This window comes from Poeciliopsis prolifica, unplaced genomic scaffold, assembly GCF_027474105.1.
Source record: "Poeciliopsis prolifica strain line A6 unplaced genomic scaffold, Auburn_PproV2 SCAFFOLD016, whole genome shotgun sequence".
NCBI classification, from domain to species: domain Eukaryota; kingdom Metazoa; phylum Chordata; class Actinopteri; order Cyprinodontiformes; family Poeciliidae; genus Poeciliopsis; species Poeciliopsis prolifica.
This window is the reverse complement of record NW_026562391.1, coordinates 5,998,721-6,070,809: the sequence shown is the minus strand read 5'-3', so window position 1 is coordinate 6,070,809 and position 72,089 is coordinate 5,998,721. Positions and strand designations below refer to the sequence as shown.

The 72,089-nt window shown below is 39.8% G+C and overlaps 1 protein-coding gene across 1 annotated transcript; it reads right to left on the bottom strand.

Moving 5' to 3' along the window:
• Positions 1–41,553: 41,553 nt before the first annotated feature.
• Positions 41,554–71,821, bottom strand: nomo (nodal modulator). Its single transcript, XM_055041074.1, is given in 49 exon segments — positions 41,554–42,861; positions 43,971–44,063; positions 44,168–44,287; positions 44,374–44,475; positions 45,461–45,571; positions 46,208–46,291; positions 46,530–46,671; positions 47,151–47,278; positions 47,357–47,470; positions 48,003–48,129; positions 49,042–49,201; positions 49,333–49,415; positions 49,889–50,110; positions 50,191–50,286; positions 50,372–50,420; positions 50,423–50,434; positions 50,631–50,718; positions 51,417–51,553; positions 52,737–52,868; positions 52,992–53,133; positions 53,513–53,690; positions 53,787–53,937; positions 54,191–54,296; positions 54,562–54,651; positions 55,804–55,941; positions 56,569–56,721; positions 58,017–58,089; positions 58,216–58,322; positions 59,386–59,486; positions 59,583–59,628; positions 59,703–59,792; positions 60,302–60,463; positions 60,465–60,521; positions 61,578–61,760; positions 61,846–61,924; positions 62,005–62,160; positions 63,112–63,242; positions 63,372–63,555; positions 64,397–64,494; positions 65,355–65,460; positions 65,548–65,693; positions 66,417–66,599; positions 67,479–67,626; positions 67,835–67,980; positions 69,375–69,460; positions 69,551–69,706; positions 69,797–69,945; positions 70,454–70,712; positions 71,676–71,821. Coding segments are annotated over 49 exon segments (5,952 nt in total). The 5' UTR covers positions 71,692–71,821; the 3' UTR covers positions 41,554–42,729.
• Between the last annotated feature and the right edge of the window lie 268 nt (positions 71,822–72,089).

Below are 72,089 nucleotides of genomic sequence, written 5' to 3'. Positions count from 1 at the left end.
TAACTCCAAGTACGACTTTGCCCGCTCATGCACCACAACTCTCCTCCCATCTGAGTGGAAAAAGGTTGAACTACGTCGAAGTTGAAGAGGAGGCGGGAAGCGCGCTCCGGGCCCCTGGAGGATGATGGGTAATTACTTCCGTCAGATTTATACTTGCAGTCAAGCGGAATCTTGGGTGACTGTCTTCAACCCTCGTGGCCACGAGAAGCAGAAGAGTTCTTCTCTTTTTCGAGGGGGACAGGGAGGGGGAGGCCATCTCAGGTCAGCTGAGAACCCAGGGTGGGAAGCTGGTGGCGTGAAGAGAAGGTTAGATGATTAATTAGAGGAGCAGCTCAGGGTCAGCCTCCATTGTTGGGGTGAAGGGTCAAATGAATGCGGCATTGAGTGCCTCACCTCATGCATTGCTTCACCTCCCGTCCTCGGCTACGCAGGAAAGATGAAGTTGTAACTCAGGGCAGCGCAGTGGGAACAGAGAAGAGCAGAGACAAGATGAGGACATTGGGGACAAGAAAAATAAAAAATAAAACATTTTTTTAAAATCTGTGGATTTGGAGTGTATCAGCTGACATTTCAATTAAACTGCCGTCACACAGGTGCCAAGAGGATTGTTGACTTCACATCTGGCACAGACACATTTTTCCACGCAAAAGGATTTAAATTACCTTAAGAAGTGTTGAAAATTTGCTCAGCCAAAGCGGGAAAAGAAGTGCCAGGGCACTCTGACAGAAAATGAAATGCGTCCAGGAATGCAGGAGATGCCGCTGAAATGCGCTAGTTCGTTCAGCCTAAAAAAAAAAAAAAAAAAAAAAAAGATTTACCTTCACACATTCAGAAAGCAGGACACTGGGAAAAAAAACTGTTTAAGTTTTACCAGAAAACATGAGGGAAATTTGATTAATTACATTTGGGTAAATTTATTAGATATAATGTTTTTTTTTTATGACTACCTCTTATTAAAATGTTTCAGAAAAAAATAAAGGTTACACCCTTGAATTATTTTTTGAAAATTAGACAAATTTTAAGTCATATATTATGAAAATTAGTGAACTGGCTTCCACTTCATTTTTTATATTGACTGAGGACACAATAGGGATTTTTAAATATATATTGAAGTTGCATTCAGTAAATGCAAGTTTAAACATTTACACACTTATAACAAAAACATCACACATATTTTAAATGTCTTATTTATGAAAGTGATCTAAGATTCAACGGAGGGACAAAATTGCACAATTTATGCAGCATGGTTGGCCTGTGCATCGCTTTAACACACATGTATAAAAAGCAATAGAAAACTTTTTCAAGCAGGAACTTCCTGCTCGAAAAAGCAGGAAGTTCCTGCTTTTCCACCATCATCCTCGGCAAGTACCCATTAAAAAGCCTCTGGCTACTAATCACACTTTCAAGTAAAATCAAGCAAAAACGATCTGACCTACTTTCTAGATGCAGGTAATAATTATATGACAACAGTGAAATGTCATTTTTAGATGATCAGTCGATCATTTAAGGTGAGATGGACTACGGAAACAACTCGTCCAGCAACACTATGCTGTATTTCATGGTTGTAAAAATGCTCAGGTTTAAATGCTTAGTTTAGGAAACAAAGTGTAATGCTACTGAGCATTACCTTGCATTTTTTGGGTTTTGTAAACGTCCTCCCAGGACGGTTCTCCCTCTCCGCCTTTAAAGTTGGCCGGGGAGATGATAGATCTGTGAAGCCACACCCTGTCTTTCCTCCCAATCGCCGTTTCTGTCCTTCCTGCCCGGGGCGAGTAAACCCTGAGAGCCATGTGATGCCATAACGCTGTTTTTCATACCTTCTGTGTAAACATCTCTGACAGTCGTATATGTCTTTGGACCAACCCTTTATTATTTCTCATACCCTCTCTCTGACTTTCCCCTCTCTATCATAGGAAAATGTCGCTTTGTACGTTGCTGTGAGGCGCTGATGTCCTTGAAGAAAACAATGAAGACGTACAGAATGCTAAGAACCACATGGCCATTTCATTGATGGCAGCGATGAGCTATCAATCTCTGAAACAGATTGCCTATCAGGTGCACGGCTCTGTCCTCGACATGTCTTCTACCAGCACAGAGGTGACCTTTTAAAGATAATGCACGGCAAAGATGACGGTAAATTCTTCATTCAATTTAGAGTAAATTAGCTTTTACCCATTAAATAGAGGAGAAGCCTATCTCTAATACTTTGATAATTGCGATTATTACTATTACAGCAGATTATTCACATCACCACATTATTTAACACATTTTCCAGGAAGCTAATGAAGGCTTGAATTAAATGTAAAATAAATGATTAGGCTATGACCAACGTTCCCATTGTTCCATCCTGCTTATCGAGCGCTTCATGTTGGCTTTTACAGCACAAGAAAGAGCAGCTGTGTCAATCCTCATTAATTCTCCTTGTGAATTAGAGGCAAAGTAGATGATAGGAAATTAATGTCTGCAAGGAGACACTTAAATTATTCAACAGCAACAGGATTACGATGGAATATCCCCACACTTTCTTCTTTTTCTATTCTTCCTTTTCTTTCTAAGTCTTTCATGTACCTTAGTCTAATTTGATGCTCCTTGCTTCGTTTCTATCATTTCAGCATAATAGATATTATATATTCAAATTAAATCCTGTGTAAAACTATTGTTGTCGTCTTGCTGTTACACGTTTCGTCTTTAAATTATGTGACTATCACAAATATGACAACTGTTAGACGCTGACAAATATGAAGTTTCGTCAAATTTGTAAGAGCAAAGATAAATTTGTTCATAAATGTGTTTGCATCTATGAAGTTAACACCAGGTCATAATATCCATATTCCACTTTTCCTATCAACATTAAGTGCCTGGTCCTAAAGCATTAAAAGTGGGTTATTTTGTCACTTCTGCCCTTCCGTAGATGTGAGGATATGTGCATGCATGGTTGTCTTTCCAGAGTGTCTCCGTGTTGCCCACTGATAAGCCGGCATCATGGAGACACATTACATTTTTATTGCCATCTATTGTTTAATGTGTAAGGCCATTTTATTTTAAATTCTTTTCCCATATTTAGTTGTAATTATATATATTTTTAATAGTGTTCAACGTTTTTCACGTGATTGCGTATGTTCCTTGAGTTAAATCTATGTCTCTAAACATTTTCACCCCACTCTTTCAAAAGAGCAAAAATTAATTTTAGTGCAGACATCTGTTTACGTTCAGCACATTGTGAAAACCAGATGTGTTTTCATAGCAGTCACATCTCACTGGCAAAGTAAATAAAGCTGGTCGTTTCAACAGAACTTGCTGGTGACCAGTCAAATACAGACAAAACCCTTTTTGCCTGAATGACAATAATAGGTGGTTCAGGTTACACAAAATAACTCACTCATTGATACAGCTAAATAAAAAACCCCACAAACATTAGACAAGATTATTAACTGAAGTGAATTAGGTTCTACCTGTGTCTCAAATTGGTGATCATCTTCACTTCAGCTCCTGCTTTACTTGTTTTTTTTTTTTTCCTTTCTCTGAGGTTAATCTTCCTGTTACATCAAAGAGAAACAGAAATATCCCCCAGCGGTTGTCTTGATTCAAATCAAAACTACAGTAGATCATATGCTATTCTGAGACTTCTGGGGATTGATGGGCTTTGAAGAAATCTGACAGTGTGAAGGGAATTACCTGGTTTAGACCTCGAGGGATTCAAGGGAGCTATTGAGATAAAAAAAAAAAGAAAAAAGATATATATATATATTCTGATTTAAGGGTCTATATAGTGAACTTTTAATTACCTTCTAAAGTTTTGTGGCCAATGTCAAATGGGCTAACCAATCAAAACTGTTATTTAGTTGACCTTTTGATTCTTCTGGTAAAAAGCAGTACTTTGAGGACAGCAGCAATTCTCTGTATGGTTATTTAATTTAAGATAAATAAATCACCATAGAGATAATAAATTTTAATACTAGTCCCTAAACCACCCAAATTCCTAATTCTCCTATTGGTCAATTTACAGCAGATGTGGAAATTATTCAAATCTCTGAACTATGTCTTTTATTTTTCAATATTTCAAAAAATACAGAAATAACTCAATTCAAAAATTTTGTTATTGCATGCAGGTAAGTATTTTACATTTTTAAGATTCTCTGAAAGTGAAAATACTTACATACAATTGGATGCAATTTTGCAGAGGGAGACAGACTGTAGGTTAATCTTAGTCTCTCTTCACTTTTCAAAATCAGCTTTAAAGATATTACTGTAGTTATGATACCAGGAAATTAAAACTATTTTACTGGTGTTCAAATCTTTTGTCCCTTTTTGCCCGGTTACGAGTTTTATTTTGTAACCAGGTTGGTGTGTGTTGCAGATTTCTGCCCAGGTCCCTCTTGAAAATGAGATCAAGATCTCAATAGGGTTTACCTGGTTAAATAAAGGAAATTAAATTAAAAAATGAAAAGGAATCCCAAAAATGTTCAAAAAATATCAATGCCATCAAAGACAAGCACAACTGCAGTAATTTTTCTTCAAATCCAGCTATGTGTCTGTACCTGAGAAATCATTCCTTTGCAGTAAAACAGTGAGGCTAGGTGGCAGACAAGTCCAAAGGTTAGGAAGGTTGTCTTTCCACAGCCTTCTCAACATCTCCAGTTTATTAAGATGCACCCACGCCACATTTTGCAGACATACTTTATTTCCTCCAAGGAAATCTGAAAATCAACCCAACAAAGATGAAATATTAGCCTGAGGACTTTAGTTTGTAACAACTCTTCAACAGTTTAAACAGAATAGGTTTATCTGAAGGCATTTGAGGAGTTTTCAAAAGCTTGTTCCTAAAAAAAAAAAAGACATTTTTCCATGTTCACTTTAAGCACTCTTAGCAGAGAGCAGTATTTTTCTCTTTCCACCTCTAGACAACATTTCACGACCCACAGATCAGAGTGAGGAGGTCATAGCAACTGGACTGTTGCACTCTCAACCATTCAAAATGTCCTTGTCTGTAAAGGACTATTCAGCTTCTGTCTGTTTCTCCCTTGGCTGAAGAAAAGACAGATAAGTACGGGTGGTTTCTTTGATCTGATCAGATTAGCAGCTTATATGGGTGGAAATGGGACAAAAACCGTTTGATGAATTCATCATCATTTCTCTTCGACAACAGTAGACATTTGATTTGCACAACATTGTACTAAAAATGGAGAAGAGATGAGTCACATTTCATCCTCTATCACTCTGAATAAGAACATGTTTCACTGAAGCTTGATTTTCTAACGTTAAATAAGTAAGCCTAAAGGTAGTATGTCTATCCAGCATGAGCTTAAGACAGAAATATGTGCCTGTTTTGTGAACTACACATACAGACACTCCTAGACACCAAACTCACACAAGCTCCTAATAAATTATTGCCCAAGCGTTAGGCTATCTCCATAACCATGACGCAGCTCCGGCCTGCAGTAAATAACCTTGTGTCCTCACATTAGCAGGGTAGCAGTGTTCCCCTTTGTTTTGCTGGCACACAACCAGACAAAAAATAAATAAATAAACCTCACAGCCCAGGCCTCATCATCATAAATCTATTGACACACAGAATGCCAGCAAGGAGGGGGCAACTAATTATTTCAGGGTGAATAGGTGGGCATTGAGATGATACAGACACACAGAGGTAAGGGATCGAAGATGCCACTGACAAGCTGGAGCAGGTTGACATAGAGGGTTCTCCACGTGAGGAACAGTCGCCTATCAATGTCACTGTTAAATATTGGTCAATTCAAGTTATGAGAGCTATGCACACCACACATCCTGTGACTGATAAAACACATCTTCAACTGCTAATTGTTGTAATTTCATCAATTATTATGGTGCGTTCACACCAAGAGCGTTTTGAGTGTCGGGCGCTTCCGATTTACATTCAAAGTCCATGCGGAAGCAAGTTGACGGCCGTTGAGGCGCGTTTTGAGCGTCCAGACGCTAGGTTTAGAGCAAAATGTCAAGCGTATGCATTTCAAAGTGCACACGTTTTTGACACGTTGGGCACCTTTGGTATGAACGCACCACTGAGCGTCTCATCTGGTTTGCCTCTCCCAGTTTAGTGAAGGAGTTTTCGCCGCGTGCATGGAGACTGTTTAACAGAACTAATAATTGTTCCTATCCAAGCACCCCTGAAAAGACAAGCCCTTTTATCACCACCCTAATTTATTTGCGGTGTTTGAACTAACAAGTAGTGGTTGTGAATGCTTCACAATCCTGGATAAGCTGATGAAAGTTGAACATCAGCAGCCCTGGAAAACCAGAGTTAATCACTCCATTTACAGCAGCACTTATGAACAACTCCTGGAGATATTAAAACACCAACAATGTTTAAGAAGTGAGTCGCAAATGGCATTTATAGATGCAGCAGCAGATGTTGCTTGTGAGCTCAGCTCTATATGGAGCATTGATCTACTTAAACTCTGTGAAAACAGCTGATATCAAAATATCAGAGACAGTCGATTTGTCTTACTTTGGTTCTAATTTGACTTTTCATCAGTGCAGAAGAATTTTTATTTGTATTTTTTTTTACAATATTTTCTTCTAAATTTGACAGATGAAAACATAAACTCCTAACAGCAAGGTATTGACCTGTTACTGGTCTTTCTCCAACTCCAGATGAATGTGGTTTTTTCTTCCAGCCATCGACAGAGTTGGAGTTAATAAAGAATCAGTTTGTCGGTTCTTGAAAAAGGTTACAGCGGTGGAAATATTAAGAATTGGTGTCAAGGGAGCACTAGTACATGTCTAGAATGAGTTTGGTGGAAAAGGGGCTTCTGATCCATCTAAAACTATGAACCAGAAATGTGCTGGTTACCAGCATCAATCTGCACTACGTTGTAACCAGTAGCACTTTGAGAATGTGTACATTACATTCTCAAGATATAAAGTTATTTTAAAGAAATGCCAGAGAAAGCGGTGGAAGTTATTCCGGCTGTATGGCGCATAAAGTAAGGCAGCACTATTGATGAGTTGGCTGAATGAAGGTTACAGCACTTTTGGCTCTCTTTCAACAAAAACCAAGGCAGCTGTTTACAGATGTTATTCTTATGTACTTTCTAATGAGGATATTTGCGTGATAGGCCACGGAACCTCTTTATACATCTAAATAACAAAAACAATCACAACTTAATGACTGAATTATGAGGAGAATGTAAGATCCTAAGAGGTTTTATTGTTACCAGTAAAATTTTTGTATTGTACTGACATGTAATGTCAGTACAATACAGGCATGTATTGTTTTGTTTTCAGGCATGCATCGTTTCTGCTGGTGTTCATTGAACTTACAGTGCGTTTTAGTTACAGAGGAATGAACGTCGGGGCATTTCCTGGAGGAAGGTTGTTGACCGCCCAATTATTGTTTGACCTCAATAAACTTTCTTTACCATGTAAATATTTACCAGACACTGTGTCTTCTCAAAGTGTCGTTTTTACACAAATTCCTGAAGTACAGCCTTAAGGCATTTGAGACCCTGGTTGCTTTGTTTAATATGAGAATTTATGTTTGTATCCAATAAATTTGTATTTCAAGCAAAGTTGCATGAAAATGTCACCCCACAAAACAAAAAGAACAATAAAAAAAGAAGCAATTTAAAGGCTAAAAAGGTTGGGAGACATTTAAAAACAATTTATTTAAAACTACTAAATTAATTAAAAGCCTGCTAAAAGGTCAAATGAAAGATAAATAGAGACTGCAGCATCATCCTGTATGCACAAGTGTTGTTAATGAGCAATTTCTTATAAAAATTGGTCGCAAAAACCACCGTTTGTCCTCCAAGTGCTGTACACACAAACGGGGTGGTGTTAGCCACATTGCTTGACTGGATTAAAAACACAGATTGCTCTTTCTCTTATCTATTTATGAAAATAAAACAGGAGAATACAAGTTTCAGTTATTAGATTTATAGAGCAATTAGTCTTTCACATAGAGCCCGGCAGGTTCGTTCTTTCTATCAGATCATTCAGCTCTAGTTTAAAGTTTTTTTTGATTATCTGAAATATTAAAGCACAACAGACCTTAGCGGGAGCTGAAGGACCCCTGAACGCTACAGACCGACGCTCAACGTTACGGTTCCTGAGAGACGGTCACTGCGCAGCCGCGGTGAGCTGTTAGCAACCCGGGCCTTTTTAAAACGTCTTCTACCTGATTCCATGTCGGTAGGAGAAAAAACTCTGTAAAAAAATACAGACGTGAGTGAAAAGACGCGCATTATCAGCTGAACAATTTCCGTGAGGATGCATACTGTGAACATCCATCGACAAAACAATGTGTGTGTCGTGGCGCAGTTCCGTGTCTTATCGTGATTTAAGTTATTTAAAGAAAAAGGCCAACAGCTGCAGGTATGATGTAGTCTTGAGATTCTGTTTCAAACTGAGTTTATACTGGAAAAAAAATGAGGTTCTCTGATTCTATTCTTTTAAGAATATGTTTGAGTAAAATGAACATTGTTCTTTTATTCTATGAATGACATGTCTCTTAATTTTGTTTGTGAATGTATGTCAATAAGCAGTTAGATTAGAAAAACGCACCAACAAATATCTTCTCATGGTTCTTAGCCCTGCTGGAGACCAAGCAGCCCTAAAGGTCAAATCCTAGAATCACCCCTGATGTCAAGGTAATATAAATGTGTTTGTAAATATGAATATATATTTATTTTACCTGTGAATGACGTTGAGTTTCGCGTTGCGTTCCAGAAAACTGCAAACATTGAGACTAATATGAGCAGCGCGATAAGCGTAAAAGCAGCCATGAATGAACGTGTCCGTAAAGCTGCACAACGAAACGCCATTATACTTAACTTAACATTGAGATAAGTGTCACAAATCTGTGCAGGCATCTGAGTTGTGGAGCTGCATGAGTAGTGCTGTGTGCTGCGCTCTGACAGTAAATGGAGGGTAATCTACATGCTAGTCGTCGCTGACTTTTTTTATTTCCCCCATGCAGATAAAAGAAGGCAATGACTTTCTTATTATTTAATAATAAAAAATATTATTTTGGGTGCGGTTTAATTTGTAGTTTTTTGGCGAGAGCTCTGATTTTTGGCTGCCATCTCCCTCTGTGCTAAATCGAAAGTCGAAGTGCCATATTTCAATTTTAAAAAATCTAAATCATTTTGTAAAATACATTTTAAAGAAAAGTAACTAACCTTAGAGCGTGCATTGAAATTTACATTCCATTAAGCATTTCATTGTCTTACCGGTACGTTTATCCAAAGAAGGGTCACAAAAATAGAGAACCCAATTAACAATCTTCTTTTTAGACTGGGAGGAAGCCGGAGTACCCGGAGAGAACCCATCATGCACAGGGACATGATGAAAACTCTATACAGAAAGACCCTGGGCCGAGAATTGAATCCAGGACCTTCTTCCTGCAAGGCAACATTGCTACCAACTGTGCATTCCTGTTTAAGTAACATTCAAATTTATTGAATATGATTGATAATAATCCATCCATCCATGCTCTTATACCCTAGTAGTGGGGTCAGGAAGTGTGCTGGTACCTATCTCCAGCTGTCAACAAGTCAGAGGCTGGGTCACCCTGGACAGGTAGCCAGTCCATTGCAGGGCAACACAGAGACACACACACATACTCACTAAGGAGAATTTAGAGAACCCAATTAACAGTCATACTTTTGGACTGGAGTACCCGGAGAGAACCTACCATGCACAGGGAGATGATGAAAACTCCATACAGGCTGAGAATTGAACCCAGGACCTTCAAACTACAAGGCAACAGTGCTACCAACTATGCATCCTTTTTTAAGTGACATTTTAAAGTTATCGAATATGATTGAAAATAATTGCCTTAGCAATTATCTAATTTGAGGTAAAAAAAAAAAAAAAAACACGGGAGAGTAATTCTAAATATTTTTATAAATGTGTAAATGCTTGAGGTTCTGGCTCACTGGGACTGCTCTAGTTGGAAGCCTTGGCACTAGCGGAGGGCTAAGGGATCTTGTCGCCAGAATCGGACGTGCCACATGGAAGCTTTCTGGGGGTTGGAACCGATTTAGGCACAGAGAGGCGACTCGATACCAGGACCGATGGAGGATATAGAGAGGCGGAGGCACAGGGGGGCATCATGGAGCTAAGATCGACAGAGGTATCTCACGCTCATTTGGTGAAATACCTTTTCAAGCTGTTAGTTGCACCAGAAAAAAGTTTTGTGAAAAAACTGCCCCTCTTCTTCTGGTGCTTTTCTGTTTGGCTTAAAAGAGACGACACAATTGTGTCGCCAACTATCTCATGCTCCATGAACCCCAGAGCCCATCCGGCAGAACATCCAAGGGTTTTTGTGAGGTCCCTGAAAACCTTTTTCGTAAGGCTAGGGACCCAGTCCACCTGGATTTCCGCCGGATGGCCCTTGATGTCAGCGCAGATGTTGTGAACAATGCACTCTTGTGCCTTCTTCAGGGAATCAAAACAACAGCGTGTCTTTGACGCCCTGATTCCCAGACACAGCAACAACTTAACAAAAAGTCAGACTTTGTCCTTTCTCTGCTCCTCGAAGGACATCCTCAGTTCTTCGGTGTTTCTCCTCGCTGTCATCAGTTCATGGACGATACTGATAACAGCTCGTACCAAAGAACTGAGCCCTAAGCCCGGCTTAAGGATCGACATGGGGTCTTCACCATCCACAGGAGACGTGACTGCAGATATTACGTGCTTCAAGAAGAGCATGTCAAACAATTCAGCACAGTCTCCCTGGATGATCTTGTCGACTCCCATTGCCCGGGCAAAGGCCTGAGAAACCTGGTTCCCAAATATGGCTTTTAAATCGCCATACTCGAAGTTCAGGTTCTCAAAAATGTCCTTAACAAAATCGGAGAAAACCTCTGTCAGATAATGCAAAGGGTATCTCATCCTCTCTGTGACGCTCTCATCCAGGTCCAAAAATTCCAGATCCAACCAGTCCTCCTCCTGAATTTGATAAATGTCTTCCTCGATGGCAGGGATGGCGTGGCCATCGACTAAAAACTGCGTATCTCTTCTTAGTAAATCCATTGCTGTTGTGTAGAACTAAACTCGATCCTGACTCCTCTAGAACTGTCTTGGCAGAGTGTTACCAACCGGAGTTATTTATACCGCGTGTTTCACAACAAAGCAGTAAGTGACGTCACAACCTATGACGTCTCACCACAAGAAGACACGCAGCGCTGTGATGTAATAGGCCTACAAATGAAGTGGTCTGACGATGTGTGCTACCTCGGCACTTTGTCTTAACATACCTCTTCTTTCAGTAACGAGTAATCTAATGCATTACTATTTCAAATGCAGTAATCAGATTAAAGTTACTTGTCCAAATCACTGTTCGTCACTATTTACTTTTGTAATGTAATGTTATTTCCTCTATGCGTCTTGGGAAGCTACCGGCGTTTCTGTGCAACAGTTGTCAGCAGCAACAGAAACGTAAACAATGGAGGGAGGAGAGAGGCGCACATTTTGTTGCTGAACAGTCAGGAATTCTTGAGTTTCTGTTAAGTCCGATTGTTATAAGTGATTTTAGGCATATTTATTTATTTATTTATGATTATTAAGTCGTGGGTTGTGCTTTTTCTGGGCTTGCTTCTAAACATGAAGTTGCTCATTTGGGCCTGGAAATCAGCAGAGAAATATAATGAGACCCGGATGTTGTCTGACATCCAGGTAGTTTTAGTCAGGCTCTCCCTGTTCACCATTTCTTGGATGAACAGGGAAATGTTCATCTGTCTCTCTTTGTTAATGTCAAGCAGTGGCTTATCTATCCCAAAACTGTATCTGTAAAATATGGAGACGTCCCATATTTGGCCCTTAAACGTGCGTCCCGTATTGAACCGATACATAACTGTCCAATAGACACTCCAAAAAAACATATCAACACTAAGTTTGACAATAATGGCCAAAATAAAACAGGCAATATTAAGGTCAGCTACACTGTCATGGCGGGAGCTGAAGGACCCCTGAACGCCGTGACACTGAACGTCACGGTTGCTTAGAAACGGTCACTACGTAGCCGCGGTGAGCTGCTAGCAACCCGCGTCTTTTTAAAACGTCCTCTTCCTGTCCGTAGGAGAAAAACGCTTTAAAAATTCAGACGTGAGTGAAAAGACGCGCATTATAAGCTGAACAATTTCCGTGAGGATGGATACTGTGAACATCTATCGACAAAAACAATGTGTCCGTGTTGGCGAGGTTTGCTGCTGTGTAACAGACAGAATGGATCAGGAGGAACCGCTGACCCGTCAGAACCTAAAGAACCAGAAATCAGCGTCTCTTCGTACTCAATCATCTCCTGAGGCTGAAATGGTACAGAACATTTTGCTATGATTGATTAAATTTTATATTGTGATTTCAGTTAATTTTAGTTGGATTATTATTATTGCTTAGGATGTTGAGTTTGGATATTTAGTAAATAATAGCATTAGCCAAAATAAGTGGCCAGTTAAAGAGCAAATCTTACTAATAGATTAACACTAAATACATAAATATTTTCTACATTACATTACTTTTTGTGTGTTTTATTCACAAATGTTGATGTATTTTATAAAAAGTTGTTTAGTGGTCATTTAATGCATTACTTCATTAATATTTTATTAATGTTGTTTACCAGTTTGGATAACCTGACTTCCAATCAATGAAGAAAAAAACATACGAAGCAAAAATGCACCAGACCCAGACCTGCAGGCCAGGGGCGGTTCTAGAATTTTATTTTAACAATGAATTAAAAATTATAGTTCTGCACTTTTAGCTGCTGTATTGAGATAGGATCACACTTTCCATCTGCTAGATCAGGGATCTGCAACCTGAATCTCTGGAGACACAAGTGGCTCTTTGGTTCACATATTAAATTATGAAATATTGCTCTGTTTGTGTTTAATTCTTTTTTTTAGTGTCTCCATAAAAAAAAACACTGATTACACGAGCCCCAGTGGCAAATTTAAAGATAGTACAGACCATTTGAGTCCGTCCGTCCGTCCGTCCGTCCGTCCGTCCCTCCCTCTCTCCCTCCCTCCCCACTAGGACTGTGTGACTCCACAGCTGCATGTGTCTCATTAGCAGATGTTGTCAGGTATGATGTAGTCTTGAGATTCTGTTTCAAACTGAGTTTATACACCTCTAGAAAAAAAATTAAGGTTCTCTGATTTTACTCTTTATAAAATGAACATCATAGAATAAAAGAATAATGAACATTGTTCCTTTATTCTATAAATTACTGACATGTCTCTTAATTTTGTTTGTGAATGTATGTAAATAAGCAGTTAGATTTAGAAAACGCACCAACGAATATCTTCTCATGGGTCTTACCCCTGCTGGGGGCTAAGCACCCCTAAAGGTCAAATTCTAGAATTGCCCCTGTTCCAAACTTATCTTTGATACTTTTGCTCAATTCTGATTTGTCTCCTCATAATTTCCAGATGGAAGCTGCTTTTTGTTAAATATGTGTCCTTGTTCAATCACAAGCTAGTGAAATTAGCAACCAGCAATCATTGGTAAGTGGTAAGCAGCTAAAAAAAAAGGAAAAAAAGTAATTATTTCCCTCAAGACTTACTAGAGAGCACGGAAGAAGATATTGGAAATTACTAAGCTGGTTAAAACAAAAGAACATGAATTGAATGCAAAAGGCTCCTGCTGCCTGATGGAAAATTAAATGAAAATTACATGCCGACTAGTTTTCTATTTGAACTTTAAATGGTTTTAAATTGTCAAAGTCGGTGTTCATTTTCAGATGCATGCTACATTTCAGATGATGCATATTTTCTTCTGCTCCAGTTTTCCATTCTATCTTCCCTGCTCTGAATATCTGAGTCATTTAGCATGAAACTTGCTCGAGTTCCATCCATCATCACTGAATATATGGGCGACGATATTTCTTTATTTTATTGTTCTGTGCATGACATTGGAGTTTGTTTTCAAACATTCATCTTCACCAGCTTTCAGCAAATTGTGTGGAAAAAAATGTTTTAGCTTAAAGCTGGTGAAGACTTGTCACAAGACAAAAAGAGGGGGTATAGTGGTCATAAAGTAAATGCTATTTGTAAAGACTACAGGTGAAATGTTCAATAGGGTCCATAAGATAACTGGAAATAAACCAACACACCTTCTGGTTATGAATTTGACTCTTAGAAAAACATTTGGAGCAATCCTACACACGTATACAAAGTATATAACAGTAAAAGTGAGGTTCAACACACGACCCTCCATTCCTCTCCACAGTGTAAGCTTTGACAGATGTCACTGATAACCGCCTAATAAAAGTTCTAACTTCCCTAAATGATATTCCCTCTACAGAAGAAATGATCAATTTAAAGGCTGGTTAACTTCTGTTTTTTTTTTTTTTCTTTGTTTTTTGTTTTTTAACAAACAGTGAATGAATGTGCTGAATGCCTGCAGTGTGAGCATCTGTTCAGATTTCTGTTTCAATATAAAACGTGGAGGATAAATTTGTTTATAATTTCTTATTAAAGGAGACTGTCTGAAACTGATTTTAAGAAGTATTATATTTCTGTAAAATGACAGAACTCCAAACTGTGAAACAGATTGAAAACAACAACAGAAGAAAAACAGGTGATTCTTCATCAAGCAGGATGGTTGCCTAGGTGAATTAGCAATAGGTGTCATTACTATACTGGAGATTTGTGTAATGCAAAACGTAATTGAACTGCAGAAGTATTCAGATCCATGTCATCCACATGCTAAATATTTAGCATGTTTATGCTAAAGATTTTCTATTCTTTTGCATGAAAGAGGCTTAAAGTCATCATGAAAACCCAGGAGCCCAGAATACAGGCAAGGGAATAGCTATGGAGAGTTTAAAGCAGGAGAATAAAACATTATTCAAAGCTTTGAACGCAAAGCAGCATTCAATGCATCGTTTGATCATGGAGGAGTGTGGCACCACTCCACATCTGCCAACATATGGCCATCCACCTTTTATGACCTGGTGGACAAGAAGGTAATAAATCAGACAAGCAGCCAATAGTCTCTGTTGACAGCACTGTTTAAGAGAAATGAAGTTCCAAAAAGCAGGGGAAAAGACAAAAGGATGATAATTTTAAATGATAGCAACATTTTTCACATTTTCATTTAGAAAATAGTTTTAAAACCACATCTAACGTCTCTTCTGCGCAACAAATATGCACTACTTCCTGTTGGTGTATGACATAAAATCCCAGTGAAATACATCAAAGTTTGTGCATGTAACATGACAAAATGTGGAAATATTCAATGGACATGATTTTGCAAGAGGCTGCATCTGATGCTAGTCTATCAGACAAATTGGGACCATTTAGCCTTCACAGGAATTTTAGCAAGCCCCCCGATCTACATTTGGAGGGCTATTCAGGGATTTTAGGGGAAAATGCAAACAGTCCCACTTGTAGGAACACGTAAGGGAAAAAATATCCCTAAATATAGATTTAGCAGTGAGTCAAATCTCTTCTTTTCGGAGCTGGCATCGTGTGGCTGTCTCCCACCTGGTATAGTCATGCACCAGTGGGTCGGCTCAGTTGGGGGCCGAGAGAGCTCGCAGACTCAACCCAGATGCTGATGGAGTAATACCGCTGCCGCTCTGATTACGTTCACGGGGGAGGCAATGGCAGACAAGTGAAGGCAACCTGCTGTGCTGCACGATGCCAGAACAGAGAGGTGTGCTGCTGTTTATGTCTGTGTGTAATGGGCTTGATGAGCAGAGCGTGAGTGGGCTGTGTGAAGTACCAGAGAGGGTGGGGGCGGCGCAGTGTCTGACTATTAGATTTGTCGCATGATATGACTTGAACATTAGAGGCACAGTGAGAGAGATTTTGCCAAGCATTCATAGAGACAAAACTGTACCTTATATGATCAACCACAGAGTGCAAAAAGGAGGCGATTCCAACATTTGTGGGATTGTCTACTCTCAGAGGCTTAGATTTGGATTGGAAAGTAAATTGGACATGAAAGTCAGACATTTTGCACACTACAAGTACAGTGGATATAAAATATATACACACAGCCTTTGTGCTCGGTCTCTGTCAATTAAATTAGACCATAAATAATATTGCTATGTTATAAACCTTTTGTTTATATGCTGTGTTATTCAACTGAAAAGAAAATAAGCCCAAATGGAAAAATGTTACAGGTAAAAGCATGACAGCAACCTGGTTGCATACCTACAAGAAACAGTTCGTGAAAACAGATTTTAATACTATACTAGTTTTTTTTCTTCGTTAGAAGGAGTCCATTCCACTATTAGACTGTTCCATATTAAAACACTTGCAAAGTTCTCCAAATGCCTCAGATTGTGAGGACATCTGTTGTCCACAGCCCGCTTACATTAACATTAATCTTACAATAATCAGGTATTCGGTTGAATTTAAATTATTATAAAATGTCAGTTTTCTTCATTTTGAAATCAAACTCGCTTCATTAAAATGGCACAGCAGGATGTAGAATTATCATTCCTGCCACTTGTTCTCGTAGTACATCCTGTTCTCTGACCGTCCAGACATTTACTTGCTTCTGTTTCTGTTTGGTGTCCGAGGCAGGGGTGTCTAAAATGGGTTACTGGTTGGGAACCAGGACTGGTGACCCATTAATGATATGCAACCTTAATTAGTTAGTTTTTTTTTTTTTTTTTTTACAACTATGACCTTCTCTTCATGTTGGAGGTGGCATTTATTTGCCTATCCCTAATTACAACTTCATCTGAATCCATTAAAACACATTGGGAGAGAATGTTGCCACAAATTGAATATAATGAGGTTTGGCTGATTAGTTGCTGGATGATAACATGCTTGGTAATAACCCACACTTCTTATTGGAATCTAAATAAAATTCAGTAGTCCCATACATTGACTTTAACTCTCTTCCAGTGATTTACAGAATGGATTTATGTGACATCTGATCAAAACCTGACCTGACAGAGCTGGACTCCAGGATGTCGATCACCCTCAGCTACTTTGGATTTTAGATTTAAACAGTAAACCCCAAATTGTTCCATTTTTACTAACATTAGTGTCCAGTTTTAGTGCCTAGAACACTGAGTTATTCTCCGGAGTCCGTCCAATTTAATGAATACATCTATTACAAGAAACTAATCCAGGTAATAAAATGAAAGAATGCACAGCACCCTTGTATTTAAGGCACTGGATGATTTGAAAAACACAACACATAGCTCAGGAATATTTAGGGAAAATGTCAGACATGCACATTGCTCAGACAAATGCTGTAACAAAGCGTGAAAAGCATGAACCAGGTAACACGTGGAGTATGTGTCAGAATTTTCTTACAAAAAAATTTTTAATGATGAGAACAATAGTTATTGTCCTGATCATCTGATTCTAAAGACCCTCATAACATTTTTCTAACTTTTTCACTATCAGGTCAGTTACAATAATCAAAAAATAAATAAATAAATACATGTTAGTATAATAAGACTAAGTTTTCTGGAGGAGTGAATTTATATTTTCCTTCAAGTTGAATAGGCAACACCTGGAACGCTGGGGATCAAGAAATTAATGTAACAAAATAACTAGACATAAGAAATGCAATAAAAACTAGAGCAACTAAGAAAATCACTAGACACAAGAAATAACTATAACTAGAATCACTAGGATGAACCACCGTAAAAATGGAAAGACGGCAGACATAATAGAAGGAACGAAAGAACACAAATAATAGCAAAACCCAAAACACACCCCAATATTGTGGTATATATATATATCACGACATATGATGTGCAGATGAACCTAAAACCAGTCATAAAGCTTTAATCCCCAAAACAACTTTCCCTCTCATTAGCTTTGATTGAATGGTGGGAGTCACTTTCCAAAGCAATCTGGTGCATGTTCCTCATGCCATGCAGTAGCTGGCTGCTTCATGAGAAACAAGCAGAGAACTACAAAGTCATGAACACATCTAAAGTAAAAAAAAAAAAAAAAAAAAAAAACAGGCTTCTAATCTGCTTTTAATTTTAGATAGATTAGACTAAAGATAGATAAAATAAAAATTGTACTTTGTTTGTGTGAGCATGTAGTTCATTTACAATTCAATGTGCAGGTTCATCCCAGTAGGTTTCAAGAGCTTTATGTTCAACAGAGATTTGATTGAACAGGCTACAAGGTCTCAAGTGCTGCAACATAGACCTCATGTCGAGGAAAAAAAAAAAGAATGCTTGACTTTTTGTCACCCCAGCAGTCATCTGACAAATCCGTTTTAGTGACATTGCACTGTTCGCTGCAGATAGACGTGCCGAGAGCTAACCTCCCACCTCCAACACCAATCAAAAAGGAGAACCAGCCTCATTATTCAGGACAATTAGCCAATGGGCTCTGCGTCCTCTGCCATTACTCACGGCTCATTTGGTTCCAGTCAGACGACGGTGCCATGTCCACTCAGGCTGCACGTCACTCAGGAGAGGTGACGCAGAAAGACGAGAGACGCGGCCAGTTCAAGATCAACTGAGCCTGGAACGCAGCCTTCGCTCTTGTTTGATGCATAACGGGTAATATGTTTCCTCTGATGAGGAAACATTTCACTGCTTTTATTGAACATGAGCGATCTGTATGGGGCAACCTTGGAGCACAGCAGACTCTAGAATTGAAGTGACAGCGAGTCATGCTTCTGGCAGAAATCTGTATAAACATTTACACACACACACACGCAGATTAAATATTGCACGCATGAGTAATTCAACTGCTAACCCTCTCCCATAGCAGTTTGGCAATAGTGTTTAATCCAACAACCCCACAAATTTGGATGCTCTTGGCTAATTTGGCCTCTTTAAATCCATGGTGGTTTATGTCTACAACTTTGTACATCATTCTTTTTGAAGGGTATCCCACATAGACAGCTGGGAGCCAGAGAGAATCAAGTCTGACACAACAATGCTGTGACTATAGCGCATTAAGAATAACACAGAACAATAACGCCACAGAAATTCATTAAACCTAAACCTTTTTTTCCATGGATAAACAGTCATATAGCACAAAGCCGCAATGATTCTTAAAACAGCAATTGCAAGAACAAGATCGACAGGCTTTCCGAACATCTTTAATCATTTTCCTTTGGAACTCCCTTCTGCTTTTTGATTTTCAATTCACTACCACATCCTCTTTAGGAAAATGCTGTTACAACTCCATTAAGTCAGAAATATCAACATGCTTGTGTCCTGGCACAAAAAGACTAACCTCAAAGAATGAGTCGCCATTACTACTACACACAATTTAGCAAACACATCATTTCAAATTGGACTTTTAGGCTCTTTGTTACCAGCGCAGCTGTCACAAATTTGTACCCAATTCCTTTGCAGGATTTTATAAAACAAGCTAAAAGCAAATCACAAAAAAAATGTAATATTTTTTCACCATCAAAGGGAATTCCTAAGATCCAAAGAATGATTTTTATGTAAATGGTTGAACTGACTCTTGATATGCCTCCCAATTTCTCTTTGATGTGTCAGTTTCACATAAAAAAAGTAATTCTGGGTTTTTCTTTATTTTAATAATTAAAGTAGAAATCTGGGTTGTAAGCTCTACAAAATACACTGATTCTGCATTTTCAAAGAACAACATTACCTTCAGAGAGTATGTGGGAATCTGTGGGATTTATAAGCATGAGAAAATATTAAATTACTCCGGTTGCCATTAGCCATGTTGCACCAAATTGTTTATCGACCCATATCTCAGCGTTGACACTTTCTGATGAATGATGTTATTAGGAAAAGGAGGAGCAGCGGGGGTTGGGCATGACAAGCCATTTTATGACTGCCCCAAAACATTGACCATTATTAATATGCCTGTGCATCTGTGCATAAAGCTTGTATCATGTCCATTCTTCCATGTACATTGGTACGCAGATTGAACATTTTAATGTGAACCTGACACTTGTCTTTCAGTTAACCAGCGCATCCATGCTTGCAGTTTGTCCCTTAATGCATGTTGTTGCCTCTTGTTACATGATGAGGGATAGAGTTCACACTGATGTATTGACAAGCTTATTAAATCAGGAGCCTGATGAAGTCTGGCAGTGAAGTTCGTCTGTGTTTTCCCATGGCCGTGGGGTAATTTCTCTGATAAACACATACTCTAGTGAATTACTGCAGAAAGTACCCATTTTGAAAAATCCTCTTCTCTTCTTTGCTCTTTGCCAAATGGAAGGGCTTTTAGTCAGGATGACAGCAGCCCTTTCAGTCTGGTTAAGTGTTCAGCCTCCATTCTCAACAGCATGTTAATAATACTAACAACTGAAAGAAGGGCTCGCTCTTGCAAGAGAGCCAAGTTCCAGATTTCTGCTTTTACAATGTATCCTATAATGATGCCAGCAACATTTACTATTGGCACAGGAACCCCAGGGAAGACAAATGATGCCTCAAGCAAACCCATTATTTTGAATTGACACTTTCAGCAGGATAACAAGAAAATTTTGATGCCACAGTGTGAATCAACGGTTGGATTTTGTGCTGGCACTGACAACGTCTCTTTGCTCTGCTGGCCTCTTCAGCTGATATGTCGGGTTTCAAAAAGTATTAGACAAAGATAAGATGGATTTTACTATTCACGCCCAGACCTGATCACATCCAAAGCTGTAGAATGAAGAAGTCACAGATTCTGTCTGGTGATATAAAACAAGAAGATATACATAATGTCCCAATCTTAAAAAAATGTTTTTCAAAATTGTTGAGGAACAAAGTCGTTTGCATCTTTCAGTTTGAAAAGGGGTGCAAAACCATAAGGTTTTCAGAGTCATTATCTACAAAAGGAGAAAACCTGGAGCAATTTTGTACCCTCCTCTGTCCATCTCATTATATCTGGCGTTAAAAACCGTGGACTCACAATCCTGAGTCTTTAACAGCAGTGTGCATTTTTCAGATACACTGTGGTGTGCAACTATGAAAATGTTTTGTGTTTCGAAAATTTGTCCTTTATGCCAATATTACTTTCTTTTGTAATGCAGATGTGTCTCGAGACACATAAAATAGTTGAAATTAGATATACAAATTTGAATTTGTTTTTTTTTTGTTAAATCTTTTGATAAATATTTATCCAATTCTTTCAGTGCTTTTCTTACTTCATATTCAGTTTTTATCTCAGTGGAAAGGCAAGATTGATATGACGAACTGTCACAATATGGTGACAATTTTAACAAATATGTATAAAAATATACTCTATAAAAGTTACATACTGTAGTTTTTACAAAAAGTAGGATTAATACCTAATTAATTTTTTCTTTCAAAACATACTTTTATTCTGACAAATTAACCTCAATGGAATACATATTATAATTTATTGAATATGACTGCATTTGTGTTGGCTATTGACATGAGCTACATGGGCAGTTGCTCAGGGCAACATTAGCAGGGGCAGCCAATGTGGCCCAGCATTTGACCCAGATATAAAATATACAGTAAATTATTGGTCAGCTGCACCCTTCATAAGTTTTCGACTATTTTTTATGCAGTGGAACAGCTTCTTTTCTGCTCCTTACTCAAAATTATCATTTTGGGTGCCAGAAAGAGAGGCTCAACCCCGAGGACACTCATGCCAGAACCTCCACTGGCTACTATGCTGTTTAACTTCTGAATCTTGCATAAGTTGCCTCTAATATTTGATGTATTCAGTCAGCAATCTGTAAGGAGCCTCAGCCATAAGCTGAAAGTCCTCCAGGAAGAGCTGCGGTAAGTCTAGGTGACATTTGAGTTGCAGCAGGTTTCAAGTCATTTGACACCTGTCTCATTTACATCTGCTCGGGGCCCATGGGCCGCTGGTTTTTAATGTACGTGTGCTCGGACTCATATGGACCGTGCGTAAGTGAGACAGAGTGGGAGCGAGGCCGTGCCTCACTACACCTACGAAGGATCAGCCGGGGTCGGAGGAGAAAAATGAACTAATAAGCCTTTCCAGTGGCAGAATCTCACCCAATTTATTTCCAAGCTAACAGGCGTTGGTTAATGAGCTGAAGCAAAGCGCCGGCTCTCTTCCTCCTCTCTCCCCTCTTCTCCTGTCCTCTGCTGTTCCACCGGTGATTCTGCAGACCAAACCAATTACTTCTGAGCGTACCCATTCACGTGCACAAACGTTGACATTTATGAGGCCAACCCCACATGTTCACAGTCTCCAGCTCAAAAAAAAAGAAAAAAAAAAAAAGAACACCACTCGCTTTCATAAAACCATGCAGGCGTGTTGCTCATATGCAGCAACAGTAAAAACATGTCTGTATATGCTAAGCTTTTTGTTTGGGCTGCTATTTACTAAACGTCACTGGAAGGTCGTACAGTATTTAAGGAATTGTTGCCTTCATCAGTCTTTCTCTGAAAGCTTCACCAGGCATATGAAGTCAAACTGTCAGCACTTTGCTGACATTTTGTTGAGACCAAAGAAGCACAGCAAATTGCACAGTGTGTAGACAGGGGACATAATCTATTTAATTTAGAGGATATTGTGTAAAAAATAAGTTTTGCATTTTGTCACGCTGTTGGTAAGGTGCACAGAACGACAGCCCATATAAGTATAGAACCAAGTTTCAGAATCACACTGTCAGCTTTTCAAAATTTCTTGTTGGACCTCGTGTTTCTTGGATCATCCTCTAAAGAGAGCTCTTATGAACAACCAGTGACTTTGCAATCATCCTTGGAAGTCTGGAAGTTTTTGGAGGGGTTGGTGTCCCATCATGAATCACTGGACTTAAACTGTGCATGCCTTGTTATCCCCTTTAATTCTGTATTTTGAGTTTGGTCATGTTTATTGGATCTCCTATATCTTTTGTGTACAAACATACAGAAATTAAGAAGGGTAAAATATATTTATATATATATATAGTAATCTTTTCTTCTTTTAAATTCTGAATGAGAAGATGTTTTTATTTAATTTTTTTAACTGATACTACTTTTACACTGTTGCTTGAATGAAAAATAATTATAAATCTTAATTGCCAAGAGTATAACTCATTTTTGGGTTGACTGCAGATCCTTAAATCCACTTATATTTCAGTCAGTATCATCTTGTAATCAATCAAACTTTACATTTCACTGATTAGAATTTATGACCGTAATTTGTAGGATTGTTTTGGATCACTGATGAGCTAACGGGCACTAATTTCACGCATAGGCTAAATCATTTATGTGCAGTTAGTAACATCTTAGGCTAACTAAATATGGCAGCACGTCTTTGTAGAGTCACACCATGTTTATTATTATTCAGACAGATATTTAGAGCATACAATTTCTCAAGGCAATGCTACCCCTCAGCCTATAAGAAAAATGTTAATTAAATACATCATTGCTAATGATGTAACAAAGAACACTGTTTTTCCATTTATGGTTCTTTATAATCTCATGTATTATCATGACACTAAGCTTATTTATCTTCAGAAATTATTTGTATAATACTTCATTTCTGTTCTTTCTCAAAAATTGTCTTTACAGTATTTATGAAGAAAATAGTAGTAGTAGAGGTTCATATGAGGCGTGTATAAATGAGAGTACTATCTGGTTATGTTTTTCTCACTAATATCTTTCTCTGTTATGCAAATGCCCAAACTATTCTTGCTTAGTATATCTTTTTCCAATGCAGCATCCCTAAAATACCACAACCAATAGATTACATCTGATTACCGTCAGACTGTGGTGCTCAGATCACCCATCAGGCTACAATAGTACTGAATTTATAGGTGGGGGATTAACAACAAATCCTACTCTGTAAGTAATACAGTAGAAGTGAACAGGGAACAGCTCAAGTGACCTTTTGAGAAAATGCCTGGGGAACCTTCCAGCAAAATCCCACATTCCTGGAACAGCAGTCCCTGACAATATGGGTGGGGATTTGCAAATTAATTGCCAGCTATGCTGTTTCCAGCCAGGAAATTTAACTACCCAGCAGCCGAGAATCACCCAACAAACACGTGAAAAGGGAGATTGAAAAACATTCATATAACCTAAAATTTTTTTTACTTAGAACTCAGAAGTAAAAGCTGGTGAAGACTTGTCACAACACAAATTGTCTATTACATTTCACTTTAATGTAAAAATTAAAGTGAAATAAAACACTAAAACAGAATGAACCTGTAATGGGGGAAACTTTTTCACAATACACAAGTGATTAATTAAAATTCTTCTCGTACATTACATAAATTTGTTTCATTAGTTTAGATTTAGGCCCATAATAAATATATTTCTAGATTTGCCAACATTCATAGTTGGAAGGAGTCTTGCACACATTAAAAAAAGACATAAAAAAAGACCAAAAAATTACCTCTAAATCTCATCTATTTTCACTGTAGTGCAGATTTCCTGCTTCATTTCCCCATTAGCACAGCCTAACGGTTCTGCTAACATGGCTTAACTTTAATAAAATCACATACAAGTTAGCTGTGAAACACCAAAATTTAAATAGTCCTTACTATATGTGATTTTGTCGGATTTTATTAAATATTACTTGCATAAACCGTGGAAGAGATGAGTCGAGAAGCGGCGTGTTCTGGTTTGACGCAGCCACACTGTTCACAAGACAAGTGAATCACACTACACTGCCCCCTTGTGGCACATTCCACAACTGCATTCACATCAGAATCAACCAAATAAATATTAATAACAGGTATTTGCTGGAAAGATTTTTCCTTATAACTGGAATGCTCCTAATAAAGTGTTAAACTATTCTCAATATGAAATAAACACGTGACTGCACAATTTGTGTGAACATATACATGTATCAGAAAAGGAGCTCATGTTATTTAGGAAAATATCTAGGCATAACCCATACTAAGCAGCTACCTGAGGCATTTATGTTACTTTCATTCTGTTTGGAGGCTAATTTAAGTTGCTTTCTGTAGATTAATGTATTGCCTAAAGGTACAGTGGCTTTTTAGGAGTGACATGGTGCTGATTTTTCTTTTTTTAAGCTGGTCACACTGGGCTGGGCGTGTCCTCATTGGGTCGCCCCAAAGCTCTAATGGCTACGACACTCTTGAGGACTTAATTATAACCTAAGCAGTGCTGCGGGAGGCTCTCAAAATCTGTTAAAGCCACTTGCCTTTTAATTCCAGTAATTTGTCCCCTTCTAATTGTATAAGTTGGTCTTGGCAAGCAAATGACTTTGGAAAACCAAATCTATAAAGGAATCTTACAGCAGGACTAATATATGGGGGTATATTTTAATTTCAATCATTTCCTGAAGTGTATTTTAGTTAAATACATATCGTCTCCTTCATAAAATAAATTAGAGGAATGGTTTGGAATAGTTCTTTCATTAGGCTGTACAATATTGCGAAACAAAATCCTCTCTGACTTTATTAACTTCCTGTAGAGACTGACACAAGTAATATTCAGATAAAGTCGAATATTAACTTTCTCAGCCCAAGTCTTTCCTCTTATTATTGCTTTTTAACCAAGAGAGTCATCTAATTTTTGTAGAGCAGAATAAAGACATAGAAGTACAAAACAATCTTCCAAAAAGGGGATCATTATTTATGAGGGATCTAAAATATTGTTTTTAGGATATAGGAATAGGATAGTCTGACATCTGATTCATTTAACTGAAATTTTCAGTTTATCCGTTATCCTCCTAATACTGGAATGAGAAAATTGTAAACATTGTTTCAGGTTTATGTACTTCAAAGCTGAAAGAGGGCGTTTGTTTCTTCTCAAGTCAAAGTTAAAAAGGAGGCACTCTACGTGCTAAATTTTATGATGGCAAATTTGGCAAAATAAGAACCACATTTGGTCTGCTTGGAACCGTTGCCAAGACAAAACATGACTCCGAAAACACATGGATGCACAATCAAAGTTTGCAAAGTTGTATCTGAAGTGGCAGAAAGCCACAGGGGCCGGGGAGCGTAGGGTGCTCACGTCCTCGCTCGTTCAGATGTGACTTGTGTTGTGAAGGCCACATTGTGCTGCTCCTGTTTCGCTCTAAAAATACCCACATGTAGTGTTTAGTGCCAGTCATGGTGTGGAATCCCCAAGTGCTTTGCTGTAATGTCAAATCAAAGCAGAAGGGGATGGAGATAAAATAGATGCGAAAAAAAATGTGAGTTAACAATTTTTGCTAAACTCACAACTCTTAAAGTATGCTCCTGATTAAGGACAATTTTATGAACGGAAAAGCAAGGTTGTTTCAGTGACGTAGGATTTTACATAATTCAATTTAAAACATTTTATAGAGTTCTTAAAAACTTACAGAATTGGGTTGCTTTTTTTGTTTGTTTTAAATAAATGCTCACTGCTGCTTAAACTTTTGGTTGTGTTTTGCTTAAGCAAAGCAAAACAAAACAGTTTAGTGGCGCAGCACCAACTAAAAGACACATCTGCATTTAGGATGAGTGATTAAATACAGGGCTATTGCTAGAGAAAACTTTGGGTCTATACATATATTTTTTTAAAATCTAAATCCCACCATGGTGATACTTCTTTGCTAGATGCAATAAAAGAAACACCAAAGCAATAGAACAGTGTTTTTCTGCTCTCATATTTTACATCTTTGGATATTTGTATTTGTTATTGTAGAACACTTGGTTTGTGCCAGGACGAAAGAAACTACATATTCAGACAGTAAATATGAAGCCATATATTGTGCAGTACATCTATGAACAGAAAGCTCAGGGTTTTTGGGTTCCATCAATTTAATTTTTGTTGTTTTGGGTTTTTTTTCTGGAAAATGAACTGCCCACACAGACTGCAAAACATCTCTTCTAGCTGTTACTGGTCTAATTTAAATAAAGTAGGAATACTTATAATAAACAAAGAGAAATGTTGACAACTTAAGAGGATTAAAAAAATTTTTTTTATACGATTACCTAAATATCAGTTTGTAAATCCTTTATAAATGCAAAAACAAATATTCTTTGCCAAAGAAATGAAGGAAAAAAATAAACCAATATAATTTGAAAATAAATCATAAACAAACAGAACCCCAGATGGGTGGAATATATTTGTTCACAGAGCAGAACGCTAACATGGCACTTGTTTAAACTCTTTGAAAGTCCCCGCCCACACACTCACGCACCCCTCCCACTCACACTCTAACCCCAGCATCACCTGTCACTAGGAGCCTCATTAAGTTGACAGGCCTTGGCCCGTCAGGGCAGGCCGACACGTCAGAGCCCGATCCCTTCCTGTCATGGCGTGATGGATCTCCCCACCACTGGCTGCCAAGCTGCCACTCACGTCCACCTTCACATGGCCTTCCATCAGTAAACACTCGCAAAGCATCCTGTTGATCAGCTCATTTGGATATATCCACTATCGCCTTTCCTGTTCAAGCACAAGGGCCTGGTCAAGACTGGCTGTTTTCGCAACTTCTCCTCTGACTCCCCATGTCGATACGGAGTGCAAAGTGTGGTGTACCGATGCTTACCGTACCTCTACTGGAACTTTACCCTGTGGGTTAGGATCAACGAGGATTGGATCAGCAGTGTGTCGAAGCGAAGGTGTGGAGTTACGAAGACGACTGAATGAAACGGACGCAGCTGCACAAGTAGAACAGACATAACTGGATGAATCAGACCTGAAATATTCTGCCAGAAACATGAAGAAAAGCAAATAAAAAAAAAGCTTTAACATAAAAGTTGAACTTATAGGAGATAAGCTTTGAAAAACCACACTTTAATTTCATAAGACCATTATCAGAAAAAAAGATATTCAGAAAAAAAAAAATCAATCTCTGAATTTACGACAGATTTGTAACGATCTATTATGGTTTTTCGATGGTGAGTGGAAAAATGTTAATTCGTACAGGATATTGCTAAGTTGTACTTGAATAAAGATGCCAATAATCTAATGCACTGATTTATGACTTTTACTTGTAACAATTAAAATAAAATAAAACCATGTAATATTTTTGTTCTATTCAGCAATGATGCTCTACTTTGTTTCGGTCTGCCACATAAAATCCCAATGTAGTGTATAATAAAATCAGTGGTTTTATCATGACAAAATATGAAAAGCTCACAGGTACGTCAGGTCAGAAACTGTCCAATCGTTTTTCATCTTTCAGAGACACATGACATAAAACCCTTGTGAATTTGTTCTGCTGCTTTTTATTTCATTTCATTTTATTTTTTCAAACACTGCTTGTGAAGCCAGCCCAACAAAGGAGAAGAACAGAGAGACCGGCAGCTTTGGTGATAACAGTCTCAGACACCTGACACTTCCACTGCCAGATCCCTCCATCCAACATTCTGGTGAGTCTCTTCCTCTGTTCGTATCTTCTGAGAGCTCCTGGTGGCAGGCCGGGTCCTGATGAGACGTGTGTCCCTCTGCTGCAGCTATTTGACAGAAGACAGCTACACACACACAGAAAGAGAACTGGCCAGTTTTGAAACGAAATGTCTGGTTTTCTCACACACGCAGATCCCAGAGGTGACATGGATGCTAAAAAAAACGTAGAGGTTATTTTAATAGCCTGGTAGGCCCAGGTAATTAGGTTATCCAATTGAACGGTCTTGTTTGCATTTTTGTCTGTTAGGACTTTGTGTTTGGGGGTGAATTTAGGCCAGGATTTGTATTTTCTTTTCTCCGTGCAGTATGAGCTGTGGTTTCTTTAATAGTTTGTAATAATTGGAGGTTGTTCATCATTTCGTTGAGAAGGCTGTTAAGCTGACTGGAGTTTTCTGGCACAACCTACTTTCTAAGTGGATGGAAAGAACAAAGCCAGAAATAGGTCAAGATTCCAGAAAACACTTATTTGGAAATTTTCATTTTAATAATGCAAATGGGATTTTAGACAATAAAAAATGGTTCATTCTGGTCCTATTTTTATTCATTCACAAGCACAGATTTTTGTCTCTGGAGACTTTGGGTCGCCTGTGAGAGTGGAGCCGTACGTTCGACAGGAGGTTCTTCAGTATTCCTCTCACTGTTGCTGGCCAGACGTGCAAGCGTAAGGGTCCTGCAGGTGAGCGGAGAGAAAAACAGCCGATCCAACAATTTTATCCTCTTCCCACATCCACAGCCTCAGAGGGCATGCATTATTCACCGGAGAAGAAAAGGGGCGTATCTCCGCAGGGGGGTTGGTGGGAATAAAGAAACCTACAGATGAAGGGAGGGACAGTATGGGGCAGAGATGGAAGGATAACAGCACGTCTGGGTGGAGGAATAGAAAAGCAAAGAAAGAGAAAAAGCAATCCAACTACAGATAGAAAGTCAGTCACAAGATCCAACAAAAGTGATGAAGACGATAAGGCAAGCTGGTTATTTGGAGACGAGGGTGAATACTTTTAGCAACACGCTGCAGAGTATAGCAACAACTGAACTGAAATGCCTGGAAGATGTCGAGTTAATTGTTGGATCGCTGAAGCTTATATAAGCATTCAGCTGTCGTAAATCTAAAATTAGAGTGCAGCATAGAACTGGAATTAAGTTAAAGAGCGAGCCTTAAATGAAACGTAATCCTCTGATGAGCTGTTATAAATAATGGAACAGATTTTTTGGCTGACAAACAATTTAAAAGCAGAATTTCTGAGTGAATATCTGTGGCCCAATTTTAGCACAGAATATTTTGATCTAATGTTAAAAAAAAAAAAAAAAGATAAATTCTTTGCCAAAGTTTTCCTTTGGAATTCATTATTTCAGTATATTTACACATTGCTAATGGTTTGACTGCACCTTGGGAAATCCGGTGGTATTCAGGAGCCAATGTTTAATAAATGTTCTCCATGATTGCCAAAGTCTTTGTTGCCGTCTCAATGTTTCCCACAGATCTATTCTTATTGAACTCATGTTGACAGGATTTTTTTTTCTCCCATTGTATTCCACCATCTGTCCTTCCTCGCTCAGGATGCAACTTCTCCCTTTTCCATGCAATCAATTTATCTTTACACAATTTGTTTATTTGCTGTATTCCATTGTTCTACCTGCAACACTTCTCTACTCTCTTTCAACCACTCAAATTTAAGTTTTATTTTATTTACACGAACACTGAAGGTCTGAATGTTCTTTTCCTTGTGAGTGCTGCACAGCTCAAACGATCTATTTTAGTGGTGGGACTCGATTAAACCGTTTAATCAACTTATTTTGCAGGGTTTGTAATGAATCGGTCACAGTTTAATCGAAAACTGCACATTACCAAAACAGGCAACTTTTTCAACTCAAAAACCCTTCGTGTTGGTTTAGCAACAGGTACACAGTGCACTGTGGACATTGACATTAGCGTTGGAGAGGTCTGTCATTGCTGCAACATGTTTTGCACTGAGATACAAAACTCCCCTCTGCACGACTTTCAGTGTCTGTTTCAGCGTCCCTTCAGATCATGTTTTGAAGCAAAAATTAACTTCCAGTAGGCAAATATAAGCGACGTTGTCGCTGTTTGCTGAAGTGGCATGTGCATCAGCTCAATGGACGTACCAGAAACACACAAAACAAAAGGTTCTGACCAGAACAAAAGCGCTAATAATTGATTCATCAAAATCATCGTGTTGAAGTAGAGGCCTTCGTTTATTCATATAGTGCTAATTTATAACTAATATAATATCAAGATGCATTACAAAAATGTATTTTTTAATCCTATCATTCAGACAAATTCCAAGTCAAGTACATGGATTCTAATCCAATCCTAGTTATCGATTAGTGCATTTTACTGTTGGAATCGCTAACATTTTTCCCATCTAAGAACACCACAGACCCCGGGGATTTCCTGCATCAGCGCTCTAATTTACCTTATGTCAAACAATACAACCTCAGGCAAACTAACAGAGCAGGTTACTGAGGTTTTCCCTCCTGAACACAAACACATCGTCTACCTTCTCTTCGTTGCTCTGGTGTCTGACAGCCTCTCTGCTGAACACCCACACAAGCATAGCTTTGTTAATTGTATGCACCACAAACCTATCAAATTAAATTTGCACACAAAACCCGACTACGTTATTACTTGGCTCACTGTTCACCCGCCTAATTAATTGAATTAGGCAGCAGACGTACGTCATCCTAATCAGAACGTGTGTGCCGTATCTGGCAGCTTCATCTGTAACCACTGCTGCTCAGCAAAGTGTGAAGGGTAAGATGGGATAATGACATTTTAATTCAGGTTCTCTTGGGTTCTCGCTCATCTTAAAAATGAAACGTTTTTTATCGTGGTCACATTAATGCTTGTGCAAATTTATGACCAGGCAATGCAGGGGGATGCGTGAAGTGTCGGCTTTGAGCCCAAAACCTAACTTCGCTTGTTTACTCATGTCATGAAGTAAAAGCTGCTCTATGAGGTATTATTTTTTGTAAATTCATCAGTCTCATAACTTCAAAAAACTAATCTGAAGATTTAATATTTTTCCACTAAAAGAAAGCATGAGGAGATTTTTGTATGTTCGTTGGGACCCAGAATGAATCCACTCAAATTTTTTGACATATTAATAACACAAATCCTAACCTAAACATTACTGATAAAAAAATTTATTATTAACTGGAAACAAACACTGAACCATAATTGAAACTGATATAAAGACCTAATATTAACTAAGGGCTTGCATAGCTACTTGGGTAAATTAGTCAAGACTTTCCAGAGATACAAATTCATCACAGATCTTACTTTTAATATTACTGTGAAGAATGTTTCCACATCAAGTGCTGATCCTGTAATTACAAACATGCAGTAAATTCTTTGAGCAAGTCACATTCAAAGTTCACCAGAAGCAGTAAATATATAAATGTCTGTTTAATTGTAGATTATTTCAAAACCTTCTGTATTTCCATTTGAAACAAAATACGATTATTAACCTTTGTAAAACTCTGCTTAGTGCCAACTGAGGAGAAACCTTTGCATGTGCGGTCAGTTCATAAAAGCCACAGGTTTAGATAACAGCTTACTTTGACTTAAGGCTGTTTTACGTAAGATGCAAAAAGACAGAGCTAGCTTTACCACGTGCAGCCACTGCACTTCACTAAACTTCACAAGAGGTGATGCTTTGAGGAAATGTGTTGAAAAAAATCTGTGTAGGATAATGGTTTCATATTCAACATCAGCACCCAAATAGGATTAAACATTTGTCACCGAGTCACAAAAGACTGTGGGTGATTTCTACAATATTTTTAGTGCTCATGTACAAGCAGACAAAAATACTATTGTTCAAACAATGAAAGATAAAAAGCAAATTTGCAAACCAAAAGACTGTTTTAACAAAGTAAAACCTGTCCTGAAAGGACATTTTTATTGATTAATCAATGCTCGGAAATCTGCAAGCTGATGCTCATGCTGATGATCTTTAACATTCATGTACGAAATAACATCTTAATTTGGAAACCTTTTGGTTAGAGCTTCCTAAAATGGTATGTTTTTATCCTTCCTCATGACATCTTTCAAATGATGTCCTGCTCTATGTCCTCTGTTTCATCCCTTATTCATTTTCATCACGCTCCAAAGAGAAGAAACACCAGAATAGATCGCAGCAGCAGCAGTCTTTCAGAGCCATCGTCAGACAAAGGACGGACAGAGAGTCAGGCGTTGTCAAAGCCAATGTTCTTTTTTTTTATTATTACCATGATGTCTGTGCTTTTATCACCACTGCAGACAACAAATATCTCTTAAAGCCAATGGGCAGCAGCTGGAAAAGTTCCTCCTGGATGGCGAGTGGGCTTTGGACATTCATTTGATCTGCTGCACACCGAGGGATTGCTGCTGCAGGATGAAGGGTGACAGACAGCAGTTGAGGACAGCAAACTGGTAGTAGTGGCTGTCAAGGCTGTGTTGAACCTGTATTGATAAGGTGCATTGGTGTTGACTGGTCCAAGCTTATAAAGTACTAAGTTACTTATTTATATTATACAATGGGACATTTTTCGGTATATTTCTATTGGAGCTATTGATGTGAAATTCACGTCAGATGTTGCCAACACCCACACATACAAAGAAACCAATAAGTCCACAAAACTACAGTAAGTAAGGGTGCAGTTGGAGAATTTTACTTCACTTTCATAAAGTTTCCATTGAGCCAATTATACAAGGATTTTCAGCAGAAGAAAGAAAATTTTAGATGTCTTACGGACCACACTATACTAAAAAAACTAGGAGGCCTTATTGGACCTAATATAAAGGCACACAGATTGCCTCAAGGCTTCACTCTGATTACACTAGAGATAATGCCGTCTCTTCCATTGCATCTGCCTACCGGTAAGTCGGCATTACATTTCAGAAAAGGGGTACAGGACACGCCTCTTGTATTGATAAAAACTGGCAACACAGACTTGGTTCAACACACTGACCTCAGCCGCCGCAGAAAGCATCAAGTAGATACTATTACACATCGCTTTCTCTGCTGTCTGTCTTGTAATCATCTCCTCTGCATATTTAATCCCCCCTTCCTCCTTCCTGTCTTCGCATCAAGCGTCTGGGGTTAATGCGGGTTCAACCCGTCGCAGACTCCGTTCTCCTCCGTTGGAGATGACTTGTGTTTTTGCCTTAAAGGAACAGATTTTAAATGGAATTATGTGGCAAAATAAAAGAGCAGAATAAAGAAATGGGAGAGAAATAAACATTTGTTGTTTTCTGTAAGACTAATCCAAAATCAGAGTTTAAATCATTTTTTTTCCTCCAACAGGACTTCAGCCTGAGAATACCTAATAGACATTTTGAGAGCATACATGGAGTGAGTTCAAATTAAAAAGTGCATTAATGAATTTGCACACACAATCTGCCTTGAAGACTGACCATAGCCTTCAAGGCAGATTTTGCAAACTCCTGCTGACATAGATGCCTAAAATACTAGTCTCCCCAAAACTATAAATACAATTAGTCACATCTTTTGTTAAAAAAAACAAAAGTAAAAAAAAAGAAGAAAATCTTCACATCTACAAGATGCTGCCATGTGCCATGAATCCAGAGAGCAACAAGCTTATCCGATCACGCTGCTGACACCCGTGTATGTTGATGTTGTTTGCAGCTTTCATTTCCAGACAGACACCGAGCTGCGTGGCTCACACTAATTGGCCGCATCTCAATCGCATCAAGTCAAAATGCCAGCAGAGAGGCTCGGCGTGGCGTCTCGGCTGCTGTCAAACAGGCTGTGCTCTGAATGACAGAACACCTGCCATCTTTTTGCGAGGAGGCCGACAGAGTACAAGCAGGTAGAGCTTTACTGTGCAGGATCAAAATAAGCACCATGTCAAATGCGTCGGTGTAACAGGAAAGGAAAGGAGGCTAACAACTTCTCCGGGAGGTGATAAAGACTGACAAAAGTTAGGAATTTTAAACTTAAATTGGCTGAAACACAAATGCTGTCAATGACTAAATGCCAGAAACGGTGGTGGACGCTTGGAGATTTCTTTGCATCTGCTTCTGGCAAAGTATAGTAGGACATTGTTTTCTTTTCTGTTTGAGAATTGGTTCAGGGTAGAGGAGTCTGTCGTCCAGGTTTATATAGTATACGTTTTATAATAGAGGCGAGCCAGAGCAAATCAGATTTCCAAAAGAAAAAGGTATTTCACTTATTCTGTCTGAAGGGTCAAACCAGATAAGCTCAACATTAATCTGATTTAAATTTAACATGCGTTTAAATTCAACTAATAATATTGTTCTTGATAGGAACTGAGATAGAAACAGAAAGTTTCGGGAAAAATTGGAATTTGGTGGTTTGACAATGTTAGTCAGACAAATAATGTTGTTAAAAAAACAACTTTAAATCTAAAATCTCATGGGGCATGAATGGTTTAATGGTTCAACATCAAAATATATGTAAAACTGATCCCATGTCTATATTAAAGTGACACACCTGTGACATATGGGATGATCAATCAGAGGCTATATAGCATGACGTCATCCGATGCTGTTCCTACAGAATCTTCTCACGAAATGCAAGGATTCTGTGTGACAGAGAATCTCTGGCGGTCATCCGGGATTCATAGAACCGTAGTTACATACGTAACATTCGTTCTATTTCATCCCTACTGACCGTCAGAGGGCGGTGCTGAAAGCACTGAATGATGAATACCAGCGATGACACAAGGAATCCTGAGCACAAACCTCACTGAGAAGGCCCAGAGGACCCTTGTAAAAGAACCTGGTCCAGAGGATGAGAGGAGGCCACATTCACATTGTAAAACCTACTGAATGTGCTCGGAGAAGCCCATGACGCAGCAGCACATATAGCTTCCAGTCGAACTCCTCCTAAGGTGGCCCAAGAAGTGGAAACGCTCCTGGTAAAGTGTGCCTTCACGCCAACTGGCCGGACCTGGCGTCCCGCAGCGTAGGCATGACAGATGACATCCACAATCCAATGGGAGAGATGCTGTTTGGACAGAGAGCAGCCTAATCTAGGGCCTCCATAGCACAAGAACAGCTGGTCTTAGCATTTTAAAGCAGCAGTGGCTGCAAGATAGGCCTCCAGCGACCTCACCAGCCACAGCAACTCAGAACCATCACCAGCGTCCCCTGAGATGGGCCAAAAATGGTTGGTTACAATGAAAATGAGAAAACACCTTAGGGACAAATGCTGGGTTCGGCCACAAGGTAACACTAGAGCCATCTGAACACCACCTGAGGGTTGATGGGCTGACAGAAAGAGCATGTAACTCACTGACCCTCTCAGCTGACACAATAGCTAACAAAAAGCAGTTTTACATGACAACCATTTGAGGTCCGCCCGAACTAAAGGCTCAAATGGAGGGTGGCACAGAGCAGTGAGGACCAAGGACAGGTCCCAAACTGGTGCTTACGGGGCCGTTGGCAGGTGCAGTCTACGAGCACCAGGCAAAACAAGAGAAACAAGATTACAGTCATCAATCTCAGCATGACTAGACAATATAGCCGCTACATAGGCCTTAAGCGTCAAAGGAGTGCGGCCCTTATCAAGAAAGGACTAAAGAAACTCCAAAATAGTGGGAACCGCACAGGTGACTGGATCATCATTACGGGCAAAACACCACTGGGAAAACAGACTCCATCTGTTTTCATATTGCTGACGAGTGGAGAATGCCCTGGCACTCAAAATAGTGTGCCTGACAGGAGCTGAATACCCAGTCAGCTGCTGTTGTGGTTGTGCAGCCCTGGCAAGTGCACCTCCTGCAGGGTGGACAGGTGAACACATGCCCATTCCAGGAGATTCTGGGACTCCTTCAGAAGCTGTGCTGACCTGGTGCCACCTTGGTGGTTGATGAAAACAGAGGTGTTGTCCGACCAAATCAGGACATGCCTCCCCTCCAGGTGGGGCAAAAGTCCCTGAGCTGCTGATGAGAAAAACATCTGACGGTTGACCTGGTGGCATCACTTTCTCTCCCCAAGAACTCTAGGGTCTGGGGGGGCGGCGGCCAAAGTCTGCGGTCCAGGTATGCCTGGTTGACGGAACGGCACACAAAATCCCTCATGGATCTCTGCTGTACGGCATGAGGGCGAAACCCACCAGCTCGATAACAAGCCTGAAGCGGCAGCCGAATGCTGGGGCCAGCAGAAGCCAAACATCATCACACAGGGCCTCATTTGGGGACACGATGAGCGAGGCTCTTGGGTCCCGCCAACAAGCATGCAACTCCCAGAGGTACTCCTCAGATGAAGGGATAGAAGAAGACGCTGCCTTTTTCTGGCAGCGCTTGAAAAAGACACTGCCAGGAGTGGACTCCATCACTTGCAGGACATCCAGCTGCAGCTGCCTCAAGGCCATACGCACGACGTCCTGCATTGAACTGTCACCAGCCACAAGCCACACTGAGACAAAGAGCGTGAGCTGGTCTCCAAAGCGCGAGACGACTGTACCTCCTCTTCCTCATTCCTGAAGTGAGAGACAGAGGCAGCCAAAGACAGTACATCCTCCTCCACAGCCAACTCTGGCAGAGGTGTGGAAGAGAACCCAGCCATGGGAGCATCCACCTTTTGAGGTGCCTGAAGAAGGGATTTCATCTCTGCCAACTCTGCAGACAAAAGCTCAACCCTTGTGGAAAGACTCTGGCCAGATTTAGCTCGCCTCTTCTTAGGAGGAGCCACAGAGGCTGTGGCCTCAGTTCTGCGCTTAGAGCGCCTTGCAGTGGCCACCTGCCTAGAAGGTGGAAGGTCAGCTCCACATTCAGGGTGTAACTGGGCCAGACGAACAACTCACCACATGGGGCATATAGCTCCAGTTCATGCAGGGATTGTCTGACAGGGCCTCAATCAGGTAATTATGCCCGAGGCAGGCAGGGCACAGGTCGTGACCATCATCTGCCTGAAGCACAGTCCCGCTATCCACACAACAGTGGGAGCTATTCATAATCAAAACTGAAGTGAGTCCCACCACAGGCATACAGAGCAGACCACAACTGGGAGAGGGGGCGGAGAACGCAACCGTCACCAATCAAAATAGAAGAGCAACAAAGGGGCTGATACCGTCAGCTATGCCCAGAACAAAGGACAAGAAAAATATGAAACCGAGAGAGGGGGCAAAAACGCTGCCGTCACCAATCAAAGCAGCAAATGAAGACAGGTGAATCCAACACAAAACTATGATCACAAGATCGGCTGAAACTGGGAGAGGTGAAGAGATGCTACCATCACCAGTCACAGAGAAAAAAACAAAACACCGGACCAATGATAGGCAGATGCAGTCCAGCTACGTCCAGGACAGGACGAATAAACAGATCAAGAATGGGCGAGGGGGTGTAAACGCTGCCGCAGAGAAGACAAAGGGACTGACGCCGTCAACCACGGCTGGACAGGACCAAAATCCAAACAAAACTGGGAGAGGGAGCAAAAAGGGCACTCGTCACCAATCAAAGTAATAACAAACCGCCTGTAAGGTCGGCTAAAATTGGAGGGGGGGGGCGAGACGCAACCGTCATCAATTAAAGCGAAACGGCAATCTTAGAAAGGCTAACACCGTTACCAAAGCTCCAACAAACAGTACCGTGAGCGAAGATTCATTGCAGCCCTAGGGGGGCAACACACCGCTTCTCCAACCAGCAGGCAGTCGGGCTTCCAACGACGGTGAAAAGCTCCAGAAATCCAAAAGGCTGATGCCATACAAAGCGAAACGCACGCGAGAAGAAAAGAGGAACAGAGCATCGGATGACAATATGCTATATAGTCTGTTTGATCATCCGATACGTCACATGTGTGACTCTGTTGGTATTGCTCGAATGGTACATGCGCGAAGGGAACATTCAGTGCTTTCAGCACCGCCCTCTGGCAGTCAGTAGGGATGATATAGGACTGAAATGTATCTTGTTTTGTCAGTTTTTGTTCGCTTTGTGTTTTCTCCATTAATTTTGCAGTTAGGAATTTTAGATGTGTCAAGGCACTAACCTAGTGACCTAGTGAAACATCGGTTAGTACCACCTGGGTGTGGGTCGGCATAAAGGCTGAGCCGGGCATAATTTGGCCTTCATGCCAACGCCAAATTGAAGGCCCTCCATGCAACCGGTGGAGGTTTGGTCACATGGAGGTCTGTCTTTCCTCGGACCTGCATGCTTGATTGGAGGTCTGTCTTTCATGGCACCACTCTGATTGATTGTAGGTCCTTCTTTCCTCAGACCTCCCTGATTGATTGTAGGTCTGTCTTTAATGGCAGCACTCTGGTTGATTGTAGGTCCGTCTTTCCTCAGACCTCCCTGATTGATTGTAGGTCTGTCTTTAATGGCAGCACTCTGGTTGATTGTAGGTCCGTCTTTCCTCAGACCTCCCTGATTGATTGTAGGTTCGTCTTTCCTCAGATCTCCGTGATTGATTGGAGGTCTGTTTTTCATGGCACCACTCTGGTTAATTGGAGGTCCATCTTTCCTCTGACCTCCCTGGTTGATTAGTGGTCTGTCTTTGCTTGCATTCCTCTGTTTGAAGGGAGCCCTCTGTTTGCAAGCTGGGAGTGGTTCAAAGTAAAGACCAAGCCAGACTATTCATGGAGACCCCTTGTTGATTCCAGGTCTGCCTTTGCTTCGACTCTTCTGGTTGCAGGGAGACCGTTGGTTGGGCGGTGATTCTCGGATGGTTGTTTTCATCCGAGAGTTTCAACTTCATCTTCAGATCTGCAACCAGAGCCTGCAGAGATTTCATGGTTTCCTCCTGTTCTCTGAATTTGGAAACTTGCTCAGAGTGACTTTTGAGCCGCTCCTCATACTTAAGTCAAACTCTGTATTCTTCCATCATTACTTCAATCAGACCTTTGTTGCAGGAGGCATATTTTTCAGCCTCCCTATTGAAATAATCCAGCTGTTGAAAAATAATCGTCAGTTGTAACCATAGAAGAGCAAGAAACCGTTGAGCCACCTGTAATCTCTTGACCGTTTCTTCCATGGTCATGTTTGACATTCATGCGACGTTCTTTTTCTAGCATTTTTTGCCGTTTTTGAATCTCTTCCTGCTGGGATATGACTTCACTCTGACATCCAGTTATTCACTCTTTTTCCTCATTGAGATCAAAAGTTTTACTATGCAGTTCTTTTTTCAGGTCGTCTACCTACCTAGTGAGATCACTGATGTGTTGACTAGTCTCTTCACTCCAATCATTCTTGTAGGACTCATCCCTTGTGGCCTTGGGATACTTTGACCTCCTCTCATGGTATTGGTATTGGGAGGCCACATAACCACATTTCTTTTGTTTTCTTGACTCTGCAACTCTAGTGAAAACAAGGATAGAACAGGAAACTGTAGATGGTTGGTAAGTTTACCAGTTTTCAATTGAGTTGAGAGGCTTGAGGTCAGCAGTTGGAGTTTTTTTCTTGCTCGACTTCCAATAATGTTGGACTTTCCAAGTCGCCGGAAGGACTTGGTTCCCCGTGGATCTCTTTTGCTTCATCTTCCGGCTCAATGGGGCTGTCATCTTCATCTTCAAAACAAAGGACAGCGTCGTAGTTGACTTGGATGTTGAGCTTCATCATCTCGATCCATGAAAGCTCAGCTGGTAAAGCTTCATGTTCATAAGTAATAAGTTGTAGCTTCATGTTAATATTCTGGGAAGTTCTTGCTTCTCTGAAAAGCGTGTAATATCTGGAATCGATATCCCGCTAGTTTCGATTAATTTCAAATGTGTTCTGAAGACTGATCTGTCGCGATAGAACTGTGGAACAGGTCTGAGAAAACGCTGTCTGTGTGCTACAATCAAGAGAGAGATTCCTTTGTGGTATCACAGTGATGTTATAACCGCTGTTGTCATTGAGACCATTGGAATTGAACATGTTAATTCAACCTGCTGTTTGCAAAATGCCATACAGTAGCACTAATGACGTAGATAGAGGAGAATGATTCGGACTGTGCAGCTAAAAACAATAAATAAGACCTGGATGAGGTGACCAATCCTGGGCATTAAATTGGCAACATGTTGAAAATTGAAGGCTCGCAGTTGAGCCAGAAGCCAGAACTGCTGACAGCACAGTAAACAGAGATCATTTAAATGATCTCTGATCATTTAAATGATCTCTAATCATTTAAATTTATTTGCTGATCATTTAAATGATCACAGATCATTTAAATGATCTCTCTCTGATCATTTAAATGAGATCATTTAAATGATCTCTGATCATTTCATTCAAATGAACGATCTCTGATCATTCATAATATCATTAAGATAATAGGATCTTAATGATATTATCATTAAGATTATCATCTTATTATCCTATTATTATTATTATCATCATTAAGATTGTCATCTTAATGATGATGATAATAATAATAATAATATTGGAATGGAAATCAACTTACACACAGACGGGAAAATGCTAACTGAAGTGCTAACTGCCATTTAAAAACTTTCCATTTACAGATTTTTATATTTTTTTATGGGAATACATCTATCAAGATAAGAGGGATATATCATAAAATTAGATAAAATTTGACTTAAACACCTAGTTATAGATTATTATTATTCAGTCTCCTGTAATGCGGCTCGTACCGCTGCGTGCCCATCCTTTTACTTTAAATAAGGTATTAGTTATTTTTCTTACTTATTAGCCATGTTTAGTATGCTGAATGGAGTAAGTAAATTACAGACAACATGCTAGTGATGCCTCACATGCTACTGAGAGTATTCACGCTAACATTAGCATTTTGAATAATTTTGGCTTATACATTACTTTTAGCATACTGAATGGTGCAAGTCCATGTCAGTGAACATTCTTGTGATTCTCCACGATACTTTGTAATCTCTTTAGCCACGCTGAGCATTGATGCTAATTTTTAGCATCAGAACGTTGGGTCCAAACCGAAGGGCACACTTTGGCAGGCCCCGGTTAAATTTCTTCAGAAATTTTCTAGTCTTAACACTACATTTATTCAGACTGAAAAATCACATTAAAAGCAAACAACTGATAAATTTGTGAGTTTTTCCAGATGCTGAAAAAAAAAATAAAAAATTTGCAAAACTTATTCTGCATCGTCACTAAACGGTTCAATCCACTGGTCTGATCTCCATTTCATTTCACAATCCATGCTTCTGGTTGTTCAGGCTGAAAACAGATGATAGAGGGGAAGTTACATCAGTCTGGAATTTTAGTCCAACTGCAAGTTAGTGATACATTTTAGTGTCCTAGCAAACAATCAGCCAGGCCTGGAGTTACTTTGAGAAACAACACATCAGAAAAATAAACTATAACAAGGAGAAAATATCTGAAATAGAACAGCCAAACAATAAGAAGCTGAATCCTGGGAACTTTCTGAGCATATGACAACTAGAATAACACTGCCCTCAACAGGGAAAGCAGTAAAACAGTCCAGTTAATCTCTTTTCAGTCAAACTTTATTAATTTTGTCAAAACAAACCAAAATGAAAAATAGAAGACTGTGAACAAATGAAAGCTATAATCACTCCCCTCCCCATCTTCTCCTCAACCAGCTGTCTAAATATGGCTCAGCAGGATTCATCCTCGAATGAACGTGAGCCTCACCAGACAGCAAATAAATTCAAAACAAACAAAAAAAAAAATCACTGAGCGTCAAAGCTCTTCCCAGCTTTGAGCTGAGAACTGTTTCTAATCGTTCCCTATTCCGACTCGTTGTTGTGGCAGGCCATTTGTAGAGATTCACATTAACTCACTGTAATAGATAACTCTTCATTGATCTTATTTAAAACTAGATTATCACACACAAACTGCACCGAAAAGAAAGCTAGTCATCATTTACATCGGATTAAACATGTTAATAAATTAATCAGCCATTAGTCCCCATATCCCGCTGCCCCAACTTGTTATTTCATAAAAATATCCACAAAAAAATAAAAATAAAAAAAATAAAATACAGAAAATGTCCAGCATTCTGTTCATCCCTCCCGTCCTGAGCTGTTTCAAGAACCGGACTTGCAGTGAAGGTCGACTCGCCTTCGGAGACGAGAGCACCATCAGCGGTGGAGCGTTACAGTATTTTAGAGGACTTGATAGCCGTTTAGGCAGATTCAGCTTGGCTTACAGCAAAGTCACAGCTACAGAAGCGAAATGATTTGATTCACATTAAAACTGTGTTGTATCTGAACTGACCTCAGCCCCAACAGGCACACAACATCTGAGCCTCCTGAACGGACTGAGGGCCGATATAAGAGGCAGGTAAGAGTTTTCAAACACACACGTTGACCTTGAGAAATTACAAACGTATAAAAAAAATGGTTTTCTTACAAATGTGATAAGATATACTGGGAAATTCCTCTTGTAGGGAAAAAAACTAATTAAAACTTCATCTTTCAGTCCAGTGAATCTGATTGGCTGACAGGGTGGTGATAATGCATATTGAGTTGGGTTTTTTTCCAGATGTTTTGCTTATTAATAATACCTTTGCATGTTAAACTGTTCACAAGCACGTCAATGCTTTGGCGAAAGCGCTGGTGCATTGTGTCCTCTTTGGTTTCTGAGGTCACCAATCGCTAGTGATCAGTTTAGGGGACGAAGACGTGAGGGCGGGGCTCGCCTCACGTACGCCTGGCTTTCTGTCTCTTGGCCTGACGTTTGGCTTCATCCAGCGCAGCGCTGTCGGCGCTGGCCTGGGCCACACTCCTCACTCCCTGGAAGCGGCTCATGAGCTGCATCAGGAGGGGAATCACCTGAAAAAAGAAAAATGTTTCAGTGCATCTGTGCAGTTAATTAGAGGAAGTATAAAACTGAAAGTTCCTATTAATGGCAATCTGGGGTTTGATCTTGAGGGTGAAGGCTATTCTGGCCAAAAGGACTTTTTGCATTGCTGGCAAATAAATATATAATTGGCTTTAAAAAGTTATTAATTTAAAAATTTAAAATGGCCAAAATATTACGTTATCTAAAGTACAACACTAAAGGCATTTCTTTTTTTTACTTTATTCTACTGGATGCTAAAAATCAGTGTATGCATCTTAATTTAGAGAATATTATCAAACACATCAGTTAAGAGTAGAGAAAAAAAATTAAGTTAAAATTCTGCTTCTAAGTAATCTATATAATGTTGTTCTTTTTAGTGGAGCTGTGTATTTTCTTCTAAAAAACGTCAAAATACCAAATTCTACCATGAATTCAGGGCACATTTTCCTACATTGCAGGTTTTAAATATGGAAACTGGACAAATCAAGGACAGGAAGAAAGGAAGGTGGAAGGAAATAAGGACATGAGAAAAGAAGAAGAGGAAAAATGTAAGAAAGTAAAGGAAGCACACCCAAAACAAAGGAAAGACATGCAGATAGGAGGGTAGAAGTCCACAAGGAAGGAAAGAAAGGAAAGGAAAGGAAGACCAGAATGGAGGTGATGTAGGACACAAGAGACAAAGGGATACAAGAAGGTATGAGGACATAAGGGATCAAATAAAAGAGGACAAGAGGAAGAAGCCAATGATACAAAAAATGAAGAGAACACAAGAAATTGAGAAAAATATTTTTGCCTACTTTCCTGCCTAATTTCATGGGTTTTTTTTCTCATTCCAACTCGTTTTTTAATGTTTTGGTATAAACCATAAAAACAAATGTTATGAGTTGTGAGTTTTATGGCTGCTAAGAAATAAGCTCTAGGCTTTCTTGTGTTTTTTTTTTATATCCTGTGCTGTTATCCCTGACTGCTGTCATGAAGTGCTAATGTTGCGGTCTTCTTCACACAAACTAAAGCTGGTACAAGATTTTTACATGTAAAACGTGAGGAAAGAAACTAAATGTGAACAGGGAGCCCGGATGAGGTCGGGTTTGACGGCTACCTTCTCGTGGTTGTACGCCGCTATCAGCAGGAGCAAGGTGAGAGGCAGAGCGATGTAGGAGCCTTGTGCAACATCCTGGTCGGGCACTTTGCGCTGCAAAGGCAAACGGAGGAGAGAAACGGCCAAATCAGAACTGACGGATTAAGACGATTAAGATGACGTTGGGGAAATGGGAGTTTTGTTTCCCCGTCTCTTACAGTGGGGTTGAAGGTGAGGGTGACGTGCTTGTGGTATCCAGTGGAAGTGAAGGAGACCTGAGGCAGAGTGAAATCGTACTGGGAGCGGGACAGGGTGGAGTACAGCATGAGAATGTAGCTCTGCAGAAGACAAAAATCACAGATTGGGTGGACAGGTCATAAACTGCATATAATTAGTAGGAATACATAAGTAATTAAGTCGATACCTCGCTGTCCCTGTCCAGAGGCGGGAAGTGGAAGAAGAGAGACTGTCCCAGAGAGACGCTGTTGATCGGATTGTCCAGATTGTCGCTCTTGAACAGCTTCACCTGGAGACAGTGGAAATCATTAGCTATAAGCTAGTAGATGCTGGTGTGGTTATACAACAAAACCCCAGAATTTGGTGCAGAAATGTTTAGTCTTCTCTGCAGAATTGGAATTTTCTGAAACTGCTTGATTTCTTGGTATTTAAACGACAAATTTTCACTGCAGTGCTCTTGGGAAGCCGATTCTGGATGCCAACACGCAGCTGCTGTGATTTGGGGGTTTTGGCTTTATTGCTATGTTGGGACAGCAATCTGTGTCCAAGTTGCAGCTGTAAAATTAATTGGTCACTGAAGCTTTACGACACATTTGTCGAGGCTGAGAAACGGGGCTGAAAATCATCGCGATGCAAGTGTTTCATATCAGTCGATATCGACAATTATTGATTTGTTTTTTTGTTTTAAATATCCTCCTGTCACTCCACGTTTCAGTCTTTTGTTTTTAAGCAGTTGTGAGACACGGTGGCGAAATATGAAACTGTTGAATTACAGCAGTTTCATGTTTTCCCACCTTGGCTTAGCTGGGAGTGAGGAGTTGAGAGGGTTAACCCTTTCCTCTGCACACATCTCTCAGAATGCTGCAGGGTTCTGGAGTTCAGTGACATTATTGAACACCATCCAATGTATTTTCTATTGATATTGATCACATGTCTACTGCAGTATACATTGTTATTGATTCATTGCTCAGTCCCATCATGAACTAAAACACCTGGAACACCAAAGACCAGACTATAATAATAAAGCACCGAATTTGACTCTATTGAAAGTTTATTGGGCGCTTTCCATGAATTTGAGCCTCCATGTACTTTATTGAAGCTCATCAGTCAACCAGGACATCACAATACTAGGTACAAATCCGGCTTGGCACAGCTTGGAACGTGACTAATACGACATTCATGCGAGCGGTGAACGCAAACCTCTGCTGAAAACTGTCCCAGAGATTTCCAGAAAGTAGCAAAACAGAGCAAACAACAGGGAGTACGAGTCCTACCGAGAGCGTCTGGAGATGTTCAGGAGACGTGATGATGTTCCCGCTGAGGTCGAACTGGTTGATCTGTCTGAAGGCGATGATGTTGACCCCGTCGATGTCGCTGCTCCCGACCTGATAGGAAATACGCAGCTTAATCTTAACAGTACGAGCTGTGCACGCTTTAAAAAAAATATATAAAGAAAGAAATGAAAAAGTGAAGTGAGGAAAAGCTTTTGTTAAGGTCACATGGTGCGATAACAGAGACTTAAAGGGGAATTAAGGCATTTCCTGCCTTGCGAGAGAGATTAGGTGGATTTCAGCTTTTCAAACGAGATAAAATTATAAAATGATAGGTTGGAATTTGGTTGGGGAGCAGATTAACGCTGTTTTTGTTCAGCGAACAAAAAAAAAAAGTCCATGTGATGAGGCTGATATTAAGTCATAATCACAGGGTTCTCACAGTCAATTACCAAACTTTCCATATCCTTCTCCAACTTTCTTTGCATAAGTGATCTAACAGTTAAATTATATATATATATATATATATATATATATATATATATATATATATATATATATATATACACACACAATTTACAACATATTGAATTATAGCATCTGGATATTATTTGATCTCAATCATTAAACATGACATTTTTTGGTTTGCACTTTTGCTTTTTTGTTCTTTATGATAAATATATTTTCCAGTTATTGTCCATTACTAAAAAGCTTATGATTTGTTGAGGATGTCGTCATCTTGCTACCTACCTCTATCGCTCTGTGCTGAGGCAGTGCCCTCTCTATGTGGTCGTTGCCCTCGGCTCGAAGCTGAATCAGATATTTACACCCCGGCTGAAAGAAAACAGCACAAACATTTAGTCATGCAAGGTGTTTAATAAAACAGCCTAAAAGCCTAGCTACAAATAAAACGCAACAACCGAGTGTTTCAATTTGACTCGGCCCTTCATGCCTGCCTCAAATACCACCTACACGTTATATTTAGCGAGGTCAAATCGCAGTGTTTTTGCACCTGGAGTATGAGATAATTCAACCCCCCCGCCCGCCCATAAGGTTTAAGACCTTCTCTCACCAGCAGACCCCTGAGTCGGAATCGACCCTCCTCGTCTGTGACGGTGTCCTCGCTGTAGAGGCTGCATTCTCCCTGACCCACCGCCTCCACGGCCACGTCTCGCTCCGCGTCGCCGCTCAGGGACTGCACCGCTCCGTAGCAGCTGGAAGCGAAAGCACAAGAACACACATGTAGAACGGACAATTGGAAGAGTTTCTGAAAAAAATTTTAAAAAAAAAGAAGGAGAAAAAAGAAAAACAACAAAGTACGGCGTCGTGGAAAAGTTTTCACCCCCGTTGAAGCTGTCCGCTTTTTGGAGACGTGACAAACACCAACTTTGTTTGGTTTTATTAAGCTTTTCATGATGAGCGAACACAAAAGTAGTGCATAATGTAAAGTGGATGGAAAATTAAAAATACAATATTTTGCAAGATTAAATTACAGAGGTGTGATCAAGTGACTTCAGAAGAGTAATTTGGACTTTATTTAGAAGCATTATAAGTATAGAAATAAAGTATTTCACATAAAAAAAATTGCAATTTTTTAAATTTGTAACAAACTAAATTATGTTGTAAAATGCCAATATGAAAAAAACCCTGAATATCTTCTGCATTGCACCTGTATGACTCAGTGTGTGTGTACCTATAAGCGGTCTTGATGCCCGTTACGTCGATGCTCAGGTTTTGACCCTCCTCCACCGTGATCATCTGAGACGCCGGCTCAAAGCGGAACTCCTTCATCATCGGCTTGAAGTAGTACTGGCCTGGACTCTGGAGAGAAAGGCAAGGTTATTTCAAGCTGGGGGGAAAAAAGGAGACTTTATATTGCTTTCTGAACTGTTTGCTCACCAGGTTGTTGAAGGTGAGCAGACCAGTGTCCTGGGTCAAAAGGTTGGAACGGAAATGCCCTCCACTCAGAGACAGAAGCACTCCAGAGAGCGGCTGTCCGTCCTCTGATATTATCTGCAGGAAAGATGGAATATCTTTAGAAAAAATACTCAGGAAAAAAATAAAATGTCCCTGAAACATAAAGAGATTGTGGGTACTGTGGGTGTAATCAAGCTGGCTGTTCAATTTTGTGTCACAGATGTTTTATTTAAAAAGAGGATGTACAAGTGAAGGATAACCAAGGGCACCAAACTGTGTATCAATGGTGTGGAACTGACGGCGGAGCCATTTATCACTTAGTCAGAAAGGGAGACTAATACCAATTTGTGCTGTACGGAACCTTTTAACAAAAGGCCAAGAGCACAGAGCGGAAAAAAAAACCCCGGCTTGAACCATCTGTGAGTAATCTTCTCTCTTAATTACACTTTCAGACAGGAAAACATGAACAGAAGCTTTTGATTCTGACATTTCATATTCACTTAAAACCAACAGGATCAGTCCAGCGTGGTAAAGATGAAAACAAGCTGAGTGGAAACAGTGTGAGTGGGGCATGTGATCCCTGGGATGTAAAGTTTCTACAAAGTACGCAGATGACGGTCGCGTGTACCTTGAAGGTGATTCCGGCCAGAGCAAACGCCTTGAAGTCCCCTGGGGTTCCTTCCACCGGACTCAGAACAAAGCCCTCCTTACTGGCCTTGATGTCGTACAGCCGGTCGCTGTGGAGCGGACCCACGCTGACGGAAACAGGAAGACTAAGTAACTGATGGAAACAGGAAGGCTAAGTAATGATGACGGAAACAGGAAGTATAAGTGACACTGACGGAAATAGGAAGGCTAAGTGACACTGACGGAAACAGGAAGTATAAGTGACACTGACGGAAACAGGAAGTATAAGTGACACTGACGGAAATAGGAAGGCTAAGTGACGCTAATAGAAACAGGAAGGCTAAGCAATGCTGACGGAAACAGGAGGGCTGAGTAACAAGTAAATATGTGCTGAACTGAAATGAATTTGACTGTCAGGCAATCAGAAGGATGAGCATTGCAAGTAACAGTTTAATAAATTATTCCCAATTTTAAATTTGAATAATAAAAAACAGAAAACTTTTTTCTGGAAAGTAAAAATATATGACTGCAAAATAAATTTGATTTTCTGTCCCATTTCTTTCTCTATCTTCACCCCAGCTTTCTGGGGCCGCCCAGGCGCCCCCCGGTGGCCTCACTTTGAAAAACAGTTTTAAAAAGGCTTCATTTTCCCATCCATTATGCTTTTCCATGTTCTTCTACTTCAAAAACACCTAATTTGAATAAATGAGACAGAATTTTAACTCAACGGTTCCATGAAATCCCTCAAACGTTACCACAGAGTTTATATCCATGACTACATTATATTTGATGTTTAGCCTTTAACTGGATGTCTGGATTCGGAAGCGTAATGTCTTGCTTTATGCATGGCTGCAACACCGCACATATCCTCTGATGACAATAAACATCCAGGGGGCCCCATCAGAGCCACACACAAGGCGGAACGCCAGCGAGAATCCATCCGTTTTCAAGCAACAGCCACAGGCAGCATCGGCCCAAAAGTCCTGAACATCCTCACTGAAATTTTAATGCAGTCCATTTATCTGTCTGGATTTTCATACCTGTAGGCTCCCATCTCATTAGTGGCCACAGTAATGAGCGGCACAGAAGCGCCTCTCTCTGTGATGGATATTTCCACACCTTGGAGCTCCGGAGACACTCTGCCCTCTAAGAAGAGGCCGGCGCGCCCAACGATGTCCACTAGCCGACCGGGGCACGATTCTGACGAGAGAGACGGATAGAGAGAGAGGCTCTTCTGATACAAGCAAAGATTAGGACAAAACCTACTTATTCATAGTTAATGTGAATCCTAAATTTAGATCTGCTTAGTGCATGTGTGAAAAATCTCCTACCCCCTGTTATAGTTGCTTCCACTTCAGGCGGGTAGAACAGCAGCTCCTTGGAGGAGGGAGTGACTGTGATCTTCTCTCCAGCCCTGCAAGGAAATCACCGAACACGGGTTTATTTATTTTAAGACAGATCAGGTTGGTTACTGTTAATTTATGCAAGGATTCCGATTTTGTGAAATTACGGGCGGCGTACGTTGTTGCATGTGTGCAACGTTGAGAAAATAAAGGCGTTAAATAACTTCTGCTTGTGTAGATTGAAAAGATGAAAATACTTATCATCTTTTTCCTCATCATTACGTTGGAAATTAAATGTTTTTTTTATTTATTTTTGTGTCATTTTCCACAAACATAAACGTCTCACAGAAGAAAGCATCATCAATTCTGTTTTTGTTAATGGTTCTTTTAAAGCAGAAGTAAAATGGTGGTTCTTAAAAAATAATCGCAAATTTTATTTATCTTTTCACAAATTGCTACGCATCAGTTGCGAGTTTTATTTAGCTGCAGGGGGAAACGTGTATTAGGTTTGCAAAGATTGCAGACCCATGACGTGTAAACGGACCTGGCCCAGTAGGAGAACTCGTAGTGAAACGGGCCCGACAGCTCGTCGGCCTTCTCCAAGATGGGAGGACTGTCGTCTCTGGCGCCGCCCTGCTCCTCGGCCGCTCGCCGCTCTCGTTCCTGCCGCCGCAGCTGGATCTCCTGCAGCTGCTGCTCCTGCCGCTGCTCCTCCAGGCTGCGCAGCGGGCCGAGCACCAGCGCTGGCTCGCTCTCGATGGACGACCTGAGCGGGAGGAGGAACGGAACCGTTTCATGGACGCTCCGACGGATAGAAACGTGGCAGCCTGAGGCTTCCTGATTTACTTGATGGTGACTGTGACGTCCAGCATCTTGTCTGTGGTGATGAGCCCCGTCATGTGATGGCGCACGGCGGTGAGCGTCAGGATGCTGGGGGCCGAGCTGCAGGGAAGCAGGAATGTTTCCAATGACACTTTGTCCAAACTGTTAAATAAGCAGGAGCTTATTTAACAGTTTCTTTACTTACGTATCGTAGGTGTAGAAGTCCTGCTCGAACTGATGGCAAGAACGGGGGTGACTTTGTAAACACCTGGACAAACCATTTTCATGTGATTAATCACTTTGTTCCAGTTTTATATTTAGCTAAGTCTGACACAAACCTTTTAGGTCAAAATGCGGCACTGCGACTATGCATGAGGGAAAGGTTTGCTGGGCTATGAAATTTTCCTCTATGTGCTAATTAACGCCGTGTTAAGCTAAAGAGAGGTCAGGAGAAAGAGACTCACCAGGCTTGGAGAGGCAGAAGCGATTGACTCCTTTGGAGAGGTTGTAGACTCCGACGTTCTCCGGTTTGCTGCCATCTTGGAAGAACTCCTGCGGGGAAGCGAGCGGCAAGTTGTGAAAACTCCGGGGAGAGCGGTCAGATTAGAGGTGGAAAATATAATTTGTTTTCTGAAACACCTGAATTTTCTCTTGTATCGAGAGGGCTGACCGCTCTTCACTTAACATAACCTGCTAAATTGTGAGTAATACACTTTAAAAATAAAATAAAAGTTTAACTCTACTTGTCTTTTTGTATTAAATACTGTCTGAATAAACAAAAACATGTGGTTTTTCTCACTTCATTAAACTTAGACATATTTATAAAACACAACAAAACAGGAACCTGTTTTGCTCTACATTTTTCTGCTGAATAGAAAAATGCAGGTTGAAAGAAAATGTAATATCTGAAACACTTAAATCCCCATGAACAGAGAAATATGCATGCAGACATCATGTCTGTGGTTGCTCTTGAAGAAATGTTACAAATTTGCTCCATGCAGTGATCCCAGTCAAAATCAACATTGGTTATTGTAATTGTGTGTTTATTTTTTCTTTTCCATCATTTCGCAATATTACAATTTTGAGAAGTTGACACTGCCTCTTCTGGATGGAGGCCAAATTACAACATATGAAAGTCTAAGTCGACGTTATTAGTTAACCGATTAGTTAATCTAATAAACCATCAATCGACAACTAATCGCAAGTCGATTAATTGTTTGCATCCCGAGCTTGGATGGCTGTGTACTGACCAAAGTGATGGCGTGGGACAGGGAGCAGCGCAGGATGTAGCCGATCTGTCTGAACTCGACGCCCAGGACATCCGAGTCCAGAACCTCCACTTCCAGAGATTTATGCTTCCAGCACCATTCCTCGTGAGAAATGCCGACTGGGAGCAGAAACAGCGGGAGAAAATAACTTAAATGAAGGTTGAGAAAAGTCCTCGGAAGTAACTCGTCTGTGCTCCCTGAAGGGATCTTTAAGAAAAGCTTAAGAACGTTAAGCACCACAGCAGTCAGGGCTGCCAACACTAAACTGAGAACAGACACTTCAGGGATGCTGTGTGTGCAGGCAGCTTGCAGGCAAATAACAGAATGTACACTGTATGCTGAACAGGATTATAGATGTATGGAGCAGCAGGAGACCCAGAGGTGCCATCTGTGCGATAACATGTCTGGTATTTTAGCACAGTTATGATCTAAAGGTGTTAATTACAAATTGATTTCCCAATAATTAGCCGTGGATTCAGAGAGCTCCGCATCGGAGGAAAAACGACTTTTACAGGAAACAAGTATCTATTCTCCCCGCCCCCAACAGTAGAGGTTGATTTCCAACCTCTACTATGCATTTGTCTCTACTATTGGGAGACAAATGCATGAAAATAACTCTTTGATCCACAGCTTGTTTTTGAAGTTTGCCCACTTATAAGACAAGGAACGGCCTCAAAGTATTATGGTAATTAGATCTCATAAAGAATATCACAAAAAGTCCCCAATATGCAAGAGTGATTTGCATTTCTTTGACTGAAATAAAGGAAAAGAATTCAGCTTCTACAGCTTTTTTTCTGCTTTTACTGTCTATCAAACTCAAAAATGTCACATCGAATTCATTTGAATTTTAGGACTTTCCAATGTAAACCAACTGGCATTATTATTATCCGGAGGTTTAAAGAGAACTTCAACCACAGCCAGGAATTATTTATTTGTAAACCAGGAAATAATTTATACAGAACCCATTTGGCAACAGAAAGTGGGATAAAAAATAAAATAAAATCCTGCTCTTTTGTCCGAGACACTGAAGATGCATGGATGGGTCTTTGAGCATGATAGTGATTCAAACCTGCTGCCAAGGAAATAAAGGAGTGTCAAAAAGAGAATAATTTTTGGAGTGGAGAAGCAACTCCTCACACCTTAGTCCTCCAAAACATCTGCGTGGGGAGTTAAAAGTTTGAGTTGCTTAGTAGACAACAAACCTAAAGGTTTTAAAGTCACACAACAAAAACTTTCAAATTCAGCAGAGGGTGGATTGATTTTTCTCCTCAGTGTAAATAATTAGTAAGAAATTTAAATAACCTTTGTATTTTCCAGGCAAAACATTGTCAAAGTTGAAGCTGAGGATGTCGGCACTGCCAGCCAAAGCCACCGTCTTCCTCTCTCCCTGCCGGCTCACGGGCTGCAGGGTTACAGACAGATCGTCGCAGGAAGCTATAAGAGACCAGCGAACACAAGCATGGCTTAGATGGGAGCGCCCACAAACCGGCGTGAACATTTATTCATTTAAGGCCAATGGAGAAATCTGTGTTAAGAATCAACCAAGAGAGCTTTTACCGAGGCAGTAAACTTTTCCCGAGACAGAAGCCATGAACTGGGTGAAAAGCAGGTCTGTGAGCGGCCGGTCTGTGAGCGAGACCTCCAGGGCCTGAGGCTGGAGGGCCAGGCCTGCTCTCACCTCCGCTTCGGGGAGCGATACCTGGACACATGGAGGAAAGGTCAGGAAGGCCATCATGGGAAGAACAGAGTGTATAGAGCTTCCACAACAGAATGACACCAATGCTACAGTATTCTTTGGTTCCTAAGATTTTCACACAAGTAGTTCTGATCAGTGCCATTGTGGACCGAAGCAGAGCTGGAGTGAATGCACCCGAAAAGAGAAATCACATTCTTCCCGTGTAAAAGTTTGTCTCTGTTCTAAAATAAAACAAAAATACAAGTTGGGAAACCTTCTACATGTCAAACTTAATGTTTGTGAACCACTTTCCAGATTTATAATAACTAAAAAAGGTTAAATTATGCCATGCTCAGATCATTTAGGACACTTAGAAGAAACCTGAAAGCTACTCGAGACTCACATGGACGCTGTAGTTCCCAGGTTTGGCCTGAAAGCAGAAGGCCCCCTGAGGGTCCGAATCGGTGGTCCAGCTGAGAGCCTTGTCCTGGCCCCGGTGGGTCAGAGTGACCTTGTAGCGCCCCTGCTGCTTCATGCCCTCCGGCAGGCGGCTGACAGAGATCTGGCCACAAACACTGAACCTGCGATCAACAAACACCAGGTATGTACAAGGCTTCTCAGGGACACCAATCACTTCCTGTTGGCGTTCGTTTGATTCAGAAAAACAGCAAACGTACCCCGCTGTGATGATATCGGGAAGCTGGGGCGTGTTAGGGGCGATCTTCACTGTGACCGTCTCGAAGAGCATCAGCTCCTTGGTGACGCGGATGGTGTAGACGCCGGCCGTCATGTTCTCCAGCCGGAAGGAGCCGTCTTCCTTACTGACAACTGCAGGGGCAACAGGAAGAACGGTGCAGCGTCAGAACGTGTCTGAAATGTGAAATACCAGCCGCTACCATGGAGGTTAATTTAGCAAAGGAAACGAGAAGTCTTCAAAAGCCCAAGCGAAGAATGTCCAGATGTTTCCTTTTAGTTATTGTGCTGAGACGGATTCTGATATAGGCAGTGTGGTCACCACCCATGTTCCACGGACATGTAATACCCTGTATTTTTATAACAACACAGAGATGCTAAAGCTTACCCTTAATTTGATTGTTAAGCGAGACGGTGGCGTCTGCCACGCCCTCTCCGTCGGCGCTGTTCAGCACTCGGCCCGTCACAGAAAAGCCCATCACTCGGAAGATGGGCTGAAAAGAGAGAGACAATAACAGAACGACGACATTCATAAATGTCAGTGATGAATGAGATCTAATTATCAAACACAAAATGAAGGAGGGACTTCTTATCATTTTAGTTTAATAACATGAAATGACTCCATGTTGTTTCTTTGCACTTAATACTGAACGCACAAATTAAGCAGCAGGAATTATTCCTTTCTCTGCTTAACGCTTAGTAAATCAATCTCAAAGCAAAACAAAGCCAAGAAGGAGAACCTGAATCTGGACTTTTTACCTCGAGTTTCAAGCTGTTGTGTTCCACCTTGAAATTCATCCTGGAGGGAGCAACATCGAACGTGATCCTTTCTCCTCTGTAGAAAGGCACCTGCACAGGAAGGAGGGGGACAAACGAAAGACAAGTCATTTTTCTGCTCTCAAACAACAATCTGATCAAAAGAAACCCCTGAAGGTGCATTTAAATAGTTTTTCCTTTCACAACAGTTTTTTTTTGTTGTTCTTCTTTTGTAATATCAATATATATTTTTTTGTGTTCTCATGAGATTTCTGCTTCTTGCCGTAGAATCTAGCTGCTACATAAACGTGATTTTTGGCTGGGTGGTTATGCAAGACGGGGGGAAGTCATCATTATTAAAAAAATAAAATAAAAAATAGAGAATGTAGGATGTGGTGGCACCTAGTGGTCTAAACTGAGAACTGCAACCATCTTAAAATCCATGGCTTACCTCTTCATCATGCAGGGAAAAAAAATGTACATTGCAAAGAATTTGTATTTTTGCAGAAAAATGTAATCACTCGCTTTAATATGAGCGATTAAAGACTTCATTCTGTTGACTTGGTTTGAACCCATTGGGAAACAGCCTTGATTTCAAAATACAAAATGTCTAGGCTGAAATGGCATAAAAATTTAGAATTGGACAAAAAGTGTCCAAGATCTGCAGGGAAAGTCTGCCAGTAAATCAGAGATTCCTTGAGCGGATTCATTTGATTCATTCTGACAAAATTTCTTCCTCAAAAATGATTTAAAAAACTTACTTAGACTGTACATTTTAGATGCATATGTTTTCTAGCCTGGCCTACGTACTTCTCCTTGATTCTAATCTCCATTTAATGCTCCGCCTGGACTTTCCTTCACTGAGCTGGATTTCTCCTTTATTATTGGGCCATATTGTCTTCATTTTTGATTTATAGCAAAAGCATTCAGCTAGCAAAACAAAAGGGTCTTTAGTAGAAAAGAACAAAAAAAAAAACAGTGCATTAGTTGCAGAAGTTGTTACTAACTTAGTTTGTTGTGCAAAATAGGCCTAGCGTTTTTTTTTTTTTTAATTCAGGGCATGCACTGGTTAGAACTTTATAACTGGGTGCTCCAACACCGTTTGAATTTCTTTATACTGTTGTGTCCACTGTTCTATTGAATTGACCCATGTAGTGAATTAATGACCATTAGCTATCCTTTTATACCTCACATTAACATTGATATGTGTCTGATTTTAGCAAACAGAGAAGCAGAAGAACATACCACGGTGTACTCGCCGCTGGCCAGCGAAGGAAAAGTAAAGGTGCCGTCGTTCTTGGACTGAGTGCTGCACAGGTAGACGAGGGAGCTGTCCTCATTATCCGCTCCGTCCACCGGCGACATGTTGCAGCCACTGATGTCCTGGAAGTTAAAGAACATTTCAACCCACCAAGGACCACATTATGATCGCCATCATTTCACAGATCAGAATGAAGCATTCACACAAAGATTTACTGTAACATTTTTGACAGATTTAAATTGCTTAGGCTTTGAATGTGGAACCTTAAAAACCACAAACAGGAGAGGGAAAGATCAACAGACGGATGGGCAGATGAACAGAGGGAAAGATGACTGGAAAGACAATTGGATGGAGGGAAGACTGAAGTATAATGGAAGGTAGGATTGCTAAATTAACAACTTCTAGGTGGCTGGAAGGACAGACATGGATGGATGGACAGACTGGAAAGTCAATGACTGGATGGAGGAATGCACTTTTTAGACGGTAGGACAAGATGTACAATTAGAAAAAAATTATTTTTCAAGGTTCTTATTTTTCTATTCCTGCCTATGAAGACTGGAAACTACTTCAATCCAATTTAATCCTTATCCAGGCTCCAAATAAAATGCTAGGAATAGATTTAAGTTGAAGCAAAAAAAAAGTGAACAAATAAAAATTGATCCTTTCTAGATTAACTTGAAAGACAGAAACTTTCCGATCCGGCTTCACTCCTCTGTTTGTTGGAAACATGCAAACTGATGTCGGTTTACCTCTTTCCTGACCGTGGCCGAGTACAGCAGGAAGGTGACCTCCTTCATGGGCTCTCCATCACTGCGGACCTCCCCAGAGACGTCGTAGCCTCCAACCACCAGATGCTCGGCGGCCTGAGCGTTGGCACTGGAGACGTGCACAGCGGTCTTGCTCTGCATGGAGACAGCAAAGGTTGCTGCGTTAGGCTGCATGCAGGGGTGGAACAATTCCCCTTGTTTGAGACTGTGATTAGTCCTGAAGATCATTAATAATAATAAAAAAAAAGAAAACACCTTGCTGACCTGGCATGGAACCTGATCAGCTCAGCAAGTTAAGTGAAAACTGAAGGGGTTTTTTTTATTATTCTCCAAGAGGTGCAGAGTTAAACACAATTTTTACATCTCAAGATATTTAAAGTAATATTTAGACATCTAGACATTTGAAGAAGAAAATATTTACCTAGTTGAGTGACTATTTTTTTCTTTTTCATTTTTATTTAACCAGTAAACCCCGTTGAGATCTAGACCTCATTTTCAAGAGGAACCTGGGCAGAAGTCTGCAATACAGAGCAACCTCCTTACAACATAATTAATAACATTTGAATGTCAAACCAATGCTGAACTTGCTTTTTATCTAATTACCCTTTTTTTTTTTTTTTGGCAGGACGCAAATGTTGCCAGATTTTACTCATTGCTTCTTTCATGAACAGATCAAATTATAGCACAACTTGAAGTAAAAAAAACAAAACAACAACAAGCACATAAAACCATTATATTTTTATTCGGAAAGATCATTGTATTTTATTTTTGTAAGATATTGAGTCGTGTCATATGAGGCACGCTTACATGTTATGAGACGTGGCAAGAAAATAGTGGAAATAAAAAAAAGAAACTAACAAAAACAAAAAATAGTTACCTCGGCATAGGTTTTGTCTTGTCTCATGTTCAGTGTAAAGACAAAAGTGAACATTTTTCTTTCTACATTCGCCCTGATATTTGATTTGCTGTGGTGATCCTGCAGAAACACGACTCAAAACTGAAATATCTTGGCATCCTGTTGAATTCTCATTTAAAAGTCAGCAAGCCTGAAGAAGATGATGAGCAAAGTTTCAACACCAAATTGCATAAAGTGCAGTTTGAAATGTATTTTCCGCCCTTGGAAAGTGCTTGCTTTTTAGCGCTTTACTTTTAGCGTCCAAGTCTGTCTGGTGACAAACAGTGATTTAAAATAGAATTTTAAATCACTGTTTGCAATTCCAACTCCTTCCAGAAAGATAAAGTCAGAAGAAAACTGATGCGTTTACTCTTGACACTGACACAAAAAAATGCTCTCGAAACTCGTAAATCTGTCACTATTTTTTAAACACGTAAAAGAAGCAGCCATTAATCAAACCCTCTGCGTGATTAAATGACAGAACCAACAAACAGGATGCTGACATTTTGTAAAATCCTGCATGAAATGCACCAACCTTCTCTAGAGACCAGGAGGGATGGAAGGCTGTGATATCATAACTTCCAGGCAGCACTTTGAAGAAGGTGTACCTGTGTTAACAGGACAAAAAAATAAAAAAGATTAAGTTTTTGCCAGCAGTTAATTTCACCAGTGTGATTTCTGCTGAGGCATTTGTGCAAATCCTCATTAAACAAAGAGAGCTACGGTGCACTTACTTTCCTCCAGGCTGTGTGAAAACGCTCTTGACTTTCTCTTCTGATCCCGCCTGGCTCAGTTTGACTTCGACTCCAGCGGGGCCCAGGAGGTGGCTCTTACTCAGAACCTAGGAGTTGGATTACACAGGGGAAATAAAATATTCAAAACAAAACCAACAGCGGGACGGAAATTGCACCGGCTGATCAGGTCTGTGGAGAAACAGCTTCATTTAGACTGAGAAAACAGCCTGGATGCATAGATTTACTGCTGTTCACATTCCCTAAATATAGCAGCTTGAATCAGTCAGAGTTCACACTCTTTACACACATTTTGCTCTCTGACTAGGACTTCTAATGAAGGTGTTCATCGTGGCTTCAAATGCATTTTATTTAACAGATGATAAACTTTAGGTTGCTGAAATCACATGTTTTTTCCAAGCTTAAACCTGTGATGGAAAAGACACATAATTAGATATGCGTAATTATGTTAAATGGTGCTTTTGAGAGTCAGTGACCTCATTCTGATTTTTTTTTTTTAACTGTGAATGGATTCTTGGCTTTTTCTGCTCAGAACCAAACATCTTCATCCTTGATTTTTTTGCTTTCAGATACCAAGATATTGTCACATTTTGTTTTTAAGCCGTCTTGGTCATAAGAAAAACTGAGAAATGTGCAGATCTACATAGAAGTCCAGATAGATTTTTCAAAGATTAGCAAAAATATTTCTGTTTCTGTTGTACAAGTGCTTTGTTCACCAAATATGCTGTTCAAGGTGCTTTAGCTATGTAAACATCCAAGAGTTTATGAAAAAGGGGCATATGCCTTTATGCATAAATGGCCATGCTATTGTAAACAATGGCATGTTTACAATAGCTATTGGGATTGTGAGTTGTGATCTCACAAACTCAAAAAAAAAAACAATAAAAAAACAATAAAAAACTGAAAGAGCCAGCATAGGAATTGGAAGCTAAAACCCCCATTAAAATTAGCAAATGACAAAAACAAGAGGAAAAATTCTGCAATAAAATCTTACACTACTATAAAATGTAACCATGAGTTATTCTATTGTTTTTTTTTTTTTTTGCTTAATTGACTTCATTATCTGTCTTTACATGAAAGGGGAGTGTGAAATTGCAACGGGGTGAGGTATAGTTTCCTTTCAGGTGCTCTTAAAACCACAGAAAGCCTTACCGTTCCTGAGACCGAGAAGCCTGTGAAAACAAAATTGATGTCCTCTTCTTTGGTGCAGATGTCACTGACGCCATCCACATGCAGGTCCACGCTGGTTGGCTCTGTTGGGCAGTAAACGACAAGAACAATGAACACACACACAGACACAAACACTGCCTGCAGACAACCTGTGGTTCAGAGTTTAAAAGGCTTCTTACCGAAGCTCCAGCCAAGAGGAGGCTCGATCTTCAAAACAAAGTCTCCCTACATGTCAGAGAGGTGAGTGTGAGCTTCGCAGTTCGTCAGTTTCAGAAACGTGCAATCAGCAGGTTCCTCACCTTGTCGTAGAGGGGGATCATGAAGTACCCATTGATCGGGGCGCAGTCCGTCTGATACTTTAAGGAGCCTTGTTTGGTGTACAGTTTAATCTGGGAACCAAGCCAGGACACGGGAACAGCATTTGATATGTTTATTTCGGGGCTTTAACTGCTTTTCGTTGGGTGCTTTTGTTTTTAAAGCCCGAGTTTGATTTGACAGGTTTAAATAACCCTGAGCCTAAATCATCTGCAGGCTTGAATGAGGCAGGATTAGGAGGAGCAGTTAAGATCTCAACCCTGACAGATATTAGGATTAGGAGTGACTGCCACGTGGAGAACATGCACAAGATTATAGTACTGATTTCAAACGATACATTTAAAACAAAACCTAAGCACAGACAACAGATAAACCACGGGTTTAATGTAGCTAAATTACCATCTAACTACGTTCATTGTATAATTACATATACAGGCATTTTTATTCTTATTAATTATTATTATTTCTAGCAGAACAGAGTATTGTTTACGTATTTTATCCTGCCATTCATGCCGGTAGCTCTGCCTAACCTTTGGTTTGCTGCGACTAAACCAGCTAGCAGCTAGCGGCTAGCTTATCTCACCTCGATCAGGGAGTAGTTGATTTCAACGTCGGACTTTACGAATCCCCCACAAGCCACCACGATGTCGTCGGAGGAGCCGGCCAGAACCTGAGTGTAGATGACGCAGAACAAGAACCAAAAAGATCCCACGTCTGCTTGGATCGTAATTCTCAACATCTTTGACAGACCGATCAGAGCCGCCCAGCACGCTGCCTCCGGTTCCGTACCAGCTGAGACGCCGCTGTCATTCAGAGAACGGAAGCGTCCTCAGCAGCGCCCCCTGGCGGGTCGGAGGATATACAACTCAGACAAATAATTTTAAAAAAATAAACGTATTTATGAAAATACGTAATAGGGAGACCTAACCATATTACCTATTTTTATTAATAAGATCAACAGAGCTAAAGACAGAAAAAAAACGTGTTAGGGGCAAAAGAGAACTGACTGAGACTGAGGTGATACATTATGGTTCAGAACAAAGCAGAATAGCCTAGTCAAAGTTCAGACCTAAATCTAAACGAGAATATGTAGCAATATTGGTGCATCACAGAAGTCCTAATAAAAGATACTATTTGGTTTTAACAGGTCAGTGTTGAAAGTTTTAAGTGGTCAGAATACATTTGTAAGGCAATGTAGAGTCAAAATCTGTGTGCATATTTTCCTTTTCTATTATTTTGCAAATTTTGTTTTTTTCTCTCTTTTCACACCAACGACTATAGGTACTTGACTGACCAGCAAGAAGCCAATTCTAAATTCTAAAGGTCCAATTTTAAAATAACCCAGGAGTCATTTTAAAGTTACAAAGAAATGTTCAAAAAACATTGCTTTCGTTCAGACAATGCAAATTTATTTGTTTACTGCACAGCTGTTTTTATAATGTTGTGTATACAACCAAATAAAGAAATGTACACATGGCTACACACAGAAAAAAAAATCGCTTAAAACAAACTTTTAAAGTGCATGAAATGTAAAGAGACGCTGTTTATAAAGAAGTGAAGTATATTAATGTGAAATGAAGTCCTTCTTAGAAGGAAAAGATACAAGTAAAAACCCAACAACAAACCTAAAACCATATTCTTGACTACATATAAAAATATGTCATAAGAAAAACACTGAAAACTGACAGGATGTCAGCATATTCGCAGAAACACGCAAGTGTTAGTGTTAATACAGAAAAAAATACAAACAAAAGAAACTAATGTAAAAAAAGTAGAAAGAATGCAGATTGTATTTTTTTTTGTTGGTCCAACTCCCATATGTTTGTCTACTTGTGGAATCTCTTCTCCGGGCCTCACACATGTGTGGAGGACTTTGGTGGAGAATGTGCCAGGACCATCGGCTCGTTGAAATTGCTGGCGAAGCTGGTGTGGTAGCTGGGGCTCCGCCTGCCGGGACTGCGGAGCTGAGGAGCGGATCTGACCACTGGGACACGCTGGGCCTGACATAGCTTCTCGATCAGGAAGCGTTTGTCCTGGCCCTCCTGTCAAACGAAAACCCGGAAAGACTTCAGTGCACGGATTTTTCACCGGCAAACCGTCACTTGGCACACCATCCAGTCTGCATACCATAGCAAGCTTCTCCCTTAGTTGCTCGATGACTCTCTTGTGAGCCCCAGCAAGTGCAATCACATAGAACATGGCCAAACTGTAGAAAGAATAAGAAAAACAAAAATTTAAGTTCAGCCAGAAAGACAAGAAGTATGTCTATTAAGGTGTAAAACTCACCAGGTAACAACAAAGAAAGAGACGGCAAAGGTCTCCGACACGAGGAAGTAAATGAAGTTTTTGGTGTTTTGTGGCAGGGCTTCTACTGCGGCTGGAAGCGCCTCCCAGGACGTGTTGTAGTTAGAAAACGGTCCGCACGCCTGCGAGGATTTTATTCTACACACAAACGAGAAGTGAGAAAAGAGAAAACATAAAATCGAAACAGAACCAGAGTCATGGTCGGTAAACTGTAGTGTAAAATGAAAAAGTGCATATGCACCGACAATGCAGCCGTATCAATTTTGCACTTGCTATTAATAAAATAAAAATCCCCAATAAATGCCCCCTCACCTTCCGAAAAAGAGAGTATTAGAAAGCGTGTCAATATTTCAGTTAATTAAAATAAGGAAAACTCAAGTATGACAAACTCATTACATTTAAAGGGTTTATTTCTGTAAATAGAAAAATCTAAATCTAAAGAATATAATCACTATTTTTAGTGTCTGTTATAGAAGTTCAATGCAATTATTCCATGACAAAAAAACCCCATAAAAAACAACTAAAGCATGCATTTGTTCATTTATATTTATCTACAATAGTTGGTTAAGTTTCAAAGAGTCTTGGCTCCAGAGCTGCAGGTTGCAAGCCTCTGTGCTAACGGCTGCAGTTTTGCTATGATCTTCCGAGGCTTAATCTCCTTATAGAGGACAACTGTCCATTCAGCAGTTTTCCCCTTGATTGAGAAGGCCATAATACGGCCATAGCGTATGATTACCATATTTGCGTCCTGTTTTAATCTTATCTGATGTGTAAATCCTCTGAAAAACTGAACTTTCATTAGCTGTAGACCACATTAAATAAAATTACCATGAACAAAGGCATTAAATACATCACCCTGTGTGTAATGATTTAAACTCAAAAGAGTTTTTGACTTTTTGAGTTGAATTACTGAAATAATTCAGTGATATCCTGACTCATTAAGATGCAACTTTTCTTCCATCTTAATAAAGGCAAGTCTAGGAAATCTGAGATTGGAGGGCTGCTGTACATTTTGGTCAAACCTGTTCTATGTGATTATTAATGCAGCTTAGAGTCTCAAGCAGGCACATCATTTTGCACGGCACTTACCGGGCAAGGCTAATACCAATGGGGATGCAGGTGAGAAGCAGGGCGATCAGCAACACACCAAGGAAGAAGAAATTGGAGCTGGACGCTCGAAACGGCCGGGTGGACGGACGGCAGTTTTTGAACAATGACAACTATGAGAGATTAAGACAATATACGCATATAAATATGCTGTGTTTATATGTATATATAAAAATTCAAAGCTCAAATCACTTTGGAGCTTTCACACTTTTAAGTTGATGAAATCAAACAAAAGCAGCGACCTTTTTGATGTAGAAGATGCAGAAGTATTTGATGGTGCAGATGGCCGGAAGCATGGGACAGTAGTAAGTGCCCATCCAGCAGATGGTCTGACCGTAGACAATTTCCAGCACATTTTGAGGAATACCAAACTCCTGCAGGCCCCACATCTTAGTCAAGGGACAATCACAGAACTTCACAAGCATCCTGAGCAGGAACAGAAAAGTGGCTGAGAAGCTGGAGGAAACTGAAAAAATAAACTAAACAAATAAAAATGAAACTGAGCTCAACCAGAAATATGATGTTCAATTGGTGTCAGTTCAAACAATAAACACGTTTTGAAAAGTAAACTCCTACGGCGACACAGCTGGTTAGTTTGGTGTGTTGGACTGTTGCTCTTATTTCTCGAACAAGCATGGAAGGTCACGGTTTTCTAAAGTTAGGGGAAAAATAACTTTCCATCATCTTGTTCCTGTGTTTAAAGTCCATTTGATGAGATGACAAAAACTGTGAGTGAGCATTTTATGGTTGAACAGACCGTAGTAGAATAATTAAACATTCAGAGCGCCATTACCTGCAACACCACGACACAACACAATACTCCATTAATTTCAAACTACACAATCCTGACATTTCAGCAATAGAATGCAGGAGACCTGATTTGTGTGTTTTTCCTGATTAATTTGCGTAATAACTATCTGACCAGTAGGGGGCACTCAGCGTAATGAAATCTCAAGTCATGGTTTTACTGTTCAACGCAGGTCAGTTTTAACCCCAGTACATTTTCCAAGAACGCTTCATTCTGTGAAACATGGTGAGCTGGTGGTCTCCTCATCCTCTGACCCTGCAGCTCGCCCTCAATAAGACGTCCATAATATTCTATAAATCATAGAAAGCTGATCTAAGACGGTTCAAAATGAACACCGCGGTGTCGTTGTTGTTGTGTTCTCTGAGCCGTTCATACACTCGTTTTACAAGAACCATGTTCCTGTGCCAGGGGCCGTGTCGCCTCGTCATAAAATAACCGTTGTTTCTCGCATTAACTTACTTTCGGGGAAACTGCACAAAGAGGGTGACTGAAACTATAATGATGAAGTCAAATATGGTGAGTTTGTACATCTCCTGGCCCACACGGGTCTCCCAGCACTGCAGCAGATTAAAACGACAACAACAAAAAAACACTGAGATGATTAAAGAGAGAACAACAAAACAAATCTGACCAAGCACACATTCTGCTGTTCAAAGTGAACTTTAGCGGAGATTTGAACTGGAACGTCTGGAAGAGTACGAGACTGGAAGAGTACGAGACAAGAAGAGATTATTTTTAGTATTATTATGAAGCTAAATTCTGAGCTCAGACACCAACAGAAAACCTGCTCCCATGTATAAATGTAGATTATTTTTAGCTGTAGAGCATAGGTTTAGGTCATGGCCCCAAATATTTATCCACCTCCATCAATTTAAAAAAAATTCTGATTGGCTGGTGGTAAAAATGGCAGTGGCAGCCAGTAGGGAATTGGATACTGAAACAGAACCTGGAAAATTCAAGATGGGTTTGAGTCCATGTTGTTAAGTTAAAAGTTTCTCTGGTAGGAAAAAAAAAAAACAATGCTGCTTTTTAGAAGAAAGTTTCTTCTCAGTCAGACTGGATCGATGACTGCGTCTATAAACAAGGTTGCTTTAGACTTTGACTAGGCCAATCTAACATATGCTTCATTATAAAAGGCGAACTCCATCCTGGAACAATGATAAATGAATACTATGTATTCATTTCCATCCCTACTTACAGAGCCTGTTTGTACCTGATACTATTTATACATGTCTGTAAAAGGGGCTGAAAATAAATCCAAACAAATGAAAAAATAATGAAAACAAAGCATCAATGTATCCACACTACTTTGTGTTGGTGTGTCATATTAAATCACAATAAAATGCATTAAGGTTTGTGGTTGAAACGTGACAAAAATGTGGAGCTGATTATGAAATAAGAGAAAAAAACAACTTACATGGCAAAGTTTTTGGTGGCTACAGGGATCGCTTCCACAATCTTTGATCTGAGACCACAGAGAGAAGAGCAAAACGGCAATACTGGTCAACCGCATGAAGACACACCTGTGGAGAGAAGGTGAAGTTCAGACAACGGTAGCCGTTTCTCTCAAACTAACTTAGCAGGACGAGCACATGGGGGTAACACTGCACCTCATGAGAGTGAAGCGAATTTCGAAGGCGGGTGAGTAATCTTCATAGTTGATGATGACAGAGAAGAGGAGTGGAGTGATGAAGTTGGCCAAGGTGATGACGATGGAGGGCAGATACTCCTGGATGAGATCCACAATGAAATTCTCCTGCAGGAAGAAAATAGTTGCATTGATGACTGTAATACACAGGTTTGATTTATCAATCCTACATTACATTATAGGTGGAAATTAGTGGATGTTTGAATTTGAGAAAAAAATACATACATTTTGAAACCATAATTTTACTTTTAAGTTAAGAGTGTAAAACTAATTTGCTTAACGTTTACTTGTTAAATGTTACGAAAATCTGGAAATGTTGTGATTTCTTTCCACACTTTGTGTCAGAACCAGAGGACATTTTTGTTATCCATAAGATTGATGGGTAACAAAAAAATCAATTTTACCAGTCAAATGATAATCATATTAACAATTTAGCCGTATTTTTATGTGGTTTAGTAAATATTCACCTAGTTAAACCATAAATCCAGAACCTATTAGACATAAAGCAGATAAACTCATCACTTAATCTCTGTAGTGACAAAAAACACTAACTGTGGCCCCAGTAGCTTGTAATAAATTCAATTAAACGACTCCAATTAACTTACTAGCACTTCATTTTAGTAATTTAAGTGGACAGACGGACTAACGTTCTTACACTATTGTTTTGTTTATTCACCAGTTAAATAAATCTATCAATATTTTAATTAAATGAAATAGTAGCAGTGTATGCATCATAAGAACAAAAAACGGGACACAATGGGAAGAATCGTATCAAGAAAACTAACATTAAAAGATAGACGGCAAACTTGAAACAAAACGGTCATATGTTACGTTTTTGGCTTTGCTTCTTGCTTTCTGGGAGAAGGTGGTGGCAGCATAGATGGAGAAGAAGCAAGCGGCCAGCACTCCAATGACAAATATGTTGAGGACGACACGGAGGAGATAAATCCGACATTTGTCCTTTGGGGTGCGATCCGCCATTTTCTGTTTGATCCGCTCGTCCTCCAAATCAGTCTGGAGATACAGAAAACATGACCCGCTGTCATAGCAGTAAATATCAAAACCACAGAGACATGACCCAAAACAAAACAAGAAAGCAGCGATCATTTTGAGCCAATAATTAAGAGGAACAAAACTGTTTACTTGTGCTTCTTAAAGCTGTGTTTCCAATGGTATTTTTAACCAAATGAAAACAGGAAACATCTGTTTTTATAGCGAAAGAAAAATATGTTTTTACAACAACAACAAGGGAAAAAACTACTTGAATGAGTTTTTGATAAATCTATACAGATCCACATGAAGTTAACGGCATCCATAAACTCAAATGCCTTTCTCACTCACCAGTCAATGACAAATGAGTTCAGTGAAGAGTCAAGGCAACAGCTTTTGTGAATATGCACAGAAATACAAGGCACACGTTTGCAAGGCAGAAGTTTATATACAATCATCACCGTCATAAACGTCATGGGTTTAGGCTTTAACCCATGAATTCTAGCCATTTTTTAATTTTCTAAAACAAGTATTGGTGGCACGGTTTTAATTTACTGTGTATTTTCTTTTTTTTTACTCCAGAGTAAAAATAGGGCAAATATGTACATACACCTCAAGTAATATTTGGTTAAACTCTGGAAACATGAGGCAGTTCTATACCAGAAAACCAGTCAGTTTTCTGGTATACCAGAAAACCAGTCTGGTATAGAACATAATTGATTTCCATACCAGGAAACTGCTGAAGTTTTGGCAGAATGTCAGCAGTTCAGTGATGATATATCAGGACAGAAATATGCTAAGATGTTGTTGATGGCAACATCTTTCTCTCTCTAAATAGACAACAATCTTTAAATGATTCAAACTCCTTTCAAAACTGACTGACAGGCTTAAGCCTGAGCTGACCTTGAGCTCGTAGAGCAGACTGCTCCTCTTCAGCTTTGCTGCACTCTCGCTGGTGATGCAGAAGTCCCAGCCCGCAAAGATCTTGTTGCAAAAGCTTTGAAAGCGATCCTCGTCTTTGATCAGATGGCGCTTGAATCCTGCAGCGGACCTTAAGGAAAACACAAAACATGCTTCATACGGGCGTTGAGTTTGACAGGCGGATGCCTCTCTGCAAACAAAATGATGCAGCTTTCATCACGCAGCTAAGCTAATGAGAACAGATTCCGCAATTCGCCTGAAGTACGTTGGAGTCTTCAACCCAAATGTTTGTATTCGCAAATTAACTCAATTTGTGAGGAGTTGGACTTTTTAAATACCTTTTAACAATACAGAGCAGACTCAGGAAGAGGTATGCTATAGTGGTGAGGAGATATGCCAGCGGCAGTTTGTATGTGACCATTGAGAAGCGGATTTCAGCCTTTTTGTAGAAGCCGTAAAACAGGTAAGTCCGTTCCAGAATGCCCTGGAGATAAAGCACAATGATTAAGTCCTGAACATAGCTTTATACACACAATAACTTCAGAAGTAGGTAAAGCAAGACAAGTGATTCAATGAAAACAGCTAAAACACTGAGCGCAATCATTCAAAAGACCTCAGACAGACGGAAAAGTTGGCCACCTGTAATTAAACAGTTCAAGACGTTGGAGGTTCTACATTCTGGGTGTATAAAATGCTTATAACAGACAAATTTAACAGAAAAAATAGTCTTTACAGCTTACAATGATTAGCACAGTTCACTATTCACATTTAGTGTGTACCTTTGTAATTAATTTCTATTTGTTGTATTCTTTTGTATTTTGCGCACAGGATGCCACTTTTCTGCCTGTAAGCTGCTGCTAACTTCAATTTCCTGAAGCATTTTAAGTCTTCCCTAAGGGACTAAGTCTAAGTCTATTATTTTCTGTTGTTGTTATTATCAATTCACTCATGGAAATGTCTCTGTGTTTCTCTTCAGTCTTATTTAATTCTTTTGTTTTTAGAGCAGCAGCAGAAAAGTAGCTCAGTGTGAGCATCAGGGCAGCCCAACAGTTGCCCCACTGTGTTCATGTTAAAAAAATGTTAAAAGCTGACTGGAAATTTTGGAAGTAAAACATCAACACCATAGAAAATACAGCAGTGGGCTCAATAAACATATCCTTTCTGTACGTTCTCTATGTATAAACAAACATCTTTATTTATTTATTTATTTATTTTTAAAAATAATTATCTTTTAAAGCTTAAAAGATCATTTAAACTTGAAAAGTTTGGATAACAAACAGTTTATTAACAGTTTATTTTTGAAAAATAACAGGTAGAGTGAGTTGAACGTCCAATCAAACATTAGGTGTGATGAGGAAAGGAGCAGAGTTGCAGGTTTGGGTATTTTCAGAGATTTTCAAAAGATCAGTGATCTTCCAGTTATGTCTCCCCTTTAGTGGCTGATTACTAATACTAACGAGATGATGATAAAATATGCATAAAACGCCACTTCATGTTATTTATGCTCCCATTTGTTTTTCTTATCGTTATCGCACAATATATTCCACCATGCATTCTGAGTCTCTACGCATTTGCCACCGCAAAAAAATAGTTTTTTTCGGTGCTATATGAAGGGAAATTATTTGCTTAGCCTGGTGGGAGGGCAGGTAAAGGCTGCTGGCCATCTGGTTAATAAACTCAGGGAAACCCTGTAAAAGTTTAACTTTTTTTAAGTAGTATCAGGAAAATAAGTATCATACATTAACATTAGAATGAAGAACATACTCCATTTCATTTTCCTTGTATGTTCCCACCAGTGAAACCCTTAAGTCAAATCTCCTACTTTATCTGATTAACCATATACAAATAAAACATTAGCTGCATAGTGCAGAAACTTACTTCACCAGAAAGCAGATCTACAATATGTTCGTGATAGTTAATGAGAATCCTCCGACTGTTGCTTGGGTCGGTTCTGCAAACATTTCCTGCAGGAAAACGCGGTTAGATTCAGGCGCGTCAGCATTTCACCTCCAGTTTAAGCTTTATGATGGAAACAAACACGTGTGTCCCCGCACCTTTATGCTCGTTGTAGGTGGCATCTCTTCCGGGGTGGGGGTCAATGATCATGGGAAAAATGACAAAGCAGAATATGACCATAAAAATGATCAGGTTGAGCGCAACCAGGAAGCGCAGAAAGAAGAAGTAGGAAAGGATCCCAGGTCCAAACATCCCTACAGACAGATGAAAGAGAATGCTAAAAAGAGCACAATCAAAAACGCGACAGCGTCTGTATTGTGAAGACAAGCGTTTGTTTGTCTCACCCTCTATCTGGTGGATGTCCGACCTCCAGAGCTTCAAGGAGCTTAGAAATGCGTCAGCGTCATCCGCCAGCCTCTTCAGGTACCTGAAAGTGCCTGCCCTCCACACCCTGCAGCCGATTAAACCTCTGCTCTCCTCCATGCGCTGATCTCTAGCAGGTGACGCAGACAAAACAAAATGTTACTATCAGGCACCGACTGATTACTGCTATCAATGTATTCAGAGGTTGGCAGAGAATTTGAGTAGTTCTCGTCTGCCCAAAACAAGAGAAGTTTGGTCTGATTTAACTCCAGGCAGTAAGGGGAAAAAAAGTGTCTCTCTCTTTTATCATTTTTTTAAATATCCAGATTCAAATGTATATATTGCTTGCCAAATTTAGGCTTTTAATCAGATGTTAGATTGCGCTTTATTTTTTTTTAAATTTACAGTTTGTATATGAAGCATTTTAAGGACTTTACACAAAAATCAAGCATTTCAAAACCTTGAAAACATGTTAGTTGAATTTTTTTAATGATTTCAAGCACCCACACATTCACACAGTGAGAATCCCAAAGCGGCGCACGCCTACTTTCTGGACGCAACCACAAAAACAAGAAGCCTCATGAGAGATTTTCTGGTTGCCTTAGAAGACTTTTGATGGATACTCAGGAGTTTCCTACTTGTGTCTGCGTTTCTCAGCCATGGGTAAGGGCAATTCTCTGATGTCCCGCTGCTCCATCTGACTCTTCTGCCTCTCCTCCTGTCTTTTCTCCAGTCTGTTGACCATCTTCAACGTGCCAGGGATGCTCAGCCTTCCTTTCGAGCTCTCTCTGCTTTTGATGCTTGACGATTTTCTGCGGTACAGCAGCGACTGGTAGCTGGGAAGTTGGTCCAGCAGCGGGTTGTTGGTGACCCGTCCCCTGCCGCCAACGTAGAACACTTAAAACAAAGAAAAACATGGCTATGTTAATAAAAACATAAAAATTAGCTAGGAAAGAAACTAATTGAATTTAACTAAATAAAACTGTTTTACTAATTATGGTTAGTCACAAAAAAATTGTATACCATTTCTTTCATTCAACAGAAAACTGAAAAGTGTGGTGTGCATTTGTATCCAACCTCCATTAATCCATATTGGAGATCTATCGGAGAAGGGAAGTCTCTACCAGCTTTGCACATCTATTGACAGACATTTTTTTACCAGTTCTTCTTTGAAAACCAGCTCAACCTCAGTCAGTTTGGATGGATAGTTTCTGTGAAGAGTCATTTTCAGGTCTTGCCAAAGATTTGAATTATATATTAATATTTATATTTTAATATAAATTGGTTTTTCCACAGCATAAAACACATTCAAGACATACTTGCATTGCAGTGAAAGGTGTATATTCTGCACAAAGATAGAAATAAATACGTGACTTTTGTTTTGTTGCCATTTCTTTCTATTTTGTGCTCAAATTTTGAGTTTTGAATTGCTTAATGTATTTAATCATAAACTCATATTGTAGTCTATCAAGCCATATAGTTTTTGCCCACATGATGACAAGGAGCAAGATTTTAGAAAAATACTCATCTAATCTGTGGAAAAATAAGGTTTTAGGAGAAAAACCTGATGGGAAAAGTTAAATGGATGGACTAAAAGATAAAGACACAAATATATAAAATATATTTGTCATTAATCTGCATTGATGCAAATACATTTATTTTTCATATTCTACTTTCCTTCTTTGGAAAGTCATTTTAAAAAAAAGTTAATTATAAGATAATCGTTAACAAGCATTTTGGCAGGAATGTGAGGCTAGCTCGGCGATAGCAACGTTAGCAGACAAACTAAAACCGAACCCTGTTGACCGGTTGGACCAGTTCGTGAAAGTAGCTGAGGTTCGCCGTGAAGTTCATAATCACCTGAGTCGTCCTCCATGGTTCCTTTGTTCAGAAGAAAAGCCGAACAGATTTAAAGACAAACATAGAGCCAGCAGAAACACTAAACAAGGGAGGAAACCGTTCAGCTGTTGTCAGGAAGAAATCCCCAGAGACAACTTCCTGAATGCGGCCACCGATCCCATTCTATGGAAGCCCGTTACTGACATTATTTGTGTTTGGTTTGTTTTCATTTTTGAAGTAGCGTAATGTCGTCTGTTTTTTTTTTTTTTTTTATCTCATCTTGACCTGCCTTACATAGTTTCATCTAGTAAGATGTCATAATAATAGGTTTATTCATATTTTGCTTATTATATGCAATTTTGGCACAGCAGTTATGTTTGTTGACTGAAATTGATGCAATTTATGCTCTTTTACTTAAATTTAAATATTTACAAA